Source organism: Phodopus roborovskii, unplaced genomic scaffold (genome assembly GCF_943737965.1).
Source record: "Phodopus roborovskii unplaced genomic scaffold, PHOROB, whole genome shotgun sequence".
Taxonomy (NCBI): Eukaryota; Metazoa; Chordata; class Mammalia; order Rodentia; family Cricetidae; genus Phodopus; species Phodopus roborovskii.
In genome coordinates this window covers 10,665,419-10,737,236 of record NW_026126424.1, presented here as the reverse complement: position 1 = coordinate 10,737,236, position 71,818 = coordinate 10,665,419, and the positions used below count along the sequence as shown (strand labels likewise).

Below are 71,818 nucleotides of genomic sequence, written 5' to 3'. Positions count from 1 at the left end.
CAGTGCCATTATGGCGTGTGAAGTCATCACCCTGGCACACGAATCCTGGGATAATTCTGTGAAAGGACTCATCCTTTAATCCAAATCCTTTCTCTCCGGTGCTCAGAGCATGAAAGTTTTCTGCTGTCCTTGGAACTTTGTCTGCAAACAGCTGGAAGGATGAAAAATGTGATAGAGTTGATCATGGCTTTGGCAAGTGGTGACAGGGGACAATGACATCTACAAAGCCAATTTCTATGTCAAAATTTTTAAGGTTCATATAATGGAAATCCAACTAAAAAACAATTTTAATTCCTATCAAGAAAGCCCAGGAGTCAGTCCAGTTCAAAGCCTCGTAGGTTGAGGAGCTCAAGCCTCAGCTATTTCTGGTCCTTCCAGGGTTCCATTCTTCCCTTCCTGTTATCAGTGTATGTCATCAGAAGCTTTTACATTCTGCCCCATTCAGTAACTTCAGAGGAAGAAGTTCTCCGTCCCTCCCTCCCTTTCCTTCTCTCTCCCTCCCTCCTTGCAATTAACTCTGTCTGAGTCCCATGAGCCAATCCTTGTGGAGTACGATTTATAACCTCATCAATGCTGTAAGGAGTAGGGGAGAAAATGCCTATAAAAGTCAGAGGAAGAAAATGGAAATTTGCATGAACTAGCCCAAGATACAACTGTGATTGTCCACCATTATGTCACAGATACTAGAGTAATGAATTTAGGTGGTGCAGCAGAGAATGAAGCCATAATACAGAGACTCACACACTTTGCTCACTGAGGGAAAGATGGATCTTGAGTTTAAGACAGCAACCAAGGAATCAGAAATGCAAAAGGAAGGGCCTTATAGACTGTGAAGTCTCCTGGTTCCCTATCCCTCCCTTCACCAGTTTCCTGTTGGCTTTCCCTAAGATCAGTCCAACTGGTGCTGGTGGGAACAGGAGGGAGGCCCCTGGACCAAAAGCAGAGACCATTATAGGAGACCACAAATGGTCAAAATGCAGAGAAGAACTTATAGGGTTCCCAGCCCCAGTGGACACATCTGCAACACAATGCCTGCAGCTATGGCGGAAAGGTTGTAAGAGCCAGAGGACCAGGAAATCTGCTGTGAGACTGTCTCCTAGAACTGACTAGAAGCTTTACTCATGGTATCTGAACAATAGGGCTACCTAAAGAAGACCTGAAGAAGGACATCAATAGACATGCTGATGTAGAAGGGAAAACTCACAGGGTCCCAGCCCTAGCCGAAGAACTACAAGCCACTAAGGGATGCTATGAAGGAGCCCCTGAGTTGGCCATCCAATACCAAGTGGTGAGCCCTGAAATTATTACATGCAACACTGAATAGAGTCAGCAGGAACACATGTATATATAAAAATACATACATATATAGTGTGTGTCTATAAATAATGAGGAGGAAGAAGCCAGGAGTTTAGGAGGGAGGGAGTTGAGGCAGAGACAGGACGGTTGAAGTTGAAAGAAGGAAAGGAATGAAGGGAAATGATATAGTTATATTTTAATGCGTGCTAATTTTATAAAGTTAATCAAAAATAAAACACATTAATTAATATTTAGGGAAGCAAGACAGACTCCCAGTCCCATGACAGAAATGCTGCTTTCTTTTGTTGTTGTTGTTTTTTGTTTTTCGAACAGGGTTTCTCTGTATTGCTTTGGAGCCTGTCCTGGAACTAGCCCTTGTAGACCAGGCTGGCCTCGAACTCACAGAGATCCGCCTGCCTCTGCCTCCCGAGTGCTGGGATTATAGGCGTGCACCACCAAAATGTTGTTTTCATTCTCTCATACTTTCTTTCTCCTCTGCCTAGAAGAGACAAGAACCAACCAGACATTTAGTGAAGCATGTTGTATGAGACTTCCAAAGGAAATAAGAATGAGCCCAGAAAAAGAAGAAAATCAAAGGAAACTCGTATATCCATGTTCTGCTAAATGTGTTGAGTAAAAACATAGCCTTTCTTCAATGGAGAGAAAGCTCCATTCATGATCTAGTTAGACAAGGAACCTGGGACTTTTGACATGCTGTAGAGCGGCGAGCTTCTTAGTGTCTCTCGGAATCCTAGCATGGTGTCTCTTAGCCAGAACCTTCTGACTCTGCTACATAGTCCATGCCTCATGTTATTACCCCAACCTCCTGGTAAAATAGGTGTGAACAAATCTTCCTTGAAAACCAGTCGCCTAGAGGGACTCTTGAAGAACCAGAATAGGCTTTATATTTCTCCCCCCAAAAAATGGATAAATGGTCACGTCTTAGTGAGCTGCTAACATATTCCTCCTGCCAACAAGGCTAGAGTGATCCAGTGTGAGCCACAGAAGGCACTGAATTCTTCCTGACATCAATGACTGTGTGTGAAAGCCCTGACTCGGTATCGATGGAAACAATTCCCACTAGGTTTCTTCTGTTGCCTAACATTTTGTACATGAATGCCCACATAACTAAAGGCTGTCACATGAATTTGGGGTGTATACCATCTGCAATATATAGCTGTGAATGTAATGCAGTGCTATACAGCAACTTCCTGCTCTGAAAAGGAAGTAAGTCTGCTCACAATGGAAGGATTTCCTTGCTTTCTCCCTTCTGCTCTGAAGAGAGGTACAGTAGTCTGAAATCAATGTTTATTCAATCATTTTTTTTTTTTTAGCCCCTCTCCATGGCATGGAAGACCAAAATTCCTTTTTTTGTTTGTTTGTTTGTTTTGTTTGTCTTTTGTTTTTTGAGACAGGGTTTCTCTGTGTAGCCCTGGATGTCCTGGAACTTGCTCTGCAGAGCAGGCTGCCTCAGACTCAGAGGTCAGCCTGCTTCTACCTCTTGAGTGCTGGGATTAAAAGTGTGTTCCAATGCCACCACCAGGTGAAGACAAAGATTCTTAAAGTTGAACTCACAAAAATGTCTACACAGCTTTGGGAACTTAATGTATATCTATATCTATGAATTTTACATAAAGACAAGCCATGCTTGAATTAGATTCTCTCTAAACTTTTTCTCACCCCACCCCAAAAAGATATGAAAGATACAGAAAGGATTTTAAAGGGAATGCTTACTTATCTTAAAATCTCTTCTCACCCACCCAAGTCTGGGGCTTGAATGGAAAGGACCCGCTTATCCCCGCACCCACCCAGTCATCCCGCTTTCCAAAAATGAACAGTGAATGAATGTTTGTAATGTAGGGGGCATGTATTCTCAATACTGTCTGAAGGTGATGGTCCAAGAAAAAGAAATAGTGACACTCTTTAAATAAACCATTTAAAACAAACCACAATGAGGAAAACCCAGAACAAAAACAGGTGTCTAGGCTGGAGAGACAGCCCAGGGGTGGAGTTCTCACTGCTCTTGCAGAGGACCCAGGTTTGTTCCCAGCATCCACATGGTGTTTACAACTACAGTAAGTCCAGTTCCAAGGCATCTGACGCCCTCTTCTGGCCTCCACTGGCAAATGCACGTAGTATACACAAACTCATGCAAATAACATACACATAATAAATAAATCTTTTTTCAAAGCGTATTTGCCTTGGTGCCCCTCCACTTCCCCTCTGCTCCCTCCCAGCCCCTCCCACCTCCTCCCTCTCTCGACTATTATTCAGTGTCAGTTAGTGTTCTTCACTGAGATTTTTTTTTTTTTTGTATGTGTGGTGGTGGCTGTAAATTACTAGATTTCTTTTAAATAGAAAAGCCAGCACAGCAAATTCATGTTCTATTCTAATCTAAGTGATGTGATGACATATGCTTAGTGGTTAGACTGACAAATAAAATAAATCAGATGTAATCACTGGAATAGAAGTTTGAGATATAAAATAAACCATCTTGGGGCTGAAACAAAAGACAGGCCCATAGAAGCAGCCATTTGCCAAAACACAAATAAGCTAATTCTACATAGAGTCAGCAAGAGAAAAATCATTTCAATTGGATAAGGGTTTTTTTTTAATGTCCTCAAAAAGAGCACCAGTATTAGACATAGAGCAAAGGATTACCAGCCTACAAATCATACCACCAGAAAAGCTAGGAAAGAAGGAGGACCCTAAGAGAGACATACATGGTCCCCCAGGAGAAGGGGAAAGGGACAAGAGCTCCTAAGCAAATTGGGAGCATTGGGGGGGAGGGAGTTAGGAAAAGAGAAGGAGGGAGGTGGGCATGAGGGAACAGGAAGATTGAGACAGGGAAAGAATAGAGGAGAACAAGAAAAGAGATAACCATAATAGAGGGAGCCATTGTAGATTTAAGGAGACATCTGGCACTAGGGAAATGCCCAGAGATCTACAAGGATGACCCCAACTAACAATCTAAGCAATGGTAAAGAGGCTACCTTTAATGCCCTTCCACGATAATGAGATTGATAACTACCTTATATGCCATCCTAGAGCCTTCATCCAATAGCTGATGGAAGCAGAAGCAGACACCCACAGCTAGACACTAGCCAAACTCCTGGAATCCAGTTACAGAGAGGGAGGAATGATGAGCAAAGAGGTCAAGACCATGCTGGAGAAGCCCACAGTTTCAGCTGACCTGAACAAGGGGGAGCTCATGCACTGATAGCTGGGAAACCAGCATAGGACTGACCCAGACCTGAATGTGGATGTCAGTTAGGAGGACTGGGCAGTCTATGGAGCCTCTAGAAATGGATCAGTATTTATCCCTAGTATACGAATGGATTTTGGGAGCCCATCCCACATAGAGGGATACTCTCTCAGCCTAGACACATGGAGAAGGGCCTAGGCCCTGCTCCAAATAATATGACAGACTTTGAAGACTCCCTGTGGAAGGCCTCACCCTCCCTGGGGAGCAGAAAGGGGATGGGCTGGGGTTTGGAGGGAGTGATAGGGTAGGAAGGGAGGGTGAGGGAACTGGGATTGTTTTAAATTTAAATTTAAAAAAAGGAAGAAGAAGAGGAGGAGGAGAAAAAAAAAGAACATCAGGGAGAGATGTGACTCAGGTGTGAAAACATGGAATTCAGAGCAGGGGCACTCACAGGTAAAGACTGGGGACCACAGTCCATCAAAACACAGAATGTCTGATCACCAAAACATGAGCCCTAATTCACAGGCTTACTTTCCACTCCTACTCACAGCAGCAGCAAGAACATTGCTATGCAATGCTGCTAAAGACTTCAGTTACCCCTCCTTGTGCAGTGTGCTTGTATGTGTGTATTCATGTCTGCATGTTTATAAGGGAACATGTGTGTGCTAGTGTGAAGAGCAGAGGTTGGTAATGGATGTCACCGTGATCACTATTTACTGAGGCAGGGTCTCTCACTGAACCCTGAGCCACCCCTAACCCCCAAGTTCAGCTCAGTCTGGCTAGCTGGCTTGCCCTGGCAGTTCCCAGTGTCTGCTGCCTCTCTGGCACTGAGCACTGAGACCGCAAGCATGCAGACATACTCACCCTGTTTTCACGCGGGTTCTGGGGGTACGAACTCCCTTTCTCATACTTTGTACGGCAAATGTTTACCTATGTTACATTTCCTTCTGTCTGAGCTATGGAAGAACCAGAAAGCTAATTAAAAAGGACCCCACAACTTAGTACACCAGCGGAAGCAGACTGTGTGAGGCTCCTGAGCTACTACTGATAAAAGTAGCATGGCTTCTGCAACCCTCAGTGCTTCTGTTTATCCTGCAGCAACCCAAGGACTGGAACTCCTGCACTGGAGCAGTCCTGGGCGTGGTCCATCCCACTGGCTTTCTGTTGCTCCCACTGGAGAGGAGTGTCCGGTGTCTCATCTCCCTCCAGACAGACCCTATCTCAAACACAAACAAATAAAACCCACTGGATGGACCCAAAGTAGCACACATAAGACTCATCTCTAGCTTGAGGGTGGGACTGGAGAGGGTAGAAGTCAAGGGAGTGGAGGGGGATTCTCGGTGGAGGCAGATACAATTGTTTTATTCACTTTTGTGTCTGAGCTGGATGATGACATGTTGCTATACAAATAGTTTGATTTTGAAAAGACTGAACACATGGTAGATTTAGTAAGAACAAAACATACAACCGCCTCAAAATGTTATTTTCAACATTTTAGACACCTTCTGTTCAGTTCTTGGGGATGCTGGAGCGTGGGAGGTAAACAAAACCGACATAACCTACCACCCTGCAAGCCAGAGACAATGAGGCCGTCTCCGATCTGGGGACAGCAGACTGAGCCCTGGAATACCTGTACCCTGCCTGGTGCCGGGCTGGCGCGGCTTTAAACCTTGTCTGTCTTGCACATACCCTAGCCAAGCTACTGAACTAGCTGCTCCTCTGCCTCGGCCATTTCATTTGGAAGGTGGGGATTGCGGCTGTAACTTCTTTACGGGGTTGTTTTGTTGAAGATGAAGAGAGTTAATAGACATGAAGCGCATAGTCACACACAGTAAACACTCAATAAAAAGCGTTATTAACTTAAATACATTTCTTCACAGTCCTTGTTAAACCCTTGCCACCTTTTTTGCCAGGAAGCATTTTCAAAAAGTCTTTAATACCATCCATCCAGAACACCCATCCTAGAGCTTTTCTGGAGGTTTCTGGGAGCAGTCTGAGTTGACGGGCATTAATGTGTACTGTGCATCCTGAAGTACAGGCAAAGGTTTTCCAGGTCTTTGGACATGAGAGCAGGAGCTGAAACAACAGAAAATAAAGGGGAAAAAGATAGAGCCAGGAAAGTCTGGGCTGTTTCCTCCTTCAGTGTGTATAAAAAGAAGATTGAGGTCAACTGAAAACTTGTGAAGTCCAGACCATATTTCAGGGCTGTCTTGATTTGCTGCATATAGGTTGAGTTCACAAATACTCATTCAGCAAGCATCTACCGATTAGTATGGGTCTGCCCTGGTGATTGATATCTATAGATATAGATATAGATATAGATATAGATAGAGATAGAGATAGAGATAGAGATAGAGATAGAGATAGAGATAGAGATAGAGATAGAGATAGATATATATCTGGTGGCCATCCACTCTGGATTTTCTGGGACAATCCTAACTTTAAGTATCTTTCATGAGTTTGTGTGGGAATACAAAGCAAGGAGAAGAAAGCCTTCCTCAGACCTGTGGCCAGAGCTTTGCTTTTACTGTCAGCTTGCCCTAAGGTTAGGAGCCACCCACTAAAACTAAGAAGCCAGGACAGAGAGATCACAAGCAGGTTGTGGTTGTTTCTATGAGGCCGGAAAATTGTTACATATTCTCACCTTGCAATGAGGTATACTACAGTGATGAAAGAAAATGAAAATGCTTTTCTTTATCATACCTTACTGCCACAAATAAAATAGACAGCCCCTCTTCAAGCAAGAGTCATAAAGAATGGGTGAGGGTGGCAGTCTCCTGCTGTTCTCCTCCTGGTTTCCAGAAGCACGCTGGAGAAAAATCTATCACAGGCCTGAACAAAGGCCTCTTTAATTTGTCCTCAAATACCTTTACTTTCCCAAATAGGAATATTGTAACTCATGTTAAACATGGCAAAAGGCAGCAGCTATGTATGTGTGTGTGTGTGTAACACCGGAATTTATGTAGAAACGATGATTCACTTGCTGAGGTATTCACCAGGTTCCCTTGCACAGCACATCTCTAGAGGTTTAAAGTAGGTTTGGTTTCTTGCATTTTCCTTATGAGATGGTAAAGTGCTCGGCCAGAGGGCCCAGGGTGTGAGTCCTGCCTCCCATGCTTCCTGTTAAAAGCTGTGTCTCAGTGATAACTGCAGTAAAACTAGAACAATCCATCTAATTACAGACACCCACTGAAGTGCCTGACACAGTGCCAGGAGCACAGATAGAAGCGTGAGCTGCTACTAGTGTTGTCTATCAGCTAGCATCTTTGGAAAACCTCGGGCATGAATTGATGCAGTTATAATGATAACCCCAAGTCCCGAAATGCACCACGCAGCTCAGCCCCAGTAAGTACAAAAAAGCAAGCTTTTCACGCTTCATCCCAGCCAAGGGATTTAAACGTTTAGACTCACATCAGTTCATGCTCAGAGTCCTGCGAGCACAGAGGCCTCCTTCACTTCCTTGTTTATATAACTCGAGTGGACATCCCGCCCTCCCCCAGCCTAGCCTTTGAGGTTCCGCCAAGAGTAGGGAAAGTCAAACTTGGGAGTAAAGACTGCTAAGCTTGGATGTTGGGCTTGCAACCTAGCCAGAAGAATCCCTGAAGGTTCAACCCCCCTCCCGCCGAAAATGATCTCAGACTTCAGTACAAACATCCTAGTGTGATAAATTGACCGAGGGTAAGAAGTGTCCTCCAGAGCTCTTTGAGGTGAGAGAGATCCTGAGGGGTGGATGGGCTAGAGGATCGACATAGCTGGATGTGCTTCCGACCATGTAAGCCGAAGCTACAGGAACAGTGGGGCATCAGAGCACAGCAAACAGCTGTTCCCATTCCATCGCTGGGATCTGCCTCCAAAAGGTCTAACTACGGGGAACCTGCCAAACTGTGGCTGCATGGAGTTTCTCTGAGCTTCCCTGTGGTCAGGGAGTACAGGAGCCTTGGCTGAAATTCTTGGCGAGTCAGTAAGCCAATATTCCATGGCTGACCTGCCCTCCTGGAGGCAGGAAGAGGTACCCAGGAACGGGACAATGGACATGGCCCATTGAACTGCTGAACCTGCTTCCATCCCAACAGCACGATGAGCGCTTGTCCTTGAATGTCTCTCACAAGTCCCCTCCCGAGGAATTCTGTAATTGGATTGTGTTTTTGGTTGTTTTGTTTTGTTTTTTTAAGAGTCAGAGGCAGGGTGGACTTCAAGCCTGAAGATCCTGTCTGGTAGGGTGGTGTGGTGCATGAATGTAATCTCAGTACTTTGGATGCAGAGGCAGGGGGATTACTGCAAGTTCAGGCCTGTCTGAGCTTTGCAGTGATCACTTGGACAGTCGGGAATACATAACAAGACCATGAAATGGGTCAGCCTCACCTATCAGTTGAAAATCTGAAAACAACTGAAGTCCTCCAAAGCCCGGGGCCACAGGGAATTCCAGAGGAAGCATTTTGTTTTGAATGCGGTGAGTTCTTCCTCGGTCCCTGAAACAGTTTTCTTGTGCTGGTTTTTCAGAAACCTTATTCCATTTACCTCTAATTCCTTCCTTGTGGGTGCTGGGAACAGAACCCTGGATTCCCCGGAAGAGCAAGCAGTGCTCTTAACCACTGAGCCATCTCTCCAGCCCTGGGTCTTAATAAGAAGTATTAGATTACTTGGGGGTCAGTCCCCATAATGGGCTGTGGTCATCATTGCAGAGCTTGGTGGTCAGTTCGGCCCCTCTTCAATTCCGTTGTCTCAGTTGTTATTATGAGGAGGCAAGACAACCTCATTCATCTCCCCCAAAGCCATGCAGGAAGACCTTCCCCAGATGTCAGTACCACACCCCCAACCTCCATGATTATGAGTAAATAAGTTCCTTTATTTTTTTTTTCCTTTTGTGATACTGAGGCTTGAGCCCTGAGCCTTGTACATTGTAGTATTCTACCTCTGAGCCACATACCCCTACTCCATTTTATCATTTTAAATACAATGGTCTCACTGAATTGCCCAGACTAGCCTTCAGTTTGTGATCCTCCTGCCTCAGCCTCCCGAGTAGTTGAGATGTTAGGTATGTGCCACTACACCCAACGGAGTTTGTTTTGTCTGTAAATTCCTTAGCCCGGGGTATTGTTATAGCAACCAATACAGACTAACGCCTCGAGTGGCTGCCTTCATGTCATCAAATCTTTCATAGACTTAAATTTTTGGCAAGGAAAACAAAGTAAACACAAAAAGTTAAATGATTACCGAAGTCGACGTGTTCTTGTGTGTAAAAACAAAACAGCAGGCTGTGTGGTCTAGCATGAGAGTGTTCTGAAAAAAGACCTCTGGATTGTTTTTTAGAGAGCACGTAGGGAAGTGTACGTGAGTGAGGCTATCAGCAAAAGTGGGGTTTCATTGGGAAGAGGGGAGGGGAGGCCACTTCAAGGTGGGTAAAGAAGAAGAAAGAGCAGGAAAACAGACAGTAACGTTTCTGGTTCAGTTAACAAACCAGCATGACCAGAGAGAACACTAGGGGGAAAAAATGGATTTCATTCTAATTGGATTAAAATACTCTGTAAATAACAGAAATCCTTAGAAGCTTTTCATCTGACAACAGAAAGGTTTGGAAGAATTCATAGCGGCGTGTTGCAGGGGTGGCTTAAAGGGGCACTGAGAGCAAGTGGCTAGGATCTTCAGGGCCTGCCATTCAGTCTGGTGGTTGATGTTGATTCGTTTAAAATTTTAAAGGTGGGAAGGAAACTCAACCTGCACTGGCTTAAGCAAAAAGACACTTGCTAGTCAATCGTGGTGGGGCATGTCTGTGAGTCTAGCACTCAGGAGGCTGAGACAGAAGCATCACCCACAGTGCAAGGCCATCGGGGCTACATAGCAAGTTGGAGGCCATCTTGAGTTACACAGACAGACCCTGCTTACGACTCCTTGCTTTGTGTGAGAGGAAATCTGGGGCTCATCCATTTTAGTCATGGCTGGATCCAGGAATATACCTCCACCCAGCCTGCAGCACAGTCTTGTAGGATGGGCTGGGCAATGTGACAAGGGCACACAGGCAGCCCCAGTGTCACAAGCCCATTAGCTTTCAAGCCCAGCAGGAGAAGACTGGCTTCCTAGACAATGCCCAAAGGGAAGTACTGGGCAGACGCCCATGGGCAGGGGTGTGTGTGTGTGTGTGTGTGTGTGTGTGTGTGTGTGTGTGTGTGTGCCTTGACCCTTGACGCAACACTATGTGTGGAGGATGGAGGGTGGGAAAGGGCATCTGCCATGTTAGAACGGGCCCACCATGAGGAAAAAAAAAAAAAAAGAAATCCTGGTAGTAGGCCAAGAAAAGGGCTCCTGTTATAACCATAAATCTTTTTTTCCAACTTGATTTTTCTTCTCTAAACGATTTGAAGTGCCCTGCCAGGTATTGGTAGCACACACCTGTCCCAGCATTTAGGAGGCTGGGACAGGAGGATTGTTCTGTGACAGGCTAGCCTTGGCTACATAGTGAGTTCCAAATAAGACAGGATTACAAGGAGGAAAAAAAAAAATCTTCTGTGTCAAAACAAGAAAAGGGAAAGAAAGAAATCCCTTGTGAGACAAATCTTGAGTTGCTTTGGTGCTGGGTGGTATCTCCCAGTTAACTTAGCACATCTCTCTGTACTGCCTAGACTGGTTCGAGACATGCAGTAAGCACACGGCTCTCTGAACTCAAGTGGCAATAAACCTCTCCCGGTCCCCATTTGTGTATATGAATGATATGTGTCCTTTGCCAAGCGATCTTACTGCTTCTCCGTTGTACCGTGGAGTCTATTTTTCTACATCCTTACGTTTGTGCTGATCTGGTAGTTTAACTTGACAAACAAATCCAAACTATGGCTGGGCGTGCAGTACAGTAGCTGCAGTGCTGGCTAGCATGAAGAGTCCTCATTTGCATCCTTGGTGTGTGTAACACACACATGGTGGCACAAAACTTTATCCCAGCGTTCAGAATGTAGAGGGTCAGGAGAACCAGAAGTTCAGGATCATCCTCAGCTCCATAGCAAATTTGAGGTTACCCTGGGATAAATCAATTTTATTAATTAAATACAACTGCATTGCAGCGGGTGTCACCTATGAGATCTGAAGCTGAGGTTAAACAAGCCTGGCCACTCCTGCCTTTAATGATTGGAAAGGTGCCCTGAGCATTCAATGTAAAGCAGCCAGTCTGGCCTACTGAAAGCTGAGCCACCGTATGGAGAACTGAGCTCTATGCTGACCCTGCATCAGTAGCCAGGCAGATGAGTGAAGCCATCTGGGCATCCCAGCCTCACTTAAGATTTGCTTGTTCAGGCACATGAATGAGCCCGGGAGAAACCAATAAACGAATGCTCAGTCAACTCACAGTATTGTAAGAAATGAGCTGTCAGGGCTGGTTCCTTTTCCAGCAACAGATAACTGCAACACACAGACCAACTGGATTTGTTGGCAAGTGAGAGAGAAGGCAGGCACAGTGCTGCAAACCTGTAATCCCAGGAGGATTGTGAGTTCAAACTAGACTGGGCTACACACATAGTGAGCTCCTGACCAACCTGGGCTGTGCAGGGAAACTGTCTAAACAAGAATAGGGGATGGGTGTGTGTGTGTGTGAAAGAGATGTGTAAAATGACTTCCATCCACCGAGGCTAACAGGAACTGATAAGTTCAGAGAAGAAGATACTAGACATCCTGGAGTCTTTGGGGACATTCCTGTAGAGATGCCCAGTGGGTATGTGCATTTGAGCCTGGCTAGATGGGGGTGATAAATTTGACCAATTGAGGATGGACTGACTTGTACAGGACCAGCCAGGGAGTAAGAGAATGCAAAAACCAAAGACCAGAAGACAAGATCCAGGGCAGCCTTAACATTTAAGGGTGGGTAAAGGAAGGAAACCAACAGAAGAGACTACATTTTGCAACACATACAAAAAAGGGATATGACTTGATACCTGGGATGGCAGGTATTATGGGGAAATTACAAGGACAAAGTTATTCATCCTCACCTCACACGATAGCCTAGAAACTCTGTAAGGCAGTGGTGAGATGTTAATACACACACTTCCAGGCCCTGGGCAAGCTCAGTTATGTGGAGAAAGCAGCCACCCCACACTGCTCCCACTCTCCTGTCCCCCTAGGGGAAGCACAAACAAATTCAGAGCAAAAGAACAAATAGCTTCTCTAATCAATGCCAGAAGACACAGCAATGAGGTCAGTTACAGGAAGGTATGAAGTAACACATGAAGAACCTAGACATCAATGAGAAAGACTTATGCAGATCCATGAGGAAGCATGTGTGGGACAGGGCCAGCCCTTTTCCAGGCTCCTCTCTCTCAGTTCCAACACTGTGTCATTCTAGAATATTCCTGTGTGGAGGAATCTTGATTGTTCCTTTTGCATTCCAGGACTGAAGTGAGCAATCACATATTTAAGCCAATCTGACACTCAGCATCCAGAAGCAATGGCAGCTTAAGTGAACACACCTGCTGGCGCTGTTTACACTAGTGTGTGTGTGTGTGTACATGCACACTACTGCACACTTGAACTACAAGTGTGAGCATGTGCTTGTGTTAATCCCAGTGTGTCCCACATCAAAGTTCAGCTATCTTGGATCTTCGTTTTATAGTTTTTTGGCTGTTTCTAACAATAAGCCTGCTGTACTGTTCATAACCCTGCCTAACTGAAGACTTGGTTTTATAGACACATGCTGAGCACCCACACCAGGCAAGGCTCTGCTGAGCACACACAGATGACCAACAGTGCTATGCTGGTAAATGACAGTAAAATATAAGACCTAATTTATAGCATTTATCCATTTCTGTGGTGCACATGCTTCCTCCATAGCTGGTTCCAAGCTGCTGGTGGTTTAACAACTGGCTAATAAAAATCTTTGGTAAGAACACTTACTATGCAGTCATGATGACCTGAGTTCAAATCCCTAGCACCCCCACAAACAGCTGATTGTGGATGCATGTGATACCCAGAGCTGGTAGAGTGGAACACTGGAAGATCGCGAGGACTTGCTGGTCACTTGCTTAGCTCCAGGTGCAGTGAGAGACCTGTTAGACAGTAATGTATCAAGACACTCAATTTCTTCCTCTGACCTCTGTGCAAGCATAAGCTTGTGTACACACACACACACACACACACACACACACACACACACACGAGTCTGGAGAGATGGTCCAGTGGTTAAGAGGGAATTCTGCTCTTCCAAAGAACCTGAGTTAGTTCCCAGGGCCCACGTTGGCTGTATCACAACTGTAAGGTTACTTCATCTCCAGGGGATTGTCTCCTCTGGCCTCCACAGGTGCCTTCACTCATGTGCACATACATATGATTGTGAAAAATGAAATAAATTGTTTAAAAAGAATGTGTACTGCTCTGAAGGGAACTGGATTTGGTTCCCAGAACATACATCAGGCAAATCACAATCACTCCAGACCCTGGAGGATCCAATACCCCTGGCCATCACACATACATACACAGAGAGACAGACAGACAGACAGATGCAAGTATACATATAGTAAAAAATGATAAAATCCTTGGGGAAAGTATTGAAGTATATCCGAAGTACTTCAGACTAAACAGCATGCCTTCTCAGTTCTGTGTGTGAGACCTCTGCTGATGAAAAAGGAAAAACAGCTGCAGAAAGACACTGGACAATAGAAAAAACTTCTGAATTAAATCAGCCGGTATACTTCAAGGATGTACTGACCTCAGAATGGAAAGCAGGATATGTGTTATGCTGGGGTAGGAGTTTCGCATTTCTATCTACAGAGGAAGGAAAACTATGGATACCATCTAAGTTAATCAAGAGCTGAGAGTTGAACAAGAAAAACATCTTAATGAAGAGAAATGACAAGTTATCCAACAAATTAGGTCCCATGAGATGTGCGGAGACCTCTCAAAGGTAGAAGTGTTCTGTTCTTGTTCTTACAGGAAAACAGAAAAAAAAAAAAAAAAAACCTATCTTCAAACAGCCAAAAGACACGAAACATGTATGTACCTACAGAATAGAAGACAGTCTCCAGAAACAATCACTTAATGAAGAGGAATCTGACATATGGTAAAAATATTTAATTCTAGTAAACTATTTCTATACAGAAATCTATTTCTCTTTACTATCTAGTATTCCTGTAGTCCCAATTCATGTAAACCAATGCTGGCTTTGGAGTTGGATTTGGCTTCCTTCTCTAAATTCATGTTGTTAAGATTAAATTCATTGTTTCTGCCTTAAATCAAAAAGCCAATTGGTATAAGGCAGAAGAAAACAAAATCTGAGGACTCATTTGCTTACATTCAATTTTCTTTCTGAAATCCTAATTTTCTCATATACATTTTAATGCTTACTGTTGCCTTTCCCTAATGCATACCTTAAAACTTGAAATCTTTACTTTAATATTGATGTTTAAATTTTCCAAGAGGAATAATAACAATTCCTAACAGCAATCTTTGAACTCTCTGGATAGAAGATGGGGCCCCACATCATCATTTCCACTTGACTCAACGTAATGCATCTGGACTACAAACATCACCCTAAAACCGATTTGAGACTGTTTTGCTCGAGACTACTCATGACTAGCTAGCTGTAATGGTGCACCTTCTTATTACACCCTGGCCAGAGTTTCAACTAGAACTACAGTCAAGCATTTCCTGCCACACAGTGACTAGCTACATATGTCACAGCCAGTTCTGTTGAGAAATTTGGTTGCTAAAAATTTTCTTCCTACAGGATCCCATGGAGCAATCATTGTCCCATTTCAGCAGGAAGTAATCTTGAGATAACGATGCCCCCTTTCCCTACTCTTGGAATTTCATCTTCTTTGTGTTGGTTTTAGTTACTTAGGGTTGGGTATGAAAGGTGATGCTTAGACTCGGGTTTATCGGGAAAGGTATGGTTTAGATGGGATATAGGTAGATTAGCCTATCTTTTTGTGAATTATTTAGTAAGAGTGAGATAATAGTATTATGTAGCTTACATTGTTATATATTCTTATTTGTGGTAAGCTATGTAAAATTAAGTTTATATTCCCTTCCCGGAAGAATGGTATGTTATATTTTGTCATATTGTGTGAAATCTTTCCATTTATGATGTTTTATGCACGTTATTCTTACCATATTCTATGTATGTATACTTTTGCTTGTGTTCCAGACATTTTGTATATTGATACAATTTGGGATATTTATCATTCTGCCCTTTATAGTTCTACCTCTTGTCTAGACATTTCTACTCTACCTCTATTTTAGGGATTTATATGTATGCATGTATGTATATGTACATAGTTATATTGTTTAGGTATTTGTCCCTGCTTTACTCAGGGAAGTTTCAATCAGTTTTTTAACTAAGTTCCTGAGTATTACAGATTATCTTCACTCATGTTTCCCTTACCTATGAGATTAGTCAGACATAGATGCTTAATCTTCAGTCACTTCATAGACTACAGAACATGACATTTAAATGTTTTAATATTAGTACTCCGTTGACATGAGACACTATTGCTCCTGACAGCACTGTGCACTTTCCCGAAAATATGTCGGACACTGTTGTTGCTCCTTCTGGAGTTCATCCTCGCTTCGGCTAATGGCCTCTTGGGCAAAGAACTGCCCCCACCTTGACCACTGATTTGGATATGCGGTCCTATGTGCTTGCAGGAGACAAATATAGAAGACTGCTTGACCTTGCCAAGTCAGGGTAAGACAGCCTTTCTACCTCCCTGCTGTTGTTGTGGTCTGTCAAGTACTCTTGGTCTTAGCCAAAACTGGGTGTACCAACGTCGCTGTGAGACCTAGGGTGACTGTTCAGGTGGCTTGCTGTTTCTGTCCTTGCTGCACCTTTTGGAAGTTGCCCATCCACACTTCCTGTCTACTCTAGTATTGTTATTTTCCTTCTCAGGTCTTGATGAGGTTGGAGATTAAACTATCACAACTATTATTCTCTCTTCCTAGTTAGATATATTAGGTACTAGACTTAAGTATTCCAGCTTAGGACATCTCTATTGTAAACTCCATTTTGCCTTCATCCTAGGACTAGATATGTAGGTCTTTTTGTTCTCGATTTTCCTTTTCTTAGAGCCCACTTGTTATTCACTGTTTTGTATATAGTTTTGTATTAAGCCTAAATCTTTTCTTTAGATTAAAAGGGGAATTGTAGTGGGATATTCACTTTGTCTGCTTCTGTGGCACTGACCACGCCCATTGGGGGGTGGAGCCAGGGGCAGAAGTGACCTGTGGAAGGAGGTCTGAGGAGGAGCTGGGGAATGCTGTCTTGCTAGCAGGACGCAGACAGGAGAGCATCTGGTGGAAGTTGCTGGTGTTCATCTGTCTAGGTTGTAAGTTATTTCTCCCTGAATAAACATCTATTCGGCCTATTTGTTTATCCTGATCCTTATTAAATCGAAATAGGCCTCCTTGATCCTTGCAGCCCGGCGGCTGATCTGCAGCCAATGTACTTGGTGGAAATCAACATAAGGATGTCCCAAACAAATCATGGAAGCAAGATTAACTTGTATGAAGCCACTAGGTTTGGGGCCGGTTTGATATGTAGCAATTTACTGACACACGCGTAGTAGCCAGGAGGCAAGAGCCCTTCAGCCTTCCCCTCTCCTCTGTTGTCCAGTTCTGTCCACTGCTATCTGGACACTTTCCGTATTTCTTTTGTCTATACCAGGCCTTCTAGATACCTGGTGCCAGAAATAAGCACCGATAGCTTGTGCACTTTTGTCCTTTGGGTAGGTCAGTGTCATATTTTTAATCAGACTGGGGGCTGCACAAAGTAGAGACTCGGTTTGGCAGGCAGGTATTAGGAAACATTTCATTGAAAACTAAAGACTGTGGAATTTATCACATAAAGGGATCCACTGTAAGCTAAGCCACACAAAAACAGGCAACGGGTTTGGGATGTAGCTTAGCTCTCACAGAGTCCTCTGTAATTAATAAGACAGGCTCAGTGGGTCAACATAGCCAGCACTCCGGAGGTGGAGGCAGAATTGGGAGTTTAACATCATCTTTGGTTACACAGCAAGTTGTGAGCCAGCCTGGGATGTATGAGACCGTGAGCAGGTAACATTTGGTAGTACCTTCCTCTTCTATTTTAGTGTGTCCTTTGGATACTGACCAACCTTCTTCCCTCTCTCCCTCCCTCCCTCCCTCCCTTCCTTTCTTCCATCTTCTCTAAAGTTTATGAATGTTTTGCTTGCATGTTTATCTGTGCAATGTGTGCATGCTGAGCCAGGAGAGGCCAGACAAGAGTGTTGTATCCCCTGGAACTTGTTAGAGATAGTGTGAACTACCATGGGGTGCTGGGAACCTAACCCAGGACCTTTGTGAAAGGAGCCAGAACTCTTAACTGCTAGGCCATCTTTCCAGCCCCTGGATTACAGACATTTCTTATGTGTCCACCATCAGTAACAGACTTTGGACAATTATACCTGGTTTGTTAACTACTGACAGTGAGGAGTAACTAGGATACCTCACTCTACAGTTAGTGCTTTGCAGGGCTGATACCCTCCTTTTCTAAGTATCACAGCTAAGCTCTGGCTGGACTTCACTAAGGTGTTATCTTCTTCCATGATTCAAAAGATAAGCTCCCTCCCTTTGGATGGTGTACCTTTACCATGAATGGAGTATCACCACAGTGCCAGGAGCAGGCAAAGAACAAGAGCAAAACCAGTTGAAAAACCAGTTTCCTAGAGCAAGAAAATACTTATCACAAATGTCAAGACTATTTTCTCCAGTGAGGAAGGAGTTAATGATTAAAGAGAACACAAAAGGGGAAGCATTTTAGCTCTTGCTTAGCTAATAGGATAACATGCTTTTTATCATGTTTTGTTTTGTTTTTGTTTTTAATAATTTTTATTTGCTTTTATTTTATGTGCATTGAAGTTTTGCCTGTATATATGTCTGTGTGAGGGCATACAGTCTCCAGGAACTGAAGTTACAGACAGTAGTGAGCTGCCATGTGGGTGCTGGGAATTGAACCTGGGTCCTTTGGAAGAGCAGCCAGTGCTCTTAACCACTGAGCCATCTCTCCAGCCCCTGTTTTTTGTTTTTCTAGACAGGGTTTCTCTGTATTACTTTGGAGCCTGTCCTGGGCCTAGCTCTGTAGACCAGGCTGGCCTCAAACTCACAGAGATCCGCCTGCCTCTGCCTCCCAAGTGCTGGGATTAAAGGCAAGCCCTTTGCCTATCAGGCAGGTGCTCTACTGCAGGGCTGTGGGAGGGATGTCCAGGTTGGATGCAGATTTTGTTTCACATTAAGAACACCTAGCTGATTTAAATGTAAATTGGCTGTTCAGCTTACAACGGGCTCTGCTCCAATGACCCATGATAAGTTACAAAATGAAAGTGCGTGTACTACATCTATGGTGCTTTGAATAAGAAGTGTCTCCCAAAGGCTCAGGTGTTTGAGCATTGACCCCAGTTGATGGTGCTGTTTCAGGAAGTTTAGGAAGTGTAGTCTTGCTGAAGGAAGTATGTCACTGAGTGTGGGCTTTGAGAGTGGCCAAGCCTCAGTTGCTTCCTGCTGTCTCTGCTCTTCTTCCTGCTAGTGGTTGGGATGTGAACTCTCAGCTTCCCGTTCCAGCCGCCATACCTGCCACCAGCTGCCACCCCTTCCAGTGCATCCCTGCCAGGATGAACTCTTTCCCCTCGGGACCTTAAGTCAAAATAAACTGTTCCTTCCATAAGCACTTTTGGTCATGGTGTTTTATCACAGCAACAGCAAAGTAACCAACACCTTATTTAACAAACATCAGAGCTTAGCCTCCCTGCCTTAAACATACTCGGAACAAACACCTAGATTAGCCAGTATGGAAACTCATCTATACAAACCTATTGTATAATACAGAGTATTCCATTTAACTTAGTATATGTTTCACCAAAAGTCAACAATACATAGCATAGTATGTGTGTTCATTTCCATATCATCATAGAGTCACAGAAGCAGGTCTAGCCCCTGGAAGACAGGAACTGCCCATAATGCATTCCGTATTCAGCTTTCCTATTGTGTTTCCCAGGAGCTTGTTAGAAACGAAGTCCAACTCCACTCCTGATCTACTGTTCCAGCTGCCCCTCAAGATGTTTGTCTGCACATTAGAGATTGTGAAGCATCAGCCACTGATCCTGAGAGAAGGAAGTCACCTTGCCTGGTGCCCCCACTTTCATCTACAAAGTAGCCACAATCACATAGATCTGTCTTCTCTCCCAGACTGTCTGTGAAGACAGTGTAAACTGATATAAACATGTGTGTGAGCGTGCGCGTGAAAACATCCAATGGATGAGTTATTATCATCATCCTAGGATAGACCCTACAGATAGACAGTCGGTTACAAAGAAGAAACCATTCTCCCCATCCACTTAACTTCCATACTTTCTGGAATAGCTTCAACTCCAATTTCCTGGAACCCTTTCTCTTCTTGATTCTTCTCTGTCAAAACTCTTTTCTTCTCTCCCTTCACAACCAGATGTGGGCTTATCCATGCCCACCACCAGGTCTCTGAGGCAGATTATGTTTTTTTTCAGATGGCACTGACATCTGCAGTCTGACTATCTGGCAGATCAAACCCATCTGTTTGGCTGTGCCTGCCTTATGACAACAATGTCTAGCTTGACTAAGGAAGAAGTTGAGCTTTCTGATGAGAGAAATCCAGGCAGGCCGATCTCAGACACACTGGATTACTTGTGGCTCTTTTGCTCTCTGTCTCTCTCTCTCTGTCTCTCTGCCTGTCTGTCTCTCTCTCTCTCTCTGTCTAATATCTTTTTTTAATGCAAAAAGCTAGTATGGATTCATTTGCTTTCTAGCTGATATGACGTTGGTCTCGACTGTTAACTTGGCTGCACCAAGAGATGCCTAGGACTCTAGGCAAAGCATATTTCTTGGCATTTTCAGAGAGGATTGGTTTTCAGGGGAGCAAGTGAAGGGGAGAGATATATCCTGAATGTGGGTAGCACCATTCAATGGGCTGGGAACCCAGATGGGATAAATTCGGAAGGAGAGGAAGCCAGCCAGTATAAACATGTTCCATTCTGAGCCAGTGACTCTATTATTGCTGCCACCGCCCCTGGACATTACACTCTAGCTTCTTCATCCTCTCAATGTAGACTCACACCAGGAAGCTTCTAGGCCTTCAGCCTTGAATTGGACCACATCATTGAGCCCCTGATTCTGAGGCTTCTAGCTTCTCAGACTGCACAGCCACCAGATTGTCTATCTACTCTGCCCAAGTACCAAATAAAAGAAAAACCCTTCGCGCCCACTACTGTTCCTCCCATGATTATCTCTGTTGGTGGTATTCATGCAGAAAGAAAAGTGGGCCTGAACTCCTCCACACTCCTCCACGTGACTGGCCTGCATGTAGGGTTGCTCTCGGCTAGTGCCTGGGAACTTGGATTTTGCCAGGGTTCCCTCCCACCATTGTCGATAAGAGGTTGGCCTTGCCTAAACTATGCAAACAATATGGTTTATGCTGAACACCTGCTTTCCTCATGGGAGTCTCAAATTGGCGCCTGTGCCAACCAGAGGCTGCCTGTGTGACTGGCCCCTTCCATAAAAACTTGGATGTTGAGTCTCTAATGAGTTCCCTGGGTGATAACATTTCAATCGGTTCCCACATGGAGAAGTCCTGGTTTCATGTGTGTCTGACTGTCTTGGAACGCACCCCCGGGACCCTGTGTGCCTGGGTCATCCTAGAGTGCACCCTCTTTTCTCTTCTTGCTGAGTGTGCAGACATTTGTTTCCTTGTAGTGAGTCCTCATCCTGCCTGGGGTTACATAGGTATCCAACTAGGGAGTTTCCAAACCTAGGAGTGCTTCAGGGGACCCTCTCAGTGCAGTGCTGAATCAGTTACCTCTGAAAGAAGGCTTCAAGGGAAAACACCACACTATCTAACTGAATGTAGATAAATGAACATGGTTTCACAGAAGACTCAAAACAAATCTTCTCCTCCTCCTCCTTCTGAAGCAGGTTTCTCTGTATTGCTTTGGAGCCTGTCCTGGAACTTGCTCTGTAGACCAGGCTGCCCTCAAGCACTCAGAGATCCGCCTGCCTCTGCCTGCCGAGTGCTGGGATTAAAGGCATGCACCACCATGCCATATAGGCAACAAATGTTCTTTTAGGTGGGGGTTGCTGGCAATCAGGGAATCAACAACCTCCCCCACTGCCCCCATCACCTTAAGCATGCTAGGTAAGCATCCTATCACCCTTCAACTCTTGGAAGGGCTAGTCCTAAATAAAAAAAGGATACAGATGTCATCGAGCACTGCTTTGTCATCAGTGGCATTCTCTAAAATGATAAGGACATAAAAAGCCTTAGGGCCTTACAGTTTAACCGCCTCACACACACTGAAACAGAAAGCAGAAGGGCTATCTTTTCTATCGTTTAGGTCATTATACACTAAAAGCTTTCTGGTTCTGCCCCACCCATGTGTGACTTTTTCCCCCTCTTCAACCAACTCTTTATGAGGCAGGGTCTCACAATGTAGTCCTGGCTGGCCTGGACCTCATATGTAGATCACACTGGCTACACATTCACACTTAACCTCCTGGGTTCTGGGTTTATGATTGTGCACCAGCACACTTGGTGGGAACAATGGATTGATTTGTGTACTTTGTTTCTTTTCTTTAGTTTTTGCTGTGTTAGGGATTGAACCTGGGGCATCAGGCATGCTAGCCCGGTGTTCTCACCAGTTACCCCCAGCCGCATCACTGATCACTTGACTGGCTTTTCTATTGAAGTGAAGGGAAATTGTACATTCAGTCACAAATCCTGTATGTTGTGGCAGTTGTGTGTCGACGTGTGGGTTTAGGAATGTTGTATCATTTCTTTGTCTGTTTGGAATATACTCAGTCAACAAGAATTACTTGAACATCACCTTCTGCTAAGCAGACTTGTGAACTTCTTTGGCTGAACATGAAGCCTGACGCTTAGAAATCCTTGTTAGGGAAGCCTCTGGAAAATCCCATTCTCCTCTGTGGAAGAGAATCAAACAAACTATGGGTTTGGGGGATATGCCGGGCTTGGCATTCAATGTGCTAGTTACAGGTGTTGCTTTCTGTCTCTTTGAAGGCATGCAGCTTTTCCATGGGGGAGTGGGGACACATAAACCTTCATTTCACAAGGGTTTAATTAAATGGTACATTTTTGAGAACTCACTATGGAGCTCAGGCTGACCTGCCCCAGTCTGGAGATTACAACCATGAGCTACTACACCCCAAATGGTACTTCTCTCCAGCTGGTTAAATTTAAAACACTGGAAAAAAATAAAATAAAAAGTTTCATGCAAGGCTCTTCGAATCCAGGCAGAGCATTTTTTTTTTTTTTTTTTTTTGAGGGTGAGCTGATGGCATTGGTATGTCACTCACACTCACAGGTCTGCAAGCTCTGGTCTACTCTGGAGGGAACTGAGCCCTCCAGCCCTCCGTAGCCCTTCTGGTTCTCATAACAGTGTGGTTTGCATTACTGCTCCTGCTGAAGGCTGCCTTCTCTTTGAGTGCTGACAGGTTTCACGGAAGGGCTGGGCCAAAACTGTTACTATTTTCCTCTTCAAGTTCTGAACTGAGACATTCCCTGACGTCCTCATGACTGTGTTCCTGAGGCGATTTGAAGCCTCTGTTATGCAATTGGCAGAAATGACAGAGACAGATTATAAGTGCATCCAGCTGCCACAGGAAGCGACACAGTAAGTCAAACCTGTGTTTACCTACTGAGCATGGGCGCTGCTGCCTAGCCGACACCCGAGTGGCTAGAGGAAAGTGCAGCCCCAGCTGCCAGGAGCAAGTGCTGCCTTCCTTCCCCAGTTCCTTGATGTCAAAGGACAGAAGGTCACTGGTTGATTATGCAGGGTTACTGTAAACTGGGGAGGAAAGCTGCTGGGTCTCCATGATGACCTGAACCCAAGAGCCTGGTGCCAGCAGGAGGCGGTGCGTGCGTGCGTGCGTGCGTGCGTGCGTGCTGTACTTGTCTGGAGGTCCCACTTCTGCTATTGCTTTTTCTCTACTTGATGATCACTCCCTGCTGACACACTGTCACTTGAGGCCAGTTGAGTCTGCTTGTTGTACCTGTGACATTACTTCCCGCTTCTCATGGGGGAGATTTTGCTGGACATATGACCACACAGCTAGTGGATACACTTCTGCTGAGGTTGTGACCAGGGTAATATGGGCAGACATATGGGTCATGCTCTTGCTCTTTCTTTCCGAGACTTGGGATGTTCTCACCTCCACTCCTGCTCATATTACTCTTCTAGATAGACACAGGGAAAGTCTTCCCTCTACCTCTCTCCCTGGTCTTCGTGCGGCTGAGATACAGCAGTTGAAGTCACTGTCCTTGACCTAGAAGGATGGGAACTGGAGGTTGAATATGGAACAATAGCACTGAAGCCCAGACCCTGACTGCAGTCAGTATGAAACTATTCTCAGAGTCATGGGGGTTCATGCCCTACCTATTAAAACCCCCGCTTAGACTGCCGAGCCTCGTTCACACTTTCCGGTAAGAGAACATTCTCTATCTGATTTGAGCTATTGTTTAAGAGAGTCTAGAGGCTGGTGTGGTGGCTCAGTGGGTAATGAACTTGTTCCACAAGCACAAGGACACAAGTTCAATCCTTGTTTCCCATGTAAAGGAGGACCCTGACCTTCACATACGTGTAGGGGCATGCCCCTTCCCTATATGGCATACACAAAATAATAAATTTAATAAAAAATAATGAACATTAGAAAAATCTAGACCCAAACTAATAGATCTGTTTTTCTGTTTTCTACACCTAATATGGAAAATCGTCGCCCTGTCACGTCTCAGTTTACCAGACCTCAGCTGAAGTAGCCATTTGAGAATTTTCAGTTCTTCCACCCAGGAAGCTGATTGGTCCATCTTCTGTCTTCTGGTTAGCTCAACTAAGAAGGGAGAATCTCCAGGCGTAAATGGTGCATGCCTTTAGTCCCAGCACTCGGGAGGCAGAGGCAGGCGGATCTCTGTGAGTTCGAGACCAGCCTGGTCTACAAGAGCTAGTTCCAGGACAGCCTCCAAAACCACTGAGAAACCCTGTCTCAAAAAGAAAAAAGAAAAGAAAGAAAAAGAGAATCAAGGAGTCCATGCCTAGTTACTGGCATCCCTAGGGAAGGACATTCCTAGAGGAAGGTCATCCACTTTACTCACCCAGGCTTATGCTCTGGGACCAAGCAGTCCTAGAGTCATGTCTATGTTACCTGAGAAAGAAATAATTTGCAGGGCCATGGTGGCGTATGCCTATAATCCCAGCCCTCAAGAGGCAGAGGCAGGTGGATCTCAGTGAGTTCCAGGCCAGCCTGGTTTACAGAGCGAGTTCCAGGATAGCCAAGGCTATTACACAGAGAAACCCTGTCTCAAAACACAAAAAAAAAAAAAAAAAAAAAAGGAAGAAAGACATAATTTATAGCATGTAAATACATTAGCAAGACATCTATGTCCCACAGGCTGCCAAGTCCTTGATTCATTCCAGTGGCAAATCCTCAAGTCCAAAGTCCCATTTAAACGTCATGTAAATCAGATAAGGATGAGACTCTAGGCACATCCCAAAGTGAGATCCCCCTCCATCATCAGTGAACTGCATGCTTTCAGAACAAACTGGCTAGCCACTCCCTTTCTGAAAGGGAGATAAAAGAAAAAAGACATGACAAATCCCAAGCAAATCCCAAACCTAACAGCATAGGCACCCCCATCCTCAAAGTCGAAGAATGACCTCTTCAGATGGCATTCTCTGCCCTTCCTCTTCTGCTGGGACAGTTGTACCGCCTCTGTGACCCACTGGGGTCCTATCCCAATCTTCTGAATGGAGTGCAATTGCAGTCTATCAATTGCAGCCTTCATGGCTAAGATTCTGTTCTTGGAGTTTTAATAGGTAGGGCACGAACCCCCATGATTCTGAGAATAGTGCAGTTTTGCCCTCCAATAGCTCTATAATCTCATCAATAATAATAGTAATTTTTTAAAAGGTCACAAAATTCACTTCTTTCTGCCACCCCCCCTTCATTCTCCTCCTTTGATTTGTTTTTTGTTTGTTTGTTTTTGGAGACAGGGTTTCTTTGTATTGCTTTGGAGCCTGTCCTGGAACTAGGGCTGTAGACCAGGGTGGCCTTGAACTCACTCACAGAGATCCTCCTGCCTCTGCCTCTCAAGTGCTGGGATTAAAGGCGTGCGCCACCAATACCAAGCTTGATTTGGTTTTTGAGACAAGGTCTTGCTATGTAGTCCTTGTTGGCCTAGAACTCACTAGGTAGACCAGGCCAGCCTCAAATGTGCAACAACTTTCTTGCCTCTGTCTCACAGGATCTGGAATCAGAAATGTGTACCACCTTACCTGTTTTGAGACAGGGTTTACTATGTCACCCAGGATGACTTTGAACTATCTTCTTACCTCAGCCTCCCAAGTACTAACTGCAGGAGTGAAAACTGGGCCCAGCATGGCAATCCTCCCTTGTTCTATCCCTCTCCCTGACCCTCCCTTCTCACAGGTGGCATCTGTTCAGCAAACACACTTGACACAACACAGACACCCTTATGGAACTTCAGCTGTGTCGGTTGGCCACACACTGAGAGACTGACCTATTCTGAGCTTGCTTTCTCGGTTTTCACAGGGTGGGTAGGGTGAGAATTTTCTAAATCTTTTACATTCTAGTTCCCTTTGCTTAATAATCCTGACTTCAAGGAATTTCTTCCTTCTCATGTTTTCCTATTAGGACCTGGGCTCCTTTTCAACACTTGGCTTAGGAATCTATCCAAGTAAATGGCCAATTCCCCCTCTTCTCCACCTCCCAAAAAACCACTCGGGAATAAACATGGGCTCTGTGCTCTACAAGGGCTGTCTTTTCCTTACTGTCCAATAACATGCTCCTTTCTTGGTGGAGTCCTGGTGGCGACGGGGTCACCACCCATATGATTATTAGCTATACTGGTTCTAACTCTCTAAGAAAACCCTTCGTAGCTTTCTCTTTCCTCTGAGTTCCCAGGAGACTTGATTTTACAGTCCATTCTTGACAATTGGGGCTGCTGAACCAGTCTTGCCTGGGCCACCCTTTACCCAGTTCCCGAGCTCCTTCAGCACCAGTAAGTAAGTGCACACACAGAACCCTGGTACATCTCAGTACCAAGCTCCATCTTCACACACACAGGCCACAATAGCAAAATACCCCACATGCTGGGATGTTCATGCAAAGGGGCAAAGTCACCAGCCCAGTGTCTGCTAAGGGTTCTTTTGTTTCAAGAATGCCAACTACATACATAGCACAGAGCGAGCAAGCTAATACAGTACCAGGGGTAGGTACCAGAAGGAATCAAAGTGAGCAAACAATAGAGATGGCTACACACCCATGTTTATTGCAGCACTATTCAAAACAGCCAAGATAGGAGTCAGCCCTCGGCACATGAACCGATAAAGAAAATGTGGTAACTACACACAATGTAGGTTTTTATTTTTATTCTACCATAAAGAAGAATGAAAGTATGCCATTTCCAGGAAAATGAATATACCGGAGAACATCATGTTAAGTAAAATAAGCCAGATTAAGAAAGAGAAAAATTGTGTTTTCTCTCATACGAGTAATCTAGATTTAGAAACAACAAAAAGACATGTAAATAGAAGGGAGGCTGTTGCAGAAGGAGAAGGCCAATTAGAGGGGCATGGGAAGGCAAACATAATCAAAGCATTATATGTGTATGAAACTGTCAAAATAAAACATGGTATTTTCTGAAATCAATATGTACACATGTTGGAACACAGCCTAGGAATGAAGTTGTGTGAGAATTCTGAGAGCTTCTGAGAAAACTCCAAGAAAACAAGACTGCACTGCATGCCTTTCACCCCAGGACTCGGGAGGCAGAGGCATGCAGAACTCTGTGAGTTCAAGGCCAGCTTGGTCTACAGAGAGAGTTTCGGGACAGCCCGGCTACACAGAAAAACCCTGCCTAGATAATCAAAACAATACAAACAAACAAAAACAAACAACAAGAGTCTTGTGACATCAGTTTCTTCAAAACAGAGTTGTTCTTAGAATGTGTTTGTGTTCCACCCCAGGTGTATCAGATAGGAGTGAGTTTACTTCAGCTGTTGCTACTCATATGCCTCTATGGAAAACCTGTTTTTGTTTTTTTTTTTTTTTTTTTTTTTTTTTTTTTGCCATGTGTGGCTTGTTCCTGGGATTGTATACCTTACTCAGGTGACTCTTAATCCTCAGAGTATAAATTGTCTGATGCACTGAATAAAGTTGGCTGTTGCGTAAGACTTTAGTGCGCTTCATTTTTAGGCTCTGGCTCTCCCAGGTTCAAGTGGCCAACTATATCGGTAAACTCCCATGCATATGTACACACACACACACACACACACACACACACACACACACACACACACACACACGGGGGTGGGGGGGCAGGGAGAAAGAACAAGAACAAACTTCTTCATACAGGGCACTAATCCTGTTCTAGAGCTGCCCCCATGACCAGTCACCTCCCAAAGATGCCACCTCCTAGCACTGCCACCTTTGGTTTAGATTTCAGCATGAATTTGGGGGGAATGCTAAGAGTCAGTCTGTAACAGACAGAATATAATAAACTCCAGATGGGCAGGCTTGGGAACCTCCAGACACAGTAGTAGCTGGAGAAAACAGTGGTTTTGTGAATGAGGGCAGGGGAGTCTTTGTGTTATCACTCCCATCTCTTGAAACCAGCTCCAAGCAGCCAAGCAGGATATGTAAATAAATAGACTCTGGATCCGCCTTCCCAATAGTGGCCCTGGTAGGTCACCCTTTCAGAGTCATAAATCTAAACAGTATAACCACAGGGTTATAGTAACCAATTCAGAAAAAAAAAAAAAATGCAGTCAGTGCTTTGTGCTAGCTTTCACTAAAATCAAGCCTCTAGGGTAGGGTATGGTAGCTCACACCTGTACTCCTAGCCCCTGGGTGGAGGCTGAGGTGGAAAGATAGTTGCAAATTTGAGGCCAGCCTGGGCTACAAAACAAAACTCTGTCTTTAAAAAGGAAACAAAAAATTAAAACTCTAACAATTATTCTTTCAAGGGCACGTGCTTATTAAGCCCTTGCTTACTGCCAGGAATAAGGGACACCCTGGGTTAAAGAATTTAGCAGTCCCACAACTAATCATTCTCCTAGGTACAGCTCTAAAAAAGCAGGTACTAGAGAGAACTGTTCTTTCTCCCTGGCCCCCAACCCTCTCTGTGTGCACATGTCCTGGCCGGTGCCCAGATATCAGTGTGCATATGTCCTGGATGGTGCATAGATATCAGTGTGCACATGTCCTGGCCGGTGCACAGATATCAGTGTGCATATGTCCTGGATGGTGCACAGATATCAGTGAACTACTTTTAGGAGTCATTTCTTGCCAGTGATCAAACCAGCTGTCAATCTTGGGGACATACATCTTTACCAGCTGAGCCATCTCCCTGGGGAGAACTCTTATCAAGAACACATCCTCTCTTCCTCCTTCTCCACCATCGCCTGCTCCTTCTTCTTTTTGTTTACTATGGTTACCACAAAAGAAAACACACTAGTCTCTAAATTTAAGAAGCACAGAGGTTCTAGGACGTGTTAAAAACAAAGTCACAGGTGTGGTGGCTTATTACTTGGGAGGCAGAGGAGTTCTAGGCCAGCCTGGTCTACATAGTGAGTTCTAGGACAGCCAGGGCTATGTAGAGAGATCCTGTCTCAAACAAAAAACTAAGTCATGGGAAGCTAGCAGCGGCTACTGAAACAGCATGGGCAGATGGAGACAGGAAAAGCTATGACAGAGGAGATGAGGCTGGTGAGTTAAAGTCACATAAAGAACAGGAGGACATGGAAAAGGCCTCCAGACACAGACATGTTGCTTGGTGACTGGAAGCAGGTCACAGAAACACAGGTTAGGAACATGGCAACTATAAAGCTCAGAGACCCTTTTATTCCAGGCTGTCACATGAGATGGGCCATGGGAAGAGCTCTCTGTAGAGTTGTCCATGATGGGGCACACCAGGAATGCCAGCACTTAGGTGAGAGGGTGGCTGTAAATTTGAGGCCAGTCATATCTTCATAATAAGATCCCTTCTAAAAAAAACAAAGAGGGTATTTTAAACTCTAAGAGGTTTGGAGCTGTCCTCCAAGCACTGTTGGGTTCCCCACTGGAGGGACAAGGTTGGTTATGAGCTGTCTTTGGGTATATGCAGGTTTGGTTAAATACAAGATGTGAAAATAGAGCTGGAGGTATAGCTCAGTTGGTGGAGTATTTGCCTAACATACACAAAACCTTAGGTTCAATCCTGGCACCGTGGAACAGGTAGAAAGTTGAGGCAGTGTGGTAAGTTCAGGTCTATCTTTGGCTACATAGCAAGGCAGAGACCAACCTCAGATACACAAAACCCTGTCTCAAAAAAAGAAAGAAACCTCATGAGTTTTCATAATAAGTTTGGATAATAAATCCCCAGTTATATAAGCCATGCTTTCCAAGGCATGGATTTTGGGTTGTGTATAGCTTACTTCTCAGAGTCCAGGACAGAGCCTGACACACAGAGGACACTCAGTGGTCATTTGTTGAATGAGTGAGTGAGCTAGCAGAAAAGACGTGTGTATTCTAAAAGTACTGTTTGCTGACCTTTGCTCATCCTTTTTGGGTTGGCCCTGATTGCAACAGCAATTTTGGCTCAAATCTGAAAGAGACAACAAGTTTTTTAAGTTGTATATTAACCAGACTATTGAATGGTTATATAAATAGAAAAGCAGTCTTCAAGAGGTAACATTGAAACTTCAATTGAAAAAGAGTATCTGCACATTATTAATAGTCTTCTTGTTAACTTTCCATCACTATGACAAAATAATGGATAGAGATCAATTTACATGACGGTAAGGTTTGTTTTGGTTCATTCTTTCAGAGATTTAAATCTGTCATGGTCAGTCAGTCAGTCTTTGGGCCTGTGGCAAGCAGACACTTTAGGGCAAGGAGCACATGGTGGAGCTGAGCCAAAACTGGTCACTTCTTCATGGCAGAAGCCAAGGAGAGAGAGAAAGAGGCTAAGGTCCCAAGGGCGCCAGTGACCTTACTTCCTTCATCTAGGTCATGGCTCCTCAAAGTTCTACTTTCCTGTAGCACCCCAGGCCTTGGGGACATATAACTGGAAATAATGGAGATGTCTGATTCTCTCACATCTGCCTCATTTTACAAACCAGGCAGACAAAGCTTACAAAGGTCAGATAAACCGTCTGTGTAACACCCCACAGCTACACATCTCCAAGCTCCAGGCTACTCTTAACATCTGCCCTGCAAGTCTCACTTTATTTTAAAATGCTTAATAGGGATTGTCTCCAAAAATACTTAACTGATGTCAAGGGAAAACAAATCATGAGTGTTTTTTTTTTTATTTTTTTTTTTTATCACATTTTCCAAAAAAAAAAAAAACAATAAAACCTAGCTCGGTCTTCTTTTCACAGGGGTCTTGCTATGTTGCCTATGCTGGTCTTGCTTGGATCCCTGAACTCAAGTGTTTGTCCGGCCTCAGCCTCCCGAGTAACTGAAACTAGGTGCTACCATGCCCAACATTTCTTGGACTTCCCGTTTGTGTTGGTTGCAGTCATGACAGTGATTTCTCACTGTTCTGGAGGCTGGGAAGCCTGTGGGCTCCATGACTACACAGGCCCGCTGTGTGTCCCGATGCTGTACCCTCACTCTGCATGAGACACTTTTATAAGAGCCATAATCCCCAGGGAGGGGCCCTAAAGACCCAGTGACTCCTGCAGGTCCACTCTCTTTGACACTATCATATCACAGAGTAAGTTAGGGGATACCGGCAGACCACTGCATCATTCCTGAGATAGCAAAACCGGGCAGGCAATTATAAGCACCTTTCAACAGCTGAAATGGAAGGGGGTGGGGAAGTTGGGGTGGAGGCTGGGGGGAAGGTATTTGGAATAATGCCTATAAATCACACCCATACACTATTCTAGATGAGAGATACAAGCGGGCGGCGGGGGGCGGGGGAAGCATTCAAATCCCTTTATAAAGCAATTTCCTTGAAAACATTTTTGGGGGGAGGAGGAAAAAATTTTAGGTGACGCTAAATTTTTTTTTTTTAATCTATGATCACAATCCAAACAATTTAAAATTGGAATTTGGAGAAAGAAATGGAAATGAATGTGGAGGCCAGTTCTGAGCGCACAAAAGGGAGTGGAAAAATTCTTTCCTATTATGTTGACCACATTCCTCTGCTAAAACATAAGCTCAGAGCTGAACCAGTGCTATAATATAATAGGCATGTTTTTATCCAGGATGGCTGGACAATGGGTCCACCTACTTCGTTTTCTCAGCGCTGGGGCTGAATGCAGGGCTTCCTGCCTGCTAGAGAATGCTCCCTGGGTGAGCTGCAAACAAGGCCAGCTTCACTTTCTAATTCAGATGTAATTCAATTGCTCAGGCTGCCCTTGAACTCACACTAGCCCAGGCAGGCTGTGAATTTAGGATTGAGCAGCAGCTGGAATTACAGGTTTGAATCACCTTCCTACATAATTTCAGTTTGGGATTGAGTTACCAGACACACTACTCAGGATTCCATTTTTAAAACACTTTAATGCCTAACTAATTTGGGCTTATTTTAATCCTTATTTAATTCAGAAACACACACAGAGGGTTGTTTCTTTTTCTTAACTTCCTGTCTTCATTGTTACTTGTAATAGTATGTTTTTTTTTTTTTTTGTTTAACTATATCTGATGCTGGTTTAAATAAAAGCTTGGGCTAGGTTATATCTCAATAAGTAGTGTGCTTACCAGCAAGCATAAGGTCCTACATTCTAGGCACAGCACTGCATAAAATTAGACTGTAATCCTATTGTTTGTGTGGGTTGAGGCTGAAAGACCAGAAGTTCAGGGTCACCCTCAACTAGATAGCAAGTTCCAGACTCTGTCTCACAACTCGATGTTTTGAAAATACAAAATCATGCAACTCCAGGTGGGGACCTTTGGAGTTGTTTTTACCAGTGGCAGATGGCACCATGGCAGGAACATGTGCACAGGGAAAGATCACACATTGACACTGGAAGCCAGAAGCAGAGATGGACCAGACTGGTCTTTCTCTTTCATAACAGCCCATTCTTGTAAGAATTAACTAAGGTCCCAGGAGAACTTCATTAATCCCTTCTGAGAGCCGTGAACGAATGACCTAACCACCTCCGACTTGGCCCTACTTTGTGCATGTCTCAGTTGCTGTGAAGAGACTTTTATAAGGAAAACATGAAACTGCGGCTGGCTCACAGTTTCAGAGGTGTAGTCCGTTATCATCTTGGTGGCATGCAGGCCGACACGGTGCTGGAGAAGGAGCTGAGAGCTCAGCATAGCGACCCACCGACAGCAGACGTGGACTGAGACACTGCGCAAGGCTTCATCATAAATGAGACCTCAAAGCCCGCCTCCACGCCTACTCCAACAAAGCCACACCTCCTAATAGTGCCACTCCCTATGGGGGCCCGTCTTCTTTCAAACCGCCTCAGTGCATATACGTGTTTATGTGTGAATATATGTGTGTGTGGTGCATGTGAGGCCAGGAGCCAAGCCTAGGTGTCACCTTTGTTGCTTCTGAGTATCTCACTTTAACGTGGAACTTTCTAGGCTTGAATCCTTCACCTCCCTGGTGCTGGATTCCATGTGTGCCACCACACCTGGGTTTAAAGTTGGTCCTGGAGATCAGACCCAAGTCCTTCTGCTCTTCCAGTAAACACTTTACCAACGGGGTCATTGGCCTACCTAAGCGTACACTTTAAAGACTCTACCAATACCACCTCTACACTAGAGACCAAGCCTCTGGCGCGTGGACTTTTGGAACATCACCTGCATCCATCCAAACCATAGCATTATCCTTTAAGACCCAACTCCTCAAAGGCCTCCAGCTCTGACCTCTGCCTGACTCTCCTACTTCACCATCTACCCCCACCAGCCTCCAGCGACTTCTGTCCTCTTTCTGGGTTTCAAGCCCATCCTCTCCCCTGAATGCATCTTATCAACATTCCCATCTCCACTGAACATCCATTCCTCTCCAGACCACTCTGCTGAAGCTCACACCCAGCCTCTAGGGCAAGGTTGTTTTCACCACGGTTAACCCTTGATGAGCACTAGTAGCACAAGTTCCCAGTCATACCAGCCTGACTGTACTCTGCACCGGGCTGCCTCCCAGATTGCAAGCCCAAAAGACCTTACCTGTCTCATTTCCCAAGAGTCTAGAAAAGTTTGGTACTCAACAAACAGTAACTGAGTTGAAGGTAATAGATTCAGCTGATGATGACATTCTGTAAACCACATTCTTTATCAGCTTTTCTCATGTTCATTTATTAAATATGAGAAACATTTAATATTTAGTCATTTAATACAATTCATTTAATGTAAATAATAAAAAGTTACTAGGGGCCCCAGATATTGCTAATGCCGAGCAGTGTCGAAAATAAAACAAAATTAAAAACAATATTTTTACCAGGGCATGAGGTAGTGGCAGGTCATTCTCAGCTACACAGTCCAATCTGGGCTGCCCCAGACAAAGACTCAGATAATGAAGCAGATATGACCCATGAAACAGGCAGAACTGGACCCTAACCAGTGCAGTTCCATACAGGCAGTAAAGGGAGACTTAGTGAGCTGTTGGCAGAAACAAGACAAAGGAAACCACTGATTGGTTAAATCAGAAAGTCCTAATAAGAAGTTAGCTGGTGGTTTCTGATTGACTAACCTGAAGTTTCCTTGCAATATGGACAAAGTTTCATTTTAACGGCCTCCAGATTTATTATTGTTATAATCATTGCCTTGCTGAGAGGCAACCCAGGGCCTCGCACATGTTAGGTAGTGTTCCTGCCAGAGATCAGCTCCTAGCCCACAACTAATATTCTAATAACCTTGTTAGACAGAGATAGATAGACACTGTTGGACAGAATGGTTCTTGCCTTCTTGAAGCTTGTCATCTAATGAAAAGGGGGGAAAATTGAGTTAGCAGGGTCTTTGGTTTCCTATATGAATACTTCAAATATCATCGAATAAATCTAAGCATCTTCATTACCAAAAGGTAAATATATGTGTGTGCATGTTGGAGATGCAACTAAACAGAATTATTTTAAGAAACAGGTGCCCAGCAACTTTGAACAGACCAGAGCTTCTTCCTTGCCAAGGTGCTAAAAGGACTTGTGTTTCAGAAAGGTGTCTGGCTTTCATATTTCAGTGTAAACAAGTTTACAAAGGAATTAAACTGCATTAGTGTTCTGATCCCTTCTTAAATCAAATTAACTAAGGTTTTTGGTAAGCAATAAAGAGAACTGGAATGTGGCACTGGAATGTGGGCCATTGTTTTACTTTAGAACATTTGCTTAGCAGAGATTCTTTGTGTTTGCCCTACCCTTTATCGGCAGGAGTCTTCAAGCTACATCAAACTCAAGGACTTAAATGAAATGGAGCAAGTGTGTGGGATGGGGGTGAGGGCCCGGAGGCCGTGGTCTTCATTGTCTGAGAATCAGTCAACACATCAGAATCTTTCTAAGCACACACTGGGCTGGGCATGGTGGTGCATGTCTTCAATCCCAGAGTTCCAAGGCAGAGGCAGGTGGTTTGGATCTATGAGTTCAAGGCCAGCCTGATCTACAGATGGAGTTCCAGTACAACCAGGGCTACACAAAGAAACCCTGTCTTGAAAACAAAACAAAACAACCATACTTTATGTGAGCACATCGTATACCAAACCATCATGGAATGTCTCCAGCAAGGTTTAAATTCCAGACCACATATCCCCTGTTCTCTTGCTCAATTCCAGGCTGCTAAACACAAAGGCGGCATCATCGGCCCTGGGTCACACCTGGTCCACACCTAACCTAGCTACCTTTGACCTTGAATGACAATCAGTGAAATTAATGGAGTATTAAGATAAAACTAAAAAGGGACCAGAGGAAAGGATGGGGAAGGAACGTGGGAGGAGACCAAGTTCTCCCTTTAGGTTTCTCACAGTCAATACTGCCCCACCCGCCATCACCCCTGCCTCCCGGGGCTTACCTCCAGCCCTCCTGGCTCCTCCCCTTTCCTCACTCCCCCTCCCCAGTGCCTTCCTTAGGACCTGGCCTTTCCTGCTGCCCTCCACACTGATGCGTTTTCTAGAGCTTCCACCTCCAACTTTCCCTTCCTGCTTTAACCAAGAATTTGATTTCAGTTTTAGTCCTGTTGGTTTTGGTTGAGACAAGGTTTGCTGTAGCTGGATAGCCGAATAGATGATGACGTTGACCTCTGACCCTCATGTCTCCGCCTCCCAAGTGCTAGAGGTAGATTTGTGCACTCATCACCAAGTCTAGCTTGCTCTCCACCCCAAGTCTCCTACCGTAGTCAGACTAGCCATGACCTCTCATAATCCTCCTGCTCCAGTTGGGAGTACAGGTGTGTGTCACTACGCCAACCAAAAGCTTCATTTAAATCTACCGGACTCATGGCCCTGTGGCTTCTCAATGAAAAGAATTGCAATGAAAATAACATGGCCTTTTGTTCTGGCATGAACCCTGTCTGGTTACTTAATCCCTTTGTTCCTTCTGATTTCACAAGTTTTCAGTTCTAGATGCTTTCATTATCTTTCTCCAAATCTGAGTACTCCCAGAATTTAGCTTTCACTTTTTTTTTTTTATACAACCTGCCTGAGGGAGCTATCGATTATGGTGATGTACTATAGCATGACCCAAAACATTAAAATAAAATAAATTTAAATTAATTACACGTACAGGTAAAAATTCAGTTTTCAGCCAGGTGGTGGTGGCGGCACACACCTTTAATCCCAACACTTGGGAGGCATAGGCAGGTGGGTCTCTGTGGGTTTGACGAGGTCAGCCTGGTCTACAGAGTGAGTTCCCGGACAGCCAGGGCTGCACAGATAAACCCTGTTTTGAAAAAGAGGAGAGAGAGAGAGAGAGAGAGAGAGAGAGAGAGAGAGAGAAAGGATGAGTTCTAAGAAGCAGAGGGCAGGGACACACACACACACATACACACACACAATTTAAAACAGCAGCAATACATTTTTAAAGGAAGCACTTTCCACCTTCTCTTCGGCATAGTGACTGCCACCACTTGAACACAGCCATTGTGCTATTGTATTTGATCTGATAACCAGGCTCAATAGTGAGTGATGGGCAGGCAGTGTCCTAGTTTGCCCATTACTGTCATAAGAAGAAAAACATCTTGAGGAGGGAAGGGTTTATTTCAGCCTATTTGTCCCATTTGTAATTGTTCATCACTGAAGGGGGTCCGGGCAGGAAATCTAGGAAAGAACCTGGAGGTGGGGACTGTACTAAAGGGTCACAGCAGTAGGAAGGCTGAGAGCCACTGCTGCAGGGGTTCCTAGAGGATGGGGATAGACCATGGCTGGAGACCTTGTGTCCCTCTTCCATGTCTCACCCTGTGCTTGCTGTTTGCTTGGATGTCCATCCTTCAGGAAAATCAATTGTACATGAAGTTGGGCCCTGCACAACGTGGATATTTTAAGTCCTCAACACTAGGGAGGTTGAGGCAGGAGGATGTCTGTGAGTTAGAGGCCAGCCTGGGCAACAAAGACTTGGGGCCAAAGAGTAAATAAAAAATTCTTAAATTAAAATGGGATATTTTAATAACACATTCCATAAAATATCACCTATAACATTATTTAAGTTCTTCAGCGATTTGAGTAATTTTTAGAAAATTACCCTACACCAGGCCTGGTTTTAAGGCGTGTCCTCGTGGACATCAGAGTACAACCTCAGCTGTTTGTCTTGGTCTCTCACTGACCTGACGCTCAACAATCTGGCCAGTGACCTCCAGAGATTTATTTCTGCCTTCCTTCCCTGGGGAGAAGGGCTACAGCTCACCTACCTTTTACCTCTCTTAAAAAGTGAGATCTGAGATTCGAACTCAGATCCTTGTGTTTCAAGCACTTTACCAACCAAGCGATCATCCCAGCCTGAAAGAATTACTTTCTAAAACAAAAGACAGATCTCCTTTACAGTTTTCCAATACCTGCTTTCCATTAGTGGGTTCTGGAGATATAGAGTCACACTGTTTAAGAGTGCTCACTTCAAATCAATGTCTTCTTCACATTTACAAAACTTTCAGGGAAAATGCTTAAGACAGACACACACTTTGTTAGAACTTGGTCAGGGTTGTCTGAGTTTATCTTGACAATAAGTGAAAGACACACTGGAAAAAGAAAACAGATGGCTGGGCTTGGTGACTCATGTCTACAGTGCCAATAATCTGAGTGGCTGAGGCAGGAGAATTGCCATGAGTTTGAGGCCAGTGTGGGCCACACAGTAAAACACGGTCTCTTAAAAACAAACAAACAAACAAATATTCAGGAATGCTAGGGCATGCTTTTAACCTCAGGCAAAATTTCCACAAGTTCAAGGCCAGTCTGGTTGACATATTGCAGTGGTTCTCAACCTAATACAGTTTCTCATGTTGTGACCCCCCAACCATAAAATTATACTTCATACTGTACTTCATAACTGTAATTTTGCTACTGTTATGAACCATAATTTAAATATCTCATATGCAGGATATCTGATACATGACCCCAAAGGGGTTGAGACCCACAGGTTAAGAACCCCTGAAATACTGCATTCTAATCAGCCAGGGTAATGTGAGAAGACCCTATCTTAAAGGGTGAAACAACTTGAAAGAGAATTTTTTAAAAATATATGAGAAGATGCTCAATGTACTTATAGAAAAACTGAAATTAAAACAATGAGCTACTGCCCCATACAAACATACTGATTGTTGACAGAGGCACAAAGGACATGAAATTCCCATGCTTGCAGTGGCAACACAAAATATCACAACCATTTTGGGAAAATATAGATTTTAATTATGTGTGTGCACATGTGTGCTCACATGCATGTGGGAGCGTGTGCACACGTGAGCTCAAATGTCATCCTTGCTTGTGGAGGTCAGAGGATGAGTTTTGGGAGTTGGTCCTCTCCTTCCACACGTGGATTCTAAGGGGTCATACACAGGTCATCAGTCTTGGAAGCGAGTGTCTTTAATTTTTGAGGCATCTCACTCACTCAGTTGTTTCTTACAATGTGAAACACAAACCTTTCACCTGCCAGTCATTGGATTTGGAGGTATGTATCTAAGAGAAATGAAAGCATGTCTATGTTAATGGCATGTTCAGGGACCACTGTAGCAGCTTTCAAAGTGGTCCCTGACAGTGGTTTAGGATTTCTCAATCTACAGTATTGTGAAAGTGACATGCATCCAGAAGGAACTACACTTCAAATTATACATTCCTTTCTGCACTTTTGGTTTATGTTTTGTTTTTTGAAATGGTTTCCTCTGTGTAGTTTTGGAGCCTGTCCTGGAACTCGATTTGTAGTTCAAGGCTGGCCTTGAACTCACAGAGATCCCCTTGCCTCTGCCTCCCAAGTACGGGATTAAAGGCCTGAACCATGACCTGGCGGCTTACACTCAATTTTTAATTTTTTCCAGTTTCATTTTATTTGTTCTGTATGTGAGTGTGTGTATGTGTGCCACATTTTTTAGTGGAGGGCAGCTGGCTCTCTTCTTCCTCCATGTGGGTCCTGGAAACCAAACTCAGCTCTTCATGCTATGCAGCAGGCACCTTTGCCCACTGAGGCATCTCTTTGGTTATCCCCAACACTAAACATTCTCCTCTCTTTCCTTCTTTAGGAAGCAGGGTCCCACTATGTAGCTCTGGCTGGCCTTGAACTGGAAGAGACCTCTTCCTCCTGAGCCCTGGGACTAAAGTGGTGCTTTGGCATGACTGCTTCCATATTTCATTCCTGACACAGCTTTACTTATTCCCAGTGGTGAGTTTATGAGAAGAGCCCAGCTGTGCTAACAGAATGCACTAGGACCAACAGTACTCAGTAAGTGTTAGTGGCAGAGCCGAGGACAAATCTACTTCGGGAAGGATAACAGTTGATTACTGCCATGGAGCACATGTTAATGTTCATTTTTGAAGCCACACAGAGGGACAGGAGAGTTAAATTCCCACAGATGTCACTGCTGCCACTGTCAGCAGTGACATCTCACATCACAAACCTTTGAAACTCCATAGTCCTCAACAATAACTTGTCAAACACTAGAATCCACTCCTTTGGTGACAAATGAATAAAATTCCCAAGCATTCTACCTAGTCTGGTTTAGGATGATTAAAATGGCATTGATCACAGTTTCCTTACCCACTGTGGCCAAACAGAAGCTCTGAGGCGTGGGGTTCTGCAGGAGAGCTGGGGCCGAGGCGGTAATTTCTATTTCAAATCTGGCTGCCAGGTTTCAAGTATTAGCTCTAAAAAATGGGTTTGGTCTGGTGGATGACACAGGGCCACTATCACAGGACTGGAAAAACAGCCCCAACCACTTATTCCAACATATTGGGTCAGTTGCATCATCTTTCTGTGGAAAGATCGCCCTAATTAGCCTTAGTACCTTCAGAATCAATCGGTAAATCATAGGTCATTTCACATTTCTGCCTATTCTACTCATCCTTGCTCTATTACCCTGTATCTTCCAGATTCAATGAAAAAATATTTTGGCTAACAGAAATTTTGTGCCTTTTTCTTTTCTATATAGCTCAGGCTGACATCCATTTCAAACTCACAGCAATCCTCTTTGTGCTGGGATTGCAAGCTTGGGACACCTAGCCACACTTCCTACTTTCCATCCCGGAAAGGTTCGACTTGGGCTATTTGGGCTCTTTGCGTGCAGGCAGCTGTTCCTTGTTCTGTGCTCTCATCTGAAGCACCAGCTTGTATTTGGGGAATGAAACGCTCCCATTAGCACTGAAACCTGTCCTAGGTTTGCTCCAGAACGCCAAGGTGACACTATGGAGGTGGTGACCTTGGTCATATTAGGACTATGAGTTGCAGCCTTCAAGGCACTAAAACAGGTATGAATTCTACCTAGTAGTTCAGGCAAAGTGAATGGGTTAACCTGTAGGAGTCCTACAGTCCATTGTGGTCCCATGCACACAGGCAAGGGCAATGTTCTGTTGCCACCTTCCTCTATCAATTTGCCTTTGAGATCAGAAGAAAGGAAGGGGCAACAAAAGCAGGTAGCCTCCTTATTCAAGGCAGTCCTCTAATTAAAAATAAAGGAACAAACAAAAACGAGGCAGGGCAACAGACACTTAAGATTTTCGACTGGCTGAACTCCCTGCCTGTAAAGATGCTAGCTGAGGGAAACTGATGAGAATCCAGGAAAGGACCTGAAAAGCCCCCAAGGCTTTGCCACAACACTTTCCCAATTTCTTTCGTACTGCTTTTAAAGTTTAGACAGAGCGAGCAGGAATTTGGCAAAGAATCCTGACCGAGGCAGAGGTCAGACCCACAGGTGCGGCAGCTGCGAGGGGAGGGAGGGAGGATCTGGCAGGTGTTGATCAGCAGGCCTCACGGTGCCAGACATGTGGGCTGGGAGGCTGCTCCCCGGGTTTCCAGCGCAGCATCAGGGCGCGCTATGGTCCGGGAGGAGGCGGATGGAGTGTCCCGTCAGCGACGGGCCAGCTCGGGGAGCTTCCTGTCCTCTCCACTGTCGGGGCGTCACGGATGCCTGGGAGTTGATGAGAACCGCGGCGGCTGGGAAGCCCCCAGGCGCCGGGGCGGGGCAGCCGCAGCCCTCTGGCCAGCCGGGAGGAGGGGCTCTGAGGTCCCCTGGTGGCGTGAGGGCGGGGCCGGGGGGCTGGGACCCGCGGGAGGGAGCGCCGCGCCCGCCGAGCTGCCATTGGCCACGACGCCCCGAAGCAGGAGAGAGGGAGGAGGCGGCGCTCCATTGGTCGGGCTCGCCGGCCAATCCCGGGAGGCCTGAGGGGACCAGGCTGGGGGCAGAGCGTGCAGGGCTGCGGAGCAGGCAGCGAGCCGGGTAGCCAGCCCCACTCCAGAGTGACCCTGAGCCTCCGCGGGACCCGAGTCCGACCGAACCCTCGAAGCATCGTCCGCGTCCTCCAGCCACGCTCCGGAGTCTCTCCCGCGGCGCAGAGGAGCGAGCTCGAGCATCTCCGGCGCGGCCGCCGCTGGGGCTTGGAGTAGGGACACCGAGGGCGACAGATCCCCCGAGCCCGAGCGCAGCCCCTTCCCGTCGTCGGAACCGCCATGACCCATTTCAACAAGGGCCCTTCCTACGGGCTTTCCGCCGAGGTCAAAAACAAGGTACGCGCGCGAGCGGGCCGGAGTCTGCGGCGGGGGTTAGGGGGCTGCGAGCCGCTGCGGAGACGTCGAGGCAGCCGGAGAGGTGCGCGCTCCCCAGCTCACCGAGCCGGCTGGCACGCGCTGGCCCCGGCTTTGTTCCCGCGCCGCGGGCCGGGGCGGGCGGTGGGTTCCCGGACGCCTGGAGTCCCGCGGCGCCGCGGGGCCCGCTGGAAGGTTGTAGGATGCGCCCCTCCGGGAAGAGGGCGCTCCTGAGTGGCCTTTGGCCCTTAGGCGGGGCCTGGCCTCGCGGCTGGGACTCCGGGAGTTGCCGCCCCCGCCATCCGCCTGGGTCGGGGCTGCAGTGGGACCCTGCTTCTCCTCCCATCCTGGTCCCCTCCTCCCACAAATGAAGTTGGGCGGTTACGTGGCCAAACCGGGCCCCTCATTGTTCCTCTCCTTCTCCATGGGAGGGGACGCCGAGTGTCCCGCCGACCCTTGGGACCCGCGGGCGTTAAGGGAGCCCGTCGGTGGTGCCTTGGTGCAGTTGCCGCCGGTGCGGGAAACGCAGACAAAAGCCAGAGCGCTCACCCTTTGAGCCGGCTCAGCTGTAGATGGGAGACTTAGAAATGCAATGCTGAGAAGTTTTGCAGCACATTGAATTGTCAGGATATCTCGGCAGGGTCGCTTTTGTTCGGGGTTTGTTTGCTGTGGTGGGTTGTATTTTTGGGGTGATTGGAATCTGGCGACGCTGCTTTACCGAGGATTCCTCTCAAGAATGGATCGGGGTTTATCTTTCGGACTTTTGGGTTGGGAAAGAGATGAGAGGCGTCCCCCTCCCCAAATCCTCTCCTTCCTTCCTCCCTGCCTGCATTCCAAGTCCATGACATCAGGGGTTTCGGGGAGGGGGGGGCGACCAGCCAATCCGCGTGGAACTGCTCACAGACCGCTCATTGTCTCTTTTGCTGTTCCGGCCAAAGCGCCACAAAGGAGGGCTGCTGTGGTTTAATTCCCATTAGCCTCCCGGGAGCCGAAGCATGTCAGGATTGTCACCGCGCTGTCCCACCTTAGCTAGAATATATTGGCATTATCAGAGCTGCTAACACCCCGGAACTGAGGGTGTCCGCGGTGCCAAGGGAATCGCGTAGAAGTAACGAAGCGCACCGTTGTCAGACGCGAGCGAGAGTGTGGCTTATTCCCTCCCGCTGTTGTAGCTCGCGCACCTCTTTGTAATTCGTCTAGAAGATTCTAAACAGTCTTTGAAGCGAGGGGTTAATTTTCGTCTGTGTTCTAAAATTGAAGTCTTCAGGGTTTTAACTTTTTCAAATGTTTTGTCTGTATTAAAAGCCTTCCTAAAGAGGCAGAAAAGTTTGGAGTGCACCACACACCAACTGAAAAGTTCGTTGCAAAATAGCGGTTCTTCCAAGTTTATAGCCCTAGCTTAGGAAGCCGAGGGCGTTGGCGGGTGAAAACTGGGTTGGCTTCTGCCCTGGTGCGGCTTGGCCGCGCACGAATTGTAATTCCCTCAGGGATTCTGGCGTCCTCTGAGTCTCTTTACCTTTGCATTGTTAATGAGGTACTGGTGACGTTGGCAGTCCTTCAAGTGAACTGACTTTTCCTGGTTCTTAGTATCCAAGCTGGTTTTCTTTTTTGCTGACTGGCGTAATAGCTTCTCCCCTTGTAGTTATAATTGAGCCAATAACCCCAGGAAATGCAGAGACTCAGGCTGGGTCGCTATGACTGTGTTTGTTGGAAACAGTAAATCTTTTTTTTTTTTTTAAAGAACTTTTGGAAAATTATAAAGGCAGTGGGGATTAAACACCAAGCACAAAAAAAAAAAAACCACACACACACACACACAAAACAAAAAAACCCTTTATTTAGGCGGGGCTGTCATACAGGGCCCTTTCATAAGAAATCCTTTTGATCTCAGCAGAAGAGGTGTCCTGTAAGGTGAGGATGACCACTGGGATTCCAGCACCATTTTCTGATTAGGATGCTTGAGCTCAGGAAGGGTGTGATTGGTCAAAGGTCACAGAAGAAACTTGGAGTATTCTAAGAATTTCAACAGTTGGTGTCTTAGTTTAGTTAAGTGCTTAGATCTGTTCCCACAGGATACTGTGGCACTGCCCACCCCTATTTTTGTCATCCACCTGCTACTACTTGCCATTGTTATTATTCCTGTCATGGTATTCATCATCTGTTCTGGGCTTAGAAACCAAAGCTGCATGCCTGAATGAGGTGTTGATTTTTGACAGAGTGTAGGACTGTTGGATAAAGAGTGGATTTATGGAAACATTTGAACTTCACATTACATCTTTTCATTCACTGCTGCTTTTTTTTTTTTCATGTATTGTATAATTTACGTGTTGACTACATACCAGAATTTTGTTGTTTTGTGTGTGGGTGGTTTATCTGCCTGTGTGCCTGTGCATCTTGTACCTACAGTGTCCCTGGGGGCCAGAGGAGGGCTCTGGACTTGCTAGAACTGGAGTTACAGGTGATTGTGAGCTACTAGCTAGGTCCTGGGGGGGGGGGTCAAACCCAGGTTCTCTGCAAAGACCAACCCGTACTCTTAAGCATTTAGCTATAGCTCCAGTTCCCCAGAATTTCTTTCTTAAACTATTGTTTAGGGAGCTAGTGTGGAGTGGAGTTTGAGTCCAGCAGATGTAACTTCTAGGTCTCCCCCTGCCCCCCAGTTCCTGCTTTGGATGATGTAGGCAGGTCCTTTGACATCTGTCTGTTGGAGTCCTGATTTATGAATGGAAGAAGGCTCAGCTATTTTATATCTTGCAGTTGGCTGCCCTGCTCTTAGGAGTGTTCACTTTGTAATGAAGAACATTGAGCTTATACTTTAGTGGTGAAAGTAGTCTACCAATGAATCAGAGGCATCATTGATCTTAAATACTTTGAATCAGTAAAATTCCAGGGCAACATCTTTGAAATCAAATATTTATTGGGTGAGATGCCAATACATAGCAGAAAATACAAACTTATTTAGGAAAAAATAGGGCAAAAAAATTGTGGAAACCTGGATTTAAAAAAAAGATTCCTTCAGTCTGCATTGTAGATAAAGTGTTTCTGCCTTTTTGAGGCAGGACCTCATGGAGTTGAGGCTGATTTGGAATTCACAGTGTAGCCAAGAATGATCTGGAACTTCTGTTTCTGCCTCCACCTCACAGTTGAGTGCTGGGATTGGATTACAGACATGCACCCACCGCCTCTGACCTGTCTTTACATAACAATTAAGAAAGACACAACAAAAGGACCAGTAACTGTGAGCCACATAGACTCCTAGCTGGCCCTGGAAGAAGTAGAAGTGGATTTAGACCCTGAGGGGAAATGGAACTTATCATAAGTGATACAGCCCTGTGGGTTGCACAGGTTGAACGGGCTCTGTGGGGACTAAAAGGAAAAAAGGAAGGCGAAAACATCATAAAACCAGCAGATCCTCTAAGGAAGGGCAGCATTTCCTGACAGTTGGATCTAAACAAAATGTTGGAGCTTGGGGCAGATGTTGCAGGGACCTTACAGCTCTCAGGGTAGTGGGGGAAATAAGCAGGAGTGGAAAGGGTTGCTGCTCCACCCCCAATGGTTTTACAACAGTGTGTTTTCTTGGGAGGCTGAGGTTGGAGCCTGTGATTGGGATGTGAGTTCTCACACATTGGAAAGCCTGGCTTGTTCCCACCAGCTACTTGGAGAGTCTTTTTGGGCACCCAGTAGTATTCCCAAAGAGCTAAAAGCCACATTACTAAAACTTTAAGTCACTTAAAAGTAAACAAAACAGTCCTATAATAAAATGGGGACCAGACCCATGGCATCCTTGCTTGCAGCTGTCCCACGCCTTTTGAACAGCTGCTTTTCAGAGTGGCCTGGATCAGGATCCTGCCCAGGTGACTCTAGCACAAATTATCACTGAAGTCAGGCTTGATGATAGTGCACTCTTTCGTCCCAGCACTTGGGAGGTGAAGGCAGATGGATTTCTGTGAGTTTGTGGCCAGCAGTGGCTGTGTCTTGAGACCCTATCTCCAAAATAAATAAATAGATAGATAAATGAATAGATCAATAATAAAACCACTTAAGGCAGCACACCGGAATCACCGTAAAAACTCGTAGCAGGATTTATCTTTCTTTGTTGTTTTTAAAGTGCTGAAGTTAAACAGTTTCTCATTAAGAACTTGTTATTATCTGTCTGTGCTCATTAGCGATAAAGATCCAGGTCTTATTCAGGGATGTATCTCAAGGTCTGTATTAGGTTGTAATTTGGAGCATAAGGTAGGGGATGCAGTGTAACTAAATACAATCATCATGATAAGAAATGGAAAAATATCTTACAAATTGTAGTAAATATTTATCGATTTAATTTTTCCATCAGCAACAGATTTAGCTGTCTCTAACAGCTGGAAATCAATCTGCTACATAGGTTCCCCCCCCCCAGGAGAATTTTGTTGGGCAGGTCTGATGTTTTTGAGGGGCTTAGATGGTTTTGTTTAGTTGGGGTTGAGACAGGGTCTGACAGGGTAGCCTGGTACTAGCTATGTAGACAAGGATGGCCTCAACTCTCAAAGATCCATCTCACTTGTTTCTGCTTCTGGGTCTTTATAAAGAAGTGTGCCCTAACACGGGCAGCATGTTGTTTTTGTTTATTTTAAACTAACTTGTTCTGTGTATTAATGTCACCTTGAAAACTTAACCATTCCATCTTGTTGCCAATTTGGGAACACCCTTCTTGGACGCCCAGTTAGAGAGAAATGGTAGAGGTTCCCTTTGAAAAGCCTATTCTGATCCTCACCTCCCCGAAGTGGGACAGGGTGGCTGTCCAGCCAGGTCACACTCTGTGCTGCTGGAAGAGGTTAATTGCTGAGGTTCATCTGTTAGCTCAATTTTCTTTACCCCATCCCCTCATCTTGAGCAAAACATAAAGATGCACTTAAAGGATGAGGAGAGGTACCACGCCTAACCTGAAACACTTTCTCATGGTGCTTACTGTCCAATGGCCTGTGACCTTTCACAGTCTGAGAACTTTATATTGTTAGCTTACAGTTTTAGATGAGACAGGCTGGGTAGTGAAAATGTTGTCAGTATATCCAGTAACTAGAGGTTGTGTGAGTGAGTGTGTGTGTCTGTGTCTGTGTCTTTATGACAGATTAGGACGGGATTAATGAATTTTTTTCTTTATGTGTATGGGTATTTTGACTGCATGTGGTTTAATGAGTTTTTTTTTTCCTTCTGCACTCCGCTTTATCTAAGATGGCTAATATTATTTGTGACTTATATTTTTCTCTTTTAAACCATGGGAGGATGGTTTTGTTTGGGCTTGTTTCACGGTCATTGAAACCATCTTAACTTCCTCCTCATGATGAGATGGTAGGTGTGGGACACTTGTCCTTAGTGTGGTGGCAGGCCCTCTTGGCATTCACCATGTACTGTGATATACTGTGTGCATTGGTTTTCTGGCTCTAGATTCTGCCATAACCTGGAATTAACTGTTAATGCCTGTCTTACATCCTCCATTCTTTTGGTAAGCATTTCTGGAAAGGAGGTGTGCATTGGGTTGTTTGTGGGCATTTGCACCTAGTCCTTATGGCAACTAATATGAACGTATTTTGCAAGTTTTATAAACACGTTTCTGAGCTCTGGAAGGCCTTCTGGTGTGTCATCCTTGGTTTGTGTTGGTGATTGAATGATGCTGTCTGTGAAGAATGGGCACCTGGATTGAATCCATTTTCTTTGAGATTCACTGTGGGCTCTGGGCAAGTGACTTGACCTGTTTATATCTTACCTGTGCAGTGAAGAGGCAACACTCAGCTTTACCGGGCAGTTGGGACAAACCTGACTTAGATCATTCAAGTCAGGTGTTCACAACTAGCCCAAAGCACACACAATACAGGTGGTGTAAGCGCTTCGCTGGCTGGTTAGGTTCAGTTCTGACTTCTGAGCTGTATTTTTGTCTTGTAGACGTGGATACTGTCTCCAGAAGCTGAGCTTTCATTTGTATGTGGCAGGAAGGGGACCGGGACACCAAGCATCCCTACTTTGTTTCAGTTTCCTCAGGAATGTGTTGTGTCTGGATCCTTGTCCAGAACTCCTATTGCATCCTGGGTGATGCGATGCCTCTTTCCTCCCCGCCAAAGCCTGGGCCCTCTGCTCCTTTCTGGCCCTGTTTCTCCTATGAGGTAAGGGGAGAACTTCTCCGTGTGTCTGCCTTCTGAGCAGGAACTGGGAAGCTGTAGGGAGTGGGAGCGCCTCATGGGCGGGGCATCTGCAGTGGCAGAGCCAGAGACTCTGGAACAAGAATGCAGCAGTAGAGGCCACTTTCTTTTCCTCTTCCCCTCAGGTCTGTCTTCCCTTTTCAATCCCAGCTTCCCAGTCCTCCTTGCTACTTACAGGCTCAGCCAGTGGGCAGGGCATGGGCTTCATTCTTGAGCTTTTCTCCCTCTCTTTTTGCTTCATGTGGGAGGAAATCTGAGAGCAAATAATTAGTACCATGTGTAGCAAGCCTCTGTCTCCCTCTCTTACTGTTGGCTAGTTCAGACATCTGATTCTGTTTAAAGAGCAGCAGCGAGCCAGGGGCTGTAGCTCAGCTGGTAGGCTGCTTGCCTAGCGTACACAAAGCCCTGGGTTCAATCACAGCACTGTATAAACCATGCTGTATAAACCCAGCATGGCCACAGGAGCCTGTAATCCTAGCACTTGGGAGGTGCAGGCAGGAAGATCAAGAGGTCAAAGCTATCCTTGGCTAGATGGTTAGTTTAAAGACAGCTTGAGGCAAATGAGAGAACTTGTCTTAAAAGGGGGGGGGTGGGGAAATAATCCCATTGGTACAAAGTGCTTGCCTTGTGGACCCGAGTTTGATTCCCAAGAAGCGGGGGGGGGGGGGGGGGCAGCTGGGTATGGTGGCATGTGCTTGTCATCCTACCTAGCACTGAGGAGGCTAAGACAAGCAGATAGCCTAGTCTACTCAGCAAATCCCAGGGCAGTAAGAGACCTGTCTTGGGAGGAGAGGAGTTAGATGGTGTTTGAGGAATGGCACCCCAAGTTGTTCCCTGTCTTCTACACACAAATACACATCCCCCTAAAAGAAAGGAACAGCAGTCATGTTATACTTTTCATCGTGCGTAGAAACTGTACATGAACCTCATCCTTGGGAACTTGTTGGGGGTCCATGGCCATTAGCAGCAAAACTGCGTGTCCCCCCCCTCCCCATTTGCTTCAGGGGTTTCTGCAGAGAGCCTGGATGCTGTGTGTTAGGAGTCCTCATGCCCCTCACCCCGGCCAGATACACATGGACATTTATCTTCCGGTGATTTTTCATCTCTAGTTTTTGTCTTCATCTGGCTTGATCTCTTTACCTTTTCTTTTTCTTGTTAGTGGCCAGTGATTCGATTTTAGATACTTTCTTGTAGTTGATTTTCTAGTACCTTCCAAAACACCTGTGGCAAGAGGCTACTTTCCAGAGAGGCCAGTAGAGCCGTTTTCAGTCTGAGATGTCTTTGCCGGATATCTTCCTGTTAACTGACACTGCCCCCTCCCCCCCCCAGACTGCAGATTCCCCTGGCTATGGAAGCAGAGCTCTTAGCTGGCAGCAGGCTCTAGAGTATCAGTGTGACACAGTGACACTGGGGGACAGGGATAGTGGCTGCCTTCATTTTGTTTTGTTTTTTGAGATGGAGGGTCTTACAATGTTGTCCATATTAATCTCGTAACCCCTGGGCCCAAGCGGTCCTCTCTCCTCAGTGGCTTGGGAGTCTAGGCACACTCCACTCTCCTCTTGCTACTTTGAGATGAGCTAACTATAAACTGGATAGAGTAGAGAGGATGGAAGTTGAAGAGGCTTAGACTCCAGGCAGACCTGGGTCCAGATTCCTGGCTTGGCACTCAGTCTTTGGATAGGGCATCTCTGCTTTCTTCCTTGCTTGTGAGAACCTCTCCAACTCTTTAATCTTTGTTTGGTGAATGGATAATTGTGAGGAGTGGGAATGGGGCCAACATGTAAGAGCAGAACACTGAAAGAGTCCTGTATCCTTTACCCTCATCTCCGTGGCTCCAATCACCCAAGTGCCACTCAGATATTCCACAAACTGAACTGTCGTCTGTTGTGTGCAGTTCCATGATTTGCTCCCTACTTCCTTAGGGAAATTTCCCCTGAAGATGCTTGTGTGGGAAAGTGCTCTGGACCCAGTATTTAAGTGTGCTTTCCGTGTCCAGCGGGTACTCATTTTTAAAAATCAGTCTATACTCCTATCCAGTAGTATGAAGCAGGAAGAAGATCACAATTTTTTTCCCCCCCATCAGCTGAAAGCCAGGACTTGGAAGCTAGAGAAAGAAGGATCAGGAATTCATGGCTATCTATAGCTACATAGTAAGTTCCAGGGCCAACCTGGGACTCTGGGCTCCATGAGACCCTACGTCAGAAAAACCAGACAACAGGGCCTGGAGAGATGGCTCATTAGTTGTGAGTACCTGCTATACAATCATAGGAATTAGAGTTTAGATCTTAGTTTCCATTTGACAATCCATGCTTGTAACCCTAGCTTGGAAGGTAGAAACAGGGGCTTCTCTGGGGCTTGCTGGCTTCCAGCCTGTATTAGAAAACACGAGCCCCGGGTTCAGGGAGAGACCCAGTCTCAAACGAATAGGTGGGGAGTGATGGAACAAGACACACAATGTCCTTTTTTCTGGTCTCTGTATCTATACAGGTGCACACGTGCACACATACACTCACACTTAGACCATCCATATCTAAAATAAATTTCAAAAGATATACAGCCGACAAGCAAAAAACAAACAGAACTATGTAAGCGGCCTTGCTGAGGCTCAAGTCACATGCCTTAGCTCTGTGTTCTTGTATGGTCCCCAACATCTGTAACCTTGTTTCACTATCCCCCCCTTTCATACATGTGAATGGGGCAGTGGGGAGGAGGGGGTGAGGACTTCCATTAGAAATTCTTGGTAAATAAAAAGCTTAGGCGGCACCAGAATAATCCCATATTAAATGGCCATCGGATGGTTGTAATGATATGCAGTCAGCCTTCTGTGGTTGGAAGCTTCACATTTGTGGAGGCAGCCAACCAGGGCCTGGAAATATCCCCCAGAATGTTCATGTCTGTATTGAATATGTACATCGACTTTCCCACCTGTTCCCTGAACAGTACAGTGTAGCAACTACTTAGAAAATATTTGCATTTCTGTTAGGCAGTATAAGTAATCTAAAGATGTTTTTAAGTATGGGGGCAGTGCTGGAGTTGTAACTTGCTGGTAGACAGCCTGCTTAGCAGGTGGGAAGGTCTGGGTACCATCTCCAGTCCTATACATAAAACTAAAACGTCATGGAAGGATGTGCACAGGTTACTTGCATGTACTGCTTAAAATACCATTGTATGCAAGGGGCCTGGATTGGGTTTTGGTATTTGTGGTAGCGGGGGAATGCCTGGAACCAGTCCCTGTGGATACAAAAGGACAGCTGCTGAATGTGTGCAGTCTTCCAGTGTGAGTGGGACCAGCCAATAAAGCATAGGAGAAGAAGGGGGATGTTCAGGGAGGTCTGCTGTGTTCATGAATGGACTTGGGGTGATTCTCAGCAGGGGTGTGACCTGAGAGCCACAGAGGATCTCAGGTTTGCGGCAGAGGGAGCATGGTAGGAGCGGAGGTGCCCAGCAGTTTCCAGACCTCCTCCACTTTAGTCCTAGGCCTGAGTTCAGAGACAACCAACATCTTTCAAGGGGCCAAGAAGAATGATGCTGAGTCCAGGAGGGCAGGCCAGAGTGAGGAGCCCGAAGACTGGGGCCTTTCACAAGATGCAGGGAAGGAGAGTCAGAGGCCCGGGAAGGCTGGCCTCATGCAGGAGGAGGGCTGGAAACAGACCCTGAATTGAGCCTCTGAGCCTTTACTGCTAACCTTTTGAGAGCTTGTCTTCAGTGGTGTTTTTCCCAGGAGGTGACAGAGCTAAGAGGGAATGGCCAGACATAACGAGAAACGGGTCAGTGCTGGAGACTTTCTGGCCTCAGAGTCCCTCAGAGGCTTGCTTGTCTCAGTTGAGACGGGAGCCTGTGCCATTGAAGGACAGTGGGGTTGAGGGTTAGCCGAGGTGGGAAGAAAGCGAAGGACCCTAAAACATACAAGTGGTGTGGACGTCTCTTGGGCCAGTAGCCTTGCTCTTATGTGGAATGTGGTGTCTCTTTGGCCCAGGCCAGGCCTGGCGCTCTTGAGCTGGTAGCATAGGCCACAGGGAGTGAAGGTGGTTTGGCCAATGTGTGGGATACCCTGCATTCTGCAGCTTGTGTCAGCTGAGACCTGTGGGCCCATTTGCTGCCTGGGCCCCCACCCATTCCCTTAGCCCTGACCTGGAGGGGATGGGAAGTAGGGTTTCCGTTCTGGGTTCTGGGCCTGTGGGCCTGTCACATCACCTCTGGGAGACCTTTGTGTTGGGCCAGAACATTGACCAACACTATAGTTCATGAGGGCCGACTTTGTTCCTCTTGGGTGTATTCAAGCTCGGTCCGGCGCATACAGTGTGAATTGTCTTTAGTGTTGTTAATCGGGATCTCCTGGGGCCCATAACCAGGTCCTGGCTGAAAAAAAAAAGGAAGCCATGTTTAAGTTTTATTTATTTGTGTGTATGTGTGTGTTTGTGAAGAAATTGGGTTTTCTAACTACTTGTTGCCTTCTTTGTTGTGGTGAGTGAGAAGCTTGAAGTCTTCAGTGGCATTTGTGTAGGTAGGTCATGGTGCCACGCAGGTGTGTGACCCTAACCCCCAAGTTTATGATCTTTCTTTTTTTTTCCGCTTTCAGTTTTTCAAGTCAGGGTTTCTCTGTATAACAGTCCTGGCTGTCCTGGAACTCACTGAGATCCTCCTGCCTCTGCCTCTGCCTCTGCCTCTGCCTCCCAAGTGCTGGGATTAAAGGTTTGCACCACCACTGCCCAGCCCGAATTGATTACTTTTTACATTATCACATTAAAAGAACAATGAACCCCAGCTTTTAACTCACGGTCTCTACCGAGTCTGCTTGGGTCTGGGGACTAGGGCCCAGACACATGTACAGGAAAGCTGGGCTCTCTGATGGAGAAACCACAGCGTGTCGGAAGCTCAGTGTGTTTATTATATATATGCAGTCGAATAGAGAGGTGGGGTTATTGCATCAGCTGAATGAGAAAGCGGGATTGTTATATGAAGATGAAAAAGGAGGCATAGTTATGAAATACAGCTGAGCAAGGAGACAGATTTAGCTGATCTTGCTTGGTAGGAGCAGTCTGTAGGGGGGCTGGCGCAGGGAAACCATGGTGGGTATGGATACTTTCTGTAAACACTGTCAGCATTTGCACTAGGACCAGAAGAGGGTTTTGTCTCTGAGCTTCACCTGGCCACGCCCATGTCAACAGCAGTGCTCACTCAGGGCTTCACTCCCTAAAGGTTACTTCCCATGCCATTTTGTGAGGCACAGGGGAGCTTTTTGTTAAGGGGGAAATGGGAAATTCCATCTTGTTGGTTCATGGAAACTTCACATCCTCTAATTTTCATGGTGGGAGAAGGCTACGTTTCTTGCACATTGTAATACATTTGTGGGGTTCCCTAGCCAGCCTGTAACCTGCCTTTAAAGTTTAGTATTCCAGATCTGTAGCTGTTTGTGTTTTTAGGCCAGCACTGTCAATTGGACAGGAGGCCATTGTAATAAAGGCATTTGTAGTCTTGAGATAACAGATCTGGGCGCCCAAGCAGTTCCACAGTTAGGGCTTATTAAAGTGCTGACAGTTGACTCCTACCTGTCCTGACCATCCAGCTCAGTAGTGGATAGAGAGCCGCATGGCTCATGGCAACTCAGGGACTGATGGGATGCTCACCTGGGAGGAGGGCTTCCCCGGTCAGTAACAAGGAGCTTCTGGTGCTCTCCTTTGGGGACTATGATGGTGAATTCCTCAAATCACAGTAGATCTTGAGTTGCATCCTCAGAGGCAAACTTGAAGTTGTCCAGTGAGGACTGAATACACACCCCAAAGCTGTAGAAGGTACTGCAGCCAACACAGCCCACATAGACATAGCCCGTGTGTGGGCTCAAAGGTTTTGGATACAGCCATTCCTGAATCTGGGTAGCAGCAAAGAGCTGACCCTTGGAGATGCATGTGTGCTTCAGCCATGGGGACAGAAAATGGAAACTTGAGTGGTAGCCTTGTCTTCACCCATTGCAGCTTCAGCTAGGATCCCCTTTCGGCACAATCTCTATTGATCACTCAGATTGATGTGGAAGCCTTTTATCAGAATCTTCTCCAGCTGGCTTTTTTACAAGTGGGCTTCCTGCTCAAACTTCATGGGTACTAACAAGGTGTTTTCCCATTTGGCTTCTAGTCCATTTCCTTGGGGTTTCTATTTATTTTTCCTGGGTCTGACCTTCATGTGCCTCAGAATAAATTGGCTTTCGCTTCTGTAAAACTCTCAGTTAATATTCAGATCATGGCTACCATCGCTCATAAACTTCCAGGCTAAGATGTGTGTAGTCACTGCTGGCTGCCCAGTTTTTCAGAATAGGCTATGTATGATTGATTGGACATTTATTCATTGAGACAGACTAGCTTCCAACTTGTAATGCTGCCTCTGTCTTCTAAATGCTGGGATTAAAAACATGGGCCACTATGCTTGGCTCTATCTGAATTTAATTTTTCACCACCCAGTTAGATCTTTCTAGAGTAGTGGTTCTCAACCTTCCTAATACTGTGACCCTTTAATACAGTTAGTTCTTCATGTTGTGACCCTACCCATAAAATTATTTTCTTTGCTACAACATGACTGTATTTGCTACTGTCATGATTCAGTCCTCCACAGGGTTGGCGACCCACAGGTTGAGAACCACTATTCTAGAGCCTGATGATCAGCTTGTGTCCTCTTGTAGAATGCATCTGGATCATAGTATTGACACGATGTGGTTTGACCAGGGTACACTTACCCAGCATTCTGTGTATTTGATTCTAAATTACCTCCTGTTTCAGTCAAGATGATAACCCAGTGATATGGAAAAGGCACGTCTCTGTAACAAGAGTCTAGACCATACTTTGGCAAGTGGATTTTCCATCTCTGAAGTTAGGCCATAAGAACTGCAGATGCTTTATAGTAGTCCACACACCTCTCTCACACTTCATTCTTGTAGCTAATGTTTTCCTCGTGTATCTCCTCAGGCCATTGTGATTCAAACAGACAATAATTAGATCTCTACACAAAGAGAACATTAGCTTAACTCAGTCTGCTCTCTGAGGAAGCACTGTTCTAGACCTTTGGGGCAAGGTTTTAGATGTATCTTGGATAATTTGTTTATTGTACAAAATATGACTTTCCGGTTCCCAGTTTACGTTTCTAAGACCCTCTGTGGCTTCTAGATCGCTCATTACCAGAGCAGAAGGGACCTGGGCGTAAGCCTCCAGAAATGTGTCTGTGAGCTCCTCCTGCTTCACCTTGGATGGTCACAGAGTGCCTGGTGACTGCTCCTGGCTGACCTTCCAGGACCACCTCAGACAGCATCTGTGTCCCTAGCAATCCATCTAAGATTGCTAGATTGGCTGAGAAGTGACACCTGTGATGACCACAGCAGCATTCAGATGCAGATATCTTCCGAAACAAGACAGACCTTTGAATCTGAGGCCTTTGGCTGCTGACATGGTCCATAGATGAATGTCACTTTCTAAGTACCATTTTGTGCCATGCATGAAATCGAGACACACAGAGATGAAGTGCCCGTTTTACCTCATGGAAGGAGGACCGGGGCAGCTGCTATGGATGTGACTTTGAAACTTACTGGGTGTTAGATTTCCTCCCACCTGTCAGGTTCTTACACACACTGACCAGGCGTTCCAAGTCCCGTCCCCTCTCCTACCAGTAATAGAGACCCTTGTTTTGGAGGGTGGAAGTAGGAAGCGGACTGACATGCCTCCAGAATTTTATTCACAATTGCTCACTAAGTGAGTTGTTTCCACCCTTATTAACTGAGGTTTTTGAGTTTAACTGTGTTTGGGGAAGCCAGCCTCCATACTTGCATACCCCCCCGGACCCTGTTTATGGTTGCATTTTCAAAGTCTACTTTTAACTATGTGGGGTCCACATCTGAGAATCAAAAGGTTGTTTATCTAGTTGACTTTGTTCTTTGCCTTTCCTTCTGTCTGTCGTACTGTTTGGATGGCACGGTAGTCCTGTTTCTCTTGGTATTTTTAAAGCTCTAGCTACTTGTCAGTTTCCTCGTATTCGCATCAGCAAGTCTTAGGGTCTTCGTGTTTATCTGGCTGGTAGAATTGGAATCTGGCAAGTCTTGTGTGTGGAAAGCTTGGTTGTCTACCTGCAGCTGGTGCAATGTGGAGGAAACATTAGGAGGTGAGGCTTAGTGAAAGGAAGTGATGTCATTGGGAAGTTTCCCCTTAAAGGTGTCTTGGATCACGGCCTCTCCCTTTGTCTCCCTTTACAGACATCATCAGCTGAGTAGTTTTCCTCTGTCTCACATTTCCTACCATAATGGTCTGCTTCACCACAGACCCAAAGACAACAGGGCCCACTGGCTATGGACTGAACTGAGCCAAAAGTTTAATACTGTTTGAACAGTAGTACACTAACATGGTCTATGTGGGGGGCAGTGGGGCGGAGCTAGGTCTGGCTGTACCTTTGAGAGGAAGGCCTACTTTTGAGATGCTAACTTTCTACAGACGTGATTGTCCTTTCAGATTTCCCTAGCAAGTTTATGCCACAGAATGACTTTGAATTCTGTACTACTAAAATAAGATCTCTTGGGGCAGGGTCTGCCTCTGAACTGTACTTCCTAGCCATTTGAGCAGAGCACAGAGGAGAGGACTAGAAGAAGCTGAAAGAATCCAGAAAACACGTGACAGATGCTGTTTTAGTTACTGATCTATCACTGTGAAGAGACACCATGACCAAGGCAATTCCTGAAAGAAAGCAGTTAACTGGGGGGCTTGCTTACAGTTTTAGAGGTTTAGTCCGTGACCATCAGTGGTAGGAAACAGATGGGCATGGTGCTGGAGCAGTAGCTGAGAGCTTTACATCCCAATCCACAGGCAGCAGGCAGAGACGGCAGACAGGGCCTGGCTTGAGCTTTTGGAACCTTGAAGCCCACTCCCAGTGTCCATTCCCATCACAAGGCCACACTTCCTAATCTTTCTCAGTCTCCTAATTGGGGACTAAGCATTCAAACACAAGTCTTTGTGGGGCATTCAAGTTTAAACCGCCACAGGCACTAACATGAGTATAGTTTTTAGGTAGATCGATTAGGGTCATGCTGAATCATCTGAGTGGCTCAAAAGCAGCCCCAGGAGAATTTAGGCCTGGCTGAAAATTGGGAGACCTTTGTTAGCACCAGAAACTGAAATATTGTTTTAACCGCCTCTGTGATGTGATGATTTATTTCAGGGAGAAAAATCGATTGGTTGTATGCATGGGCCAGGCACCTGCAGATTCAGTCAACCACATCAAAAGTACTAGGAGAAAAGTTGTGTGTTTGCCAAGCATGTATTTTCATTGTCATTATTCCCTGAATTCTATATGCCTGCTGTATGTATGTATGTATGTATGTATGTATATGTATATATGTATATACACACACATAGTATTGTATAACATTGTATTGGCTATTGTAAGTCTGCAGTTGATTTAAAGTATACGTGGATATGCATGGGCTATGTGCACATACTATGCTATTTTATGTAAAGGACTATAGTAGCTAGGGATTTTGGTGTCCATAGGAATTCTGAATCAGAGTCCTGTTGTCGATAAAGAAATAAAAGTCAAGTACTGTTCACTCTTCAGGGGACTCTGCAGTGTGCCTGGCAAAGTGTGGCTATCAGGCAGTTCTTTTCCATAAGAGGGTGAGCCCTCTGCCTCTAGGGGCCCTGGCAGCTTCTTGTTGAATGTTTGCTGCTTACACCAAAAACACTACAGAATAACACTGCTTTTGTTCCTAGTCCATTGCTGAGATGCCTTAGAAACCTTTTGTCTCCCTAGTTGCTTTGTCTTCCTATTGAAGATTTGAACTGAAACTCTACACAGTGCCAGGTCTTGGCTGCCTCTTAGCAACTGGAAGTTTTTTATCTGATGTAGTGTCTCCTACGATTGGGAAGTGCAGGCCCTTGGGGCTTGTGGTTTTGAAGAGAATCCTTCCTGTGTTGTTCTGTGTTTTATTTGACAGAGGATGACACTTTGAAGAGGGGGGTGAGATTGGGAATAGCGATGAAAAGAGATTTATATACCCTAGTTCATCTGGCATTTCTTTCCCTTGTCGTCTGTCATCATTGCTTTATCCTAATGGCCTCTTCCCTAACATATCCCATCTCTGCCAGATTTAGTTCAAAGGAATGAAACTGTTGAGTGGGCTGAGCTTTGGAGGGTCTTAAGTTTGTATAAGATTTTGTTCACTGTCGCCTACAAAGACCCTCTGTGTGCAATGTACATAGTTCCATAATTTAATTTTTGTGAACAAATGCTGCTCTGTAAAAATCTAAAGTGAGGGCTGAAGACTAGCCATGCAGGATTGGCCTGCACTTGAGTGAAGAGCAACTCCCAGTGGATTCTCTAAGCTGCCTAGACCGGAGAGCCAAGGTTAAGCAGATGGCCGAGGCTCCACAGAGAGGAGAAACACAGGTTGGGAAGCTCAACCTTGTGGGTGCTCTTAGTTGCGTTGTTAGCACACCCTGAGGGAGGGAGTGTTGGCTGGCAGTAGAGGATGGCCCACCCATTTGTGGAAGTTCAAAGAAAGATGGCTCCCATAGACCTATAGGGAGTGGCGCTGTTAAGAAGTGTGGCCTTGCTGGAGTAGGCGTGGTGTGTTGTTGGAGGAAATGTGTTGCTGGAGGCAGTGGGGTCTGAGGTCTCGGATGCTCAAGCCAGGCCCAGCTTGGCACTCTCTTCCTGCTGCTTGCAGATAGATGCAGATGTAGAACTCTTAGACCTCTCCAGCACCATGTCTCCTCAACATTCCACCATGCTTCCTACCATGATGATAATGGACTAAACCTCTGAACGGTGAGCCAGCCCCAATGAAACGTTTTCCTTTATAAGTATTGCTGTGGTCATGGTGTCTCTTCCCGGCAATAGAAACCCTAATCATCTAACACCTTGGAAGGCTTTTCTCTTGGTCTTCATCCTTAATGGTGTTTGCAGGAAGATGCTGGCAAGCTTCAGAGGGGAGAGACTTCAGCTATGCCCAGGCACAGTTCTCAGCTCCGTGGTCTTCACTTGAATTTGAGATGGAGTAGATGGGGAGGAGGAGCTCTGCAGAGAAGATGGTTTCTTGAGTACTTTAACAGCCAGACAGGAAGTCTGAGAAAATAGCTTGGGAAGGTCAAGAAAGATAAAATTTGAAGAAGGAGAATGATGTTTATAAGCAGCTTCAGAAACTGAGTTTTCTCCCAACAAATTATAGAACAACATTTTCTTGAGCTATTAATGAGCAGTGTAACATCAGCCTCCCTTCCTTGCATCTGTCCTTCCTTCCTTTTACTTACTTACTTAGACAGGGTTTCTTTGTGTAGCCTCTAGCTGTCCTGGAACTTGTTCAGTAGACTAGGCTGGCCTCAAGTTTACAGTGATCCGTCTGCCTCTGCCTCCTGAGTGCTGGATTAAAGGCATGCATCACCGGCCACCTGGTCAGTGGTTTCTTGATGACTACTACTCTAATGGAGTGATGTATTTCAAAGCACTTTTAATTTGCATTTCCCTGATGGCCTAAAGTTGTTGAGCCATTTAATAAAAAAGTATTGAGCATTTGTATTTCTCTTGAGAACTGTCTGTTTCATAGCCTATTTATTTATGGATTGGATGATTCTTGTTTGTTGTTTCATTATTTGAAATTCTTTATATATTCTAGATATAAACACCTTTATGTGTGGTTGGTGATTTGTTGTTGGTGGTTGGTTTTTGAGATAATGTTTCACTAGGTAGTCCTGACTTGGAGTTAGTTCCTGGCCTAGAACTCACCAGGCTTCCTTGAACTCAAAAGATCTAGTATCTCTGCTTCTCAAGGGCGGGACTAAAGGCATGTGCCACCACGCTTGATGTAGCACAGTGTTTTCCTCCCTTTCTGTAGGCTGCATCTTCATCCTAACATTAGGGTTATTGGTTTTTTGGTTTGGTTTGGTTTTTGCGCTGTTACAAGGAAGAATGCTGATTTATCCTTAAGTTCAGAAATTAAAGCTTTGAAGGTGAACATAGTGAGTTGTATTGGCAAAAGGGTATTTACTTTTTAATTTTAGTTTTGAGAATTCCATAATGCATGTGATAAGCTTTGATCAAGTTCACCACCCATTCTGTCTCCCACTTCCCTTCCCAACTTCATGTGCTCAGTTAAACCCCTCCTGAGTGCACCTAGTGCTGCCTCTATGGACATGGTTGTAGGATCACCTGCTGGGTAGAGCATATGTACCCTATCCAGGATCACATCCCTGAAGAAAACTCATTGCCAACAACTCCTCAGCTAGGAGTGGGCTGTTATGAACCCTTCCATCCTGGAATTTTGGCTGGCTTGATCTTGTGCGGTTCTTGAGCTGTGGTCACAGCTGTGAGTTAATGTGTGCTACAGCCTTGTCGTGCCAGGCAACTGTTTGGCTGCAGATGTCTACCTCTGCCTCTACAGCTTTGCCGATGCCTCTTTTATCAGTGACCACTGAACCTTATGGGCAGGGCCTGGGATATAGATGTCGTTCCATTTAGAGTTGAGCAGTCCACAGACCCTTATTCTGTGCATGTTGACCGGTTGTGGGTCTCGGTATTAAACGCCAGCATTGCAAAAAGAAGCATCCCTGATAGGCTTGAACCATGGGTAAGAACCATTAGGTAAGAATTTAGGACGAAGTTTATTACTATGTCCATTTAGCAAAATAAAAGTAGTAGATTCTTACCTATGACTTATAAGAACCCAAATGACTATGGGTTTCTGGTCTGGTTAACAATGCCAAGTCATGTGGAGTAAGCCTTAAGTCCAATTGGGAAGTGTTTGGTTATTCTTATCATCACTCTGTCTCTCTGTTTCACTGGTGGCCACATCTTGCCAGGACAGTTGTAGCTTTCAAGGTTCCTGGCTACTGTTTATTTTTCTCTCTCAGTAGGGAGACTGACGTCTAGGTTAGTACTGGTTTGATTTCTGTATGTCCTGTGACTCAAGTATATGGATGCGGTGTCTTTAGGGCCTTACTGTTCAATTCTGGGGGATAACAAAGAAGACTGGCAGTAGCATATAATGTTTGAGAGGTTCTATGCCACTCACTCATAAAAGCTCTCTGATATCTGGTACAGAGCTTTTTAAATAGCTTGTGTCTATCTAGGAGAGGTGTTGTCCCTCTATTATAGAGCAGCTCCATTTGAACTGTATATTATCCATAGAAACAAGAGACCCTGCCTCAGACAAGGTGGAAAGAGAAAGCCAGCTCCTGAAAGCTGTCTGTCCTCTGACTCCCCCACACTTTCATCTCCCACACACACTCATGACCATTTTTACAAATTCATCACCACTGTTCTTCGAAGAAAAATACTATAGAGTATTTTTTTTTGCCCCACCCCCAAATATGGTCTCACTGGGTCTGCCATACTGGCTTTACACCCCACCTGCCTCTGTCTTCTTGTATTGGAATTACAAGTATGCAGCACCTCTTTACTCTTCTGTGTGTGTGTGTGTGTGTGTGTGTGTGTGTGTGTGTGTGTTTGGGTGTATGGGTGTTTTGCCTTCATGTATGTCTGTACCATGTGCCTACAGTTCTTGCTTGACCAAGTTTGTAGACAATTAGAAGGAACTTAGGGAACTCATTGAAGTCAGTCTTGGCTGCAGTGGAGACAGGAACTGGATTGGGAGGTAGATGAATTAACTATGGGCTCCTGGGGAGGACAGAAGGACAGGTAGAGTGAGGACAGAAGGCTTTTTGCAGCAGTTGAGTGTGTCACTCACTCATCAGGACCTGCTGAAATGCATTGCACAGTTGAGTGTCCATCACTTAAGACAAGCTCGGTTCTGATTTGCTGTGCCTGCTGAGGCCTGGCTTGTGTTTTTGCCCTTTTCCTTCCCTCCATCCCACCCTCTGGTGTTCGTATCCCATTCTTCTAGCTATCTAGAACAAGGCTTAAACCCTTCTAGCAATTTCATATTTATTCCACTCAGTATAGGTGTCACGCATGAACGGACCCGGTTGCGATGTTGGAGGAGATGAATCGTCCACAGATGTTTATCTGGGGTAAGGGAAGTGAGTGGTCACTGCTTTCTGCTTGTCCTTCACTGACAAGGCGAATCCTAGACAGAATGGACTGTCCGTACCTCCTGCCCGCTCCCCCAGCTAGCCCCCAGTGTCACCCAAGGCGACAGCTAGTAAAGTAGACCTTTGCAAAGAATGAGGGCACAAGGGAGAGAGCCTTGCTACACACTAGGCACACTACACTGTAGAGCTGTGGGTGGGGTTGCTGGCTTAACATGCCCATAAAAACTCGAAGGATTTCCTTTTGTAATCTCGGTTAAGCAAACACACAGTTGAAGTAAATTATCCATTATCTAATTACGGGTAATGGAGTGTGAAGGGGACACAGCAATCCCTGAATCATCTGTTCACTTCGATGGTGGTGGGGGAGGGGTGCACCTGCCAACATGGGCCGCACCACCCAGGCTGTTCCAAAGCGATCTGAAAGCTCTAAGGAGCCTGCAACGGAAGGGTGTGACCTCCCCCCCCCCCTCGGGGGGGGAAAAAGATGCAAAGCCATCATTGTCACCTGAAGAGGAACTGCAGTCAGGTGTGGTCAGGTGTGGATGTGCTGACTTTCATTGCTGGGTGTCACCTGACCCTGCTGACCCATGACTCTCCTAGAACAGGGACACAGGCAGCCTGGAGCTCTTCATAGCTCTGCTTCGCTCCTGCAGGGCTAGCTGGGCCTGAGCTCGGAGGCCTTCCTCCTGAGCAAGGCAGTGATCTGCATGTCTCAGTCCTTAAGCCTCGTGACGTTTTATGGCCAGCAGACATCCCTGCTGTTCATTTTCATTTCTGACAGTGCTGTAAGGGATGCCCGAGCTCCTACCCTGGGCTCTGCCTAAGTGTGTTTAGTTGACATATTTACCTGTGCTGAGTGTAAAGACAGAGAACTCTCTTCCCGTGTAGCCAGCTACAGCCGCCTGTGCTACCACTGCCGCAGACCCCTCTCTTTTGTTCTTTTGATTTTGTTTTTGGTTCTTGAGACAGAGCTTCTCTGTGTAGCCCTGACCGTCCTGGAACTTGCTCTGTAGATCTGAACTCAGAGATCCGCCTGCCTCTGCCTCCTGAGTGCTGGGATTAAAGGTGTGCACTGCCACTGTATGGTCTTCATTGACCAGCCTCTTTAAGGAACTTTTAGGGGGAGGGAACTTGAACATCCTCCCTCCTTCCCTCCCTCCTTCTTTCCCTCCCTCCCTCCCTGAGACAGGGTCTCACTTTTTAGACCTGAAACTTAAGAGATCTTCCTGCCTTTACCTCCTGGGGGCTGGGGTTAAAGGGGCAGTACATGTGATTTTTAATATTTAAGTTTCATTTTTAAATAAGTTTAGGGAGCTGGAGTGATCGTTCAGCAGTTAAGTACTGGTTGCTCTCCCAGAGGACCTGGGTTACATTCACAGCACCCACTTGGTGGCTAACTTCCTTCTATAACTCCAGTCCCAGGGGATCCGATTGATACCTTCCAGTCTTTGTGTCCTTGTGCGCCTGCGTGCCCGCACATGTGGGTGTAGGGTAGTTTGTATTTGATGTAATAGAAGGCAGAACTCAGAACTATCTGGACAAACTCCTGGAATGGTATGTCCTAGATGGTTGAGATACTGTGTAACATAGTCCCATGTGTTGGAATCTCTCTGCGTCTTTCTTTGGAATGTGGTGATTAACAACTTAATCTTTAAAGTTAAGGTCCAGCTATGCCGTATTACAACACTCTGCTAAACGTGTCCCTTGTGTCGTGGCTCAGATTGTGTCTTGTCTTGTTGGATTTTCTTCTTGGTCCCAGCTTCTCTCTCCGTGCTCCTTAGTGGACACTGTCTTCATCAACACTTGGTGTAGGTAGTTACTGAAGCTGTAACAGCCGCCTGTGACCTCTCCTGCCTGTCACAGCTGGGCTTCGTGGGTAAGGAACACAAGCTGAGGACTCTGAGTCAGCAGGGGGCTGCACCCTGTTACTGAGCCCCTCTAAAGGCAGGGAACTTGTATTTCAGATTGCATCCAAGTATGATCAACAAGCGGAGGAAGATCTACGCAACTGGATAGAAGAGGTGACAGGCATGGGCATTGGCACCAACTTCCAGCTGGGCTTGAAGGATGGCATCATCCTCTGCGAGTAAGTGGCCTTCCCGGGTTGTCCCCACTCTCCTGTTCCTATCCATGTGCCTTTGCCTTAATCCTGGTTCCGAATCTAGGATGTCAACCTTGTAATACTGCTTTCATTGACTCCAGGGGATCAGCTTAACATTCTAGTTTTGGTTTTGACCCATAAAGTGTCCTTGTGATTTTTGTTTTTAGACTCATCAACAAGCTACAGCCAGGCTCTGTGAAGAAAGTGAATGAGTCCTCACTAAACTGGCCTCAGGTAATTGCTAAGTGAGCAACCTCCAATCTATCCCCCCCCTTCCCTCCCTATTCTCCCTCCTTCCCTCCCCTCCCTCTGCTCTTTCTTTTCTCTTCTCCCCCTCCCTCTGTTCTCTCTTGTTCCCCTTCCCCCCTTTCCTTCTCTTGTTTGAGACAAGGGTTTTACTTTGTAGCCCAGGCTGGCCTCATTCATTATATACTTCACAATGGACAGAACTCAGAATATTTCTGCCTTCCTAGGCCTAGATTTACAAGTAAGATGCACATCTCAACTGTTTTTTTTTTTTTTTTTTTTTTTTTTTTTTTTTTATGAAAAGGTCAAATTTTTTTGGTATTAATTTTGTGTGTGTGTGTGTAAACAGTTGCACACATGGCTATATTTGTTTTTACCATTAAAATTGTTGGCATGATTGATTATTGAACTGGTCTCTTCTCATGTTTAGTTTTAGAAATTTTCTGCATTTAGTTAGTCTGCTTTGAAGGATTTGATAACATTGTTATGCAAATACCATCTGGTGCATAAGAAAAAAGGGAGAGCAAGGTGTTAATGCAGTGACTCCTGGTTTATGATAGAACATGGCATCACAAGCCGGGCCTTGGTGGCACACACCTTTAGTCCTAGCACTCGGGAGGCAGAGGCAGGTGGATCTCTGTGAGTTCGAGGCCAGCCTGATCTACAGAGTGAGTGCCAGGACAGGCTCAAAAACAATACAGAGAAACCCTGTCTCGAAAAACAAAAACCAACCAACCAAACAAACAAACAAAAAGAACATGGCATCACAGCATCATATCTTTAGTGAAGTGGCATTGGCTATTTATTAAGTTTTAAGTAGGTAACCAGCTTACTTTGAAACTAAAATTAAAACACAGTGAACTATTGATGTATGTGTGTAATGTTTGACAAAACTCTACTATTGGGCAGGAATTAATATTCACTGGACTCAGTACAGGTTAAGTGAAGTTTATTTGGGGAGAATGCACTTACACATGAAACAGATGATTGCTGCTGTTCCTGTCCCAAGGATGCCGACCCCAAGAGAGCTCTGGACCCCAAACCTAAATCTTTATATCCCCAGTTACATCTGTACCTATGATCATGCCCACGGGTGTGGTCAGTGGTACAGGTGTGGAGGTGGATATCACTACAGTTCCCCTTTTAGTCTAAAGAAGATTTAGACTTCATATAAAACTATATAGAAGGATAGCAAACATCAAGTGTGCTTTAGGAGAAGGAAAGGTAAAAACATACACAATTTGAGACCTACTACCAGTGAGCAATTGGCAAGAACCACACTCCAGGCCTGGATAACTGTGGCACAGAATTCTTAATCACGTGTAAGGATGACGGTCCTAGGAAGCAGTGAACAAAGTGGTCATCACCTAAACCCAAGGACTTAGTTGAGATCCCTGTAAAAGCAGGGCGAACCTGTAATCCCAGCTGCATAGGAGGCAAAGGCAGAGACGGAATTGCCAGGGCAAGCTGGCTAGCTAGACTGGTTAAGTAGGTAGGTACACCCTGGTGAACAGAGACCCTCCTTGCCTCAGTCAGTAAAGTGGAGAGTGATGGGAGAAAATATCTGATGTAGGCCCCTAGCCTGCACATGTGCATGTATGCACATACACCTAAATGCCCACAGAGGGCATATATGCATACCATACCACACATGGTTGATTTTGCCCTAACTGAGCTTTAAAAGGCAGGGAGTGTGGGGGCATGAATGTGGCCCAGTCTGTAGAGTGCTTGTCTAACATTTGGGAAGTCCTGGATTTGATCCGCAGCACAACATAAATAGGGTGATAATGCTCACCTCTAATTCCAACACCAGGGCTGGGGGTGGGGGGTGGGGATTTAGGCAGGAGGATCAGAAATTAAAGATCTTTGTTGCTCTTTAATCAATTTGTGGCCGGTTAGAGTTTTTTTTTTTTCCCCCCTCTTATTTGTTTATTATCTTAGAACAACAACAAAAAAAAGGTGTGTGGTTTTATTTATTGTGGTGGGTTGGTAGGTTTTATTTTTGAGGGGTTTTTGTTTGTTTTCTTAGATATACTTTAAAAGATTGTTCTGTAGGCTGAGCTGTGTACTTCCTTTGTATCTGATAGGGACTCTTCTGTCTGGAGTATTGTATTGTTAAGCAGTCATCAAGACTGAAGAGTCTTGGTGTGTCTCTATAGTTGAGCTCCAAACCTTATATGATGACTCTTTCTGTTTATAGCTGGAGAATATCGGCAACTTTATTAAAGCTATTCAGGCCTATGGTATGAAGCCCCATGACATATTTGAAGCAAATGATCTGTTTGAGAATGGCAACATGACCCAGGTTCAGACTACGCTGGTGGCTCTAGCAGGCCTGGTACGTACCTGCTTTTCACTGGTTAAAAAACTTCTTGCACTTAGGTGGTGAATTGCATCATTGTTCTCTCAGGGATGCACAAACCCGGTAGGGAGGGGCCTTGTGTCTTCTGTAATTGCTGGCTTTGTGCAAAGACTGCTAACATCAGCTTGTGCCAGAGAGGTTAATTAGAACCCTCACATTTCAAAGGGTACAGAGTTATCATTGAGTAGCACTAAGTATGTTTTCTTCCTCTGGAATGATGTGATCTCACTCATGAAACCTGTCTGTGGACATCATCTCTTTGTTGTTTCCTCATCAAAACGCTGGTGGCAGAGTATCTGTGTTCCAACTCAGTTGGTGAATGTGTTTATGTCTAGGCGAAAACAAAAGGCTTCCATACAACCATCGACATTGGAGTTAAGTACGCAGAAAAACAAACAAGACGCTTCGATGAAGGCAAATTAAAGGCTGGCCAAAGTGTAATTGGTTTACAGGTAAGTGGTGTGATACTATTTTTTCATTCATTAACATAGTGTCATTAGTTATTGCCACATAAAATGTTATGCCTCTCATGAGTAAAGTGTTTATGAAAGTTCTATAATGTAGATTGCTTGGATATATACATGGCTTATATATAGTTTTGATCTATTTAAAACTGATGGTGGGGTGTGGTGGTTTGCACCTGTAATCCCAGCACTTAGCAGGCTGAAGCAGGAGGATTGCTCTGAGTTTGAAGTCCTCCTTGGCTACATACAAGTTCAAGAGCAGCCTGATCTACAGAATGAGATCTTGAAATGAAAATGAAATTAGCTAGGCAGTGATGGCACAGGCCTTTAATCCCAGCACTCAGGAGGCAAAGGCAAACAACTCTTGAGTTTGAGTCCACTTTGGTCTATAGAGCAAGTTCCAGGATGGCCAGGACCACACAGAGAAACCCTGTCTTAAGAGATTAAAAAAAAAAAAAAAAGACAAGAAGGAAGAAAAATTAAACAAGAACTTAAAAAATGATGGTGGTATTTTTATTATTTTATTTTATTTTTTCCCTGACACAGAGTTTCTCTAACAGTCCTGGCCATCCTGGAACTCACTCTGTAGACCAGGCTGGCCTTGAACTCACAGATCTGCCTGCCTCTGCCTCCTGAGTACTAGGATTAAAGGGAATGTGACACCATGCCTGGTTAAAATGTTGGTATTTTTAATAGAATCTTCGGGTGTGTGTCACCGAACTTGACCATTGTTTTTCTAGGAAATAAAGTTGTAGTTTCTAACCATGCTGTCTTTTAAAAAGACGGGGAATGCACTTTATAGATTTGATGCCAGAATCATTATACACTAGCAGTTTGTGGTACTGTGACTGAGCCTAGCTGATTGGGTCAGGTTAGTACCCAGGAAGTCCTTGGTTAAGGTAATGCTCACAGTCTTCCTGGAGAGTGTCACAAAACCACAGCCAAGTGGTGTGAATGCCAAGGCCCTCCTTGGTGAACTGACCTCTTGACTGAGTCTGTGTCAGGTGGAATCCAATGTATCTTTCCTCTTTGAAAATGTTGATGACTTCCATGAACCGGCCTCCGCTTTGCTGTTACGACTCTGAGCACACGGACTGCGCATGCAGCAAAGATAGTTGTGGATTTTAGCCCAGCACAAAATTACAAACTTACTGGAACATTATAAGATGTTTTGGTATTGCTTTCTTTCCTTCTTTTTTAAAAGTTCCTTGTGATTTGATTATGTGGTTCTGGAGGGTGGACTTTGCCGATGACAACAGGAAGGTTGGAAACGCCTGGAGCTGGAGTCAGAGGGCTTGTGGTGTGATCCACGCTTGCTGTTGGGTCCCCTGACTGAACTGGGCACACTTTAATCTGGTACCTGTGCTACAGAGCGTATAGGAACGAGCGCTGGGCAATTTATCCATAGTTCTGCCCAACACAGTCACTCCCTATTTAACAATATACCTCTTTCTATGTGTTTATATAAACCTTAGTGTTTCATGAGGGTCTGTGTGTTTAGAGTGTTTGGAATTCTTCTTTTAAAGTTAGCCTTCACAGTTTTCATTCAAAAGCCCAGAGAGACATCTTAGCTCAGGAACTTGTTAGTCCTGTTTCCCCCCCCCCCCTTTGGGGGGTGCTTGGGAATTGAACCCAGACCTTTGTACATACATAGCAGTCAAGGACTCTAAAACTGAGTCCACCAGATCTACTTTACTTCCTCGGTAACAGGGAACATTTTATTGTGTTTATGTTATTGACTTCTGGGAATTAATGCCTATCTTTTAACTTAAAAGATGGGAACCAACAAGTGTGCCAGCCAGGCGGGGATGACGGCCTATGGGACCAGGAGGCATCTTTATGATCCCAAAATGCAGACTGACAAGCCTTTTGACCAGACCACGATTAGTCTGCAGATGGGCACCAACAAGGGAGCCAGCCAGGTAAGCAAGGGACACGGAGGCCTGCTGAGTGAGCTAATAACCCTAAGCATAGCTAGACTCTCAGATGGGGTTTTTCTATAGTATTTTTAGTCTTCAGGAAAGTAGGTTTTGCTGGGAGAGCAAAAGAATCAAAGGACCCTTTCTCCAGCCTGAAAAGTGTAGCGTGACTAATGGTTTTGGTTGGCAGTAAGAACACTTGGCCTTTCTGCCTAAACTAGGAGGGAAAAAAAAGTGATGTTTATATGTGTTCCTGCTCCAAAGTCCAAGTAAAAGGTGGGTGGTTCTTCCTTACTGCTTTTTGGTTTTTGCTTTTCAAGGGGCCAGTTTAAATGGGTCCATAAGATTGTCTGTGTAGTCAGCATTCTTAGGAAATATTAAGTGAATGAAAGGAAAGGAAAGGACGTGGCTGCTCCTAGGTAAGGCGGAGGAGAAAGTTTATTGTGTATCAAAGGGAGAGTTTAACCAGAGGCAGACGTAGGGAGAGTCCAAAATGCATGTGACCAGACCTAGGCCATGTGGGGAGGGAGGAAAGGGGAAAGGGGAACCAGCAGCCAGGAGGCCAAAGGTACAAAGGGCGGGTAACCAGAATGTCTGGATTCTGGGGACTAGGTATGCTAGCCATACCCTGTAACAGGGACTGGGGGATTCTGGGAGAACCTGGAGGCCAGGTGAAAATGGCACCTCAGGCATTTGCCCTGGTTTGAAACTTAACACTTAAGTTACCAGAGAAATGAATTTGTATGAAATGCTAGTGCTGTAATTCTGTAACTTAGTACTCTCTTTCTGTTGCTGCAATAAAACATCCTGACTAAAAGTAACTTGGGTTTATTTGGATTACATGTCCATGTCACAGTCCATCCTCCAGGGAAGCCAGTGCAGGAACCTGGAGGCAGGAGCTGAAGCAGAGACCATCAGGGAATGTCACCTACTGGCTTGCTAGGCCAGCTTTCTTAGGCAGCTAGGCCTCCCTGCCCAGGGGGCCCTCCTGTATTCATTAGCAATCAAGAAAATGCCTCATACATGCACACAGGCCAATCTGATAGAGATAATTCCTTCATTAGTTCAAGAGTTTTTAATGGATGAGGGTGTGGACAAGATGGCCCAGGGGTAAGGCGCTTTGTCTGGTGACCTGAGTTTGCCCCTGGAACTTTCACGAAAATGGAAGGAAAGAACTGACTACGGAGTTGTCCTCCAGCCTTCTTGTATGCACCCTGGCCGGCCCCATGTCTATCTAGAGCTCCCCTCCTCCCTGCCTCTTCCTGTCCCCACCACGGCCACCACCACAGAGCCGTATTTCCAGCCCTGGGCATTGTTTTTTTGTTTGTTTTTTGGTATTTTTTGTTTCTAATTTTTTAACTTGGTTGTAGATAGTATTGCTTCTTATTACATATAGGATGGAAAAGCTCACTGTAAGTTTTCAGAGGCCATATAGTGATTTTACAATGGGCAGAAATGTGAAAGATGGCCTGGCTGAGCTCAAGACTCAGTGACTCCCGTCATAAAAACAGGTAGTTTAAGAACATTTTGGAGAGTTAGTTTCATATCAAACCAATTGGAAGTTACGGTGTCAGTGCTTGCATTATTCGTGTGGCTTTCATAACTTAGACAGTATTAACAAGTGTAGATCTTAGCTGTTGTCTTACCTTGTGTACCGTTATGTTCTAATACCAGGCTGGTATGTTGGCACCGGGCACCAGAAGAGACATCTACGACCAGAAGCTGACATTACAGCCAGTGGACAACTCCACCATTTCTCTACAGATGGGTACCAACAAAGTTGCTTCCCAGAAAGGAATGAGCGTGTACGGGCTTGGGCGGCAAGTGTATGACCCCAAGTACTGTGCCGCCCCCACAGAACCTATCATTCACAACGGAAGCCAGGGCACAGGAACAAATGGGTCGGAAATCAGTGATAGTGATTATCAGGCAGAATACCCAGATGAGTACCATGGCGAGTACCCAGATGACTACCCCCGAGAATACCAATATGGCGACGACCAGGGCATTGATTATTAGTCACACACAGGAGTGCAGTATTTAGTCCATTGTTTTTATCCAGTGAGACCCAAGCTAGCCTTGAGTAACTCTCGTCTTCCTAAAACACTATTATGCTTATTGTACCTTTAAAATAAAATGCCTTACATACATTCCTTTTTCTTTTTTCTGCCTTCTCCCTAAATAGTTGCCTTCTAGTGCTGTAATAATTCAATCCTACAGCATAACCAATACCTTTCGTATGAAGTAAAAAGGAATGCTGTGAAAGAGCAGCCGATTCTTGTATGGAAGATCTATGCTTTTTTTTTTTTTTAAACAACCTTACACTTTAAACTGGTATTTTCAAACAATAGGAAACTATTTTTTTCTTTTTTACACTTTGGTGTGTTATCTTGCTTGTACATGGAAGACTAAAATGATGTTGGATTTGCTAAATGTGGTCTTTGCCAACTAAATCTAAGATGCAGCATTTAGAGCCTGACACGTGGATGTTTTTCTGCAGTTCTGCTTGCTGAGTTCTAAATAAAGTCATGACCAGTGTGCGTTTATGATTACATGCGTACTCGATCTCTTCTTTAAGCTGACAAGGTCTGGTCCGAGTGGCGCTTCTAAGAGCGTGTGTACAAAAATGGCTGCAGACATATGGGTTTCGGAGGCGTGCCTGCAGACCTCATTTGTGCCAATGTATCACTGTAGAGTCGCTCTGTTTCCCTCGACTGTATTTATTGCTGCATTTCTCAGCATAAACTTATCCCATTGTATTTTTTATAAATAAAAACTTTTTTTTTTGGAACATTCATATGAACCACAGGCTGGTTATTTTCTGGCTAGCTTCTGTGCAGGCGGAGTTGGGTCAGAAACTGGAGGCCTCATCCCTTGGACACTAAGAGCAGGTGTTCTGGCATTATTTAATTTGAATGGCATGGC

The 71,818-nt window shown here is 45.3% G+C and overlaps 1 protein-coding gene across 1 annotated transcript; it reads left to right on the top strand.

Annotated features, from left to right (window-relative positions):
* The first annotated feature begins 41,322 nt into the window (after window positions 1–41,322).
* Window positions 41,323–71,445, top strand: Cnn3 (calponin 3). Its single transcript, XM_051185588.1, has 7 exons — window positions 41,323–41,604; window positions 63,766–63,887; window positions 64,070–64,136; window positions 66,349–66,486; window positions 66,846–66,962; window positions 68,750–68,896; window positions 70,568–71,445. Exons 1-7 carry the CDS (start codon window positions 41,548–41,550, stop codon window positions 70,910–70,912), a joined length of 993 nt encoding a protein of 330 aa, XP_051041545.1. The 5' UTR covers window positions 41,323–41,547; the 3' UTR covers window positions 70,913–71,445.
* The last annotated feature ends 373 nt before the right edge of the window (window positions 71,446–71,818 follow it).

Bases quoted from the DNA above. Each gene is read 5' to 3' on its own strand.
- Cnn3 (XM_051185588.1), top strand. From the start codon at position 41,548: ATGACCCATTTCAACAAGGGCCCTTCCTACGGGCTTTCCGCCGAGGTC. The intron at 64,137-66,348 runs GTAATTGCTAAG...TTCTGTTTATAG, and splicing joins CCTCACTAAACTGGCCTCAG to CTGGAGAATATCGGCAACTT. The intron at 66,487-66,845 runs GTACGTACCTGC...GTTTATGTCTAG, and splicing joins TGGTGGCTCTAGCAGGCCTG to GCGAAAACAAAAGGCTTCCA.